The sequence below is a fragment of the Molothrus ater genome, chromosome 1 (genome assembly GCF_012460135.2).
Source record: "Molothrus ater isolate BHLD 08-10-18 breed brown headed cowbird chromosome 1, BPBGC_Mater_1.1, whole genome shotgun sequence".
Lineage (NCBI taxonomy): Eukaryota > Metazoa > Chordata > Aves > Passeriformes > Icteridae > Molothrus > Molothrus ater.
Genome location: NC_050478.2, coordinates 141744347 through 141806476, shown reverse-complemented (window position 1 = coordinate 141806476; position 62130 = coordinate 141744347). Strand labels below are relative to the sequence as shown.

At 41.1% G+C, this 62130-nt stretch overlaps 1 protein-coding gene across 2 annotated transcripts; it reads left to right on the top strand.

Moving 5' to 3' along the window:
• Nucleotides 1-10215: 10215 nt before the first annotated feature.
• TMEM65 (transmembrane protein 65) lies at nt 10216-41794 on the top strand. 2 transcript variants are annotated; one of them, XM_036400112.2, is made up of 8 exons: nt 10216-10605; nt 17591-17671; nt 31170-31214; nt 33243-33310; nt 34069-34123; nt 36005-36047; nt 36696-36801; nt 38312-41794. In XM_036400112.2, exons 1-8 carry the CDS (start codon nt 10287-10289, stop codon nt 38402-38404), a joined length of 810 nt encoding a protein of 269 aa, XP_036256005.1. In that variant the 5' UTR covers nt 10216-10286; the 3' UTR covers nt 38405-41794. The 2 variants fall into 2 exon arrangements, with proteins under 2 accessions (XP_036256005.1, XP_036256014.1); XM_036400121.1 differs by lacking the exon at nt 17591-17671 and having other exon boundaries at nt 10217-10605.
• The last annotated feature ends 20336 nt before the right edge of the window (nt 41795-62130 follow it).

Here is a 62130-nt window from a genome sequence, read left to right as displayed (position 1 = left end):
AACACAATGTGCTTTGGAGCCCTGCACAGCAATAATTTTGTAAACCACTTAAAAATCACATTTGTGAGTGGCAATACAACAGCAAATAGCAATGCTTGATATCAACAAATTGCTCCTCTGGTGCATCATCACTAGAAACTTCTAGAAAAGTGGTTGCTTCTCCCTCAGTTGCAGTTCATGTGCAGAGACTATTTGTTTCCTTTTCTTTCCAAAATACATAGTTTTGAGAAAATACCAGTTGTTGTTCAGATGATAATTTGTACTGGCAAGACCAGTTTATATTCCAGAATAATTTGAGAGTAGAGGGTGTAAAAGAATGGGATAAATATGGATGAAATTATTCTGGACTGTGGGATTTACCTTCTGACACATCTCATAGAAGATTCAGGTTTCCTTGTTCTGCACAAATCAGCCAACCAGCTGAGAGTCCATGCATTGAGCTCATGTCCTCTTGTCCTTTGGTTTTATTTCCTGAAGAGCAAGCACTCTGCTGAGCAGGTTTAAAATCCTATCCAGGATCTGCAGTAGAAAAAGCAGAGTCAATAAAAGTAAAGTAGCATGTGAGGACAGGTAGTAGCTGTGCTTTAAAGGTGTTTCTGAGTAAGCCTTCCTGCTAAAGCTTATGCATCTGGAAGTTAAGCATTTAAGTCGTAGTCACTCCCAGTTCCCCTTGCAGTCTGTGCAGATACCCAGGCACCAGTAGAGGGTGGTTAAGCTCCTCACTGGACAAGCCTCTAAGCTAAATCGAGTGAATTGTCTTCCACAGGTGTCTGCATCCCTCCCTGCCAATACTGGGAGGTCAGACACCTCTGCACAGACACCTGCACTTAGATGCTACCATGGTTAACTGCAAAGCTAGGTGTGCAAATATGAGCCGATTGCTCTACTCTCTCTTTATAGTCCATGGAAACCTGAAGTTCAGGCAGTAAAGGCCAGAAGGAAAACTGCAGATGAGCCAGACTAAGGAGACTGATAGAAAATATACAAGCATGACACAGGGTCAAAACTGTAAACATTTGTGCTGCTGCTCCAGATCACGTAGGCTGCAGGGTGTAAGAGGTGAGGCAGCGCAGAGCTGAAATGCAAGAGACACATGCCTGGCAGAGATCACTGAGGTGAGGCAGTACTGAAGCAGAGTAATAAAATAAAATCAATAGCTTCTTGGATTACACAGTTGTGTAGAAAGCAGGCAGGACAGACTCTGTCCTTCCTATGAGCAAGCAGTCTTAGATATTGAGAAGCATTGGTGGGGGAAAAGTTTTTTTAACATAAGATCTTTATTTCTTGTAGTTGTACAGGCATATAAAAAGACAGCGGGATAAGGCAAATAAACAAATCAAAATAGAAATATAAACTTGCAGTTCACTTTGTTGTTAAAACTAGACTATAAACTGAATGGTTATGGAGCATTACACTGGGTGGTAGAAGTGTCATAGCTCCAGTGAGCCTCTTTACCTCCAGGCACCTAAAAGTTTGGTGTTGCACTTAAAATCCTCTGTTTGTTTATCAAATACAAATATCTACATAATACACAAATCCCCAAAAAGGCAATTTATTCCCTCCCCATCTGTTATTTCTTTCAGAAGAAAAATCATCTTGAAAAGAATTCCTCTATAGCATTAAAGTATCTGAGGAAACAGGTCAATAAATCAATAAATATATTTTCAGTTGTTGTAGCACCTTTAAAGCCCAAATGCAAATTTTGTACATTTATTCATCCCCTATATGTAAAGACAGTAATTTTAGGACACTTTCCTATGGACTGAGAGCAAAAGAGAAAAACAAAAGTGCAATAGTGGCCTGCTGTGTTAGTAATGAATGGATGCAAGACTGATCTGTCCTTTGTTTTATTTAAAAAGATCAGAGCAATGAACAATTCAGCCACTCTTAACAGTGGCACTGCTCTGAGAGAACATGGGTCAAAGTATTTCAGCACTACATTCCTCCATGGGTTCTGAAGGTGCTGGAAAATCCAAGTTTATAATAAGCAGTTTAAAAGCAAGGTAAATCCCTGGATTTCACAAGTGAGAATCAGTGGCAGCAAGCATTCTCCTATATGAACAGGACTGTTTGTTTGTTATCCACTCTAACATCTTCCAAAGAAATGGCTAAGGGTGTGAGAGAATCCAGAAGCATTGGTTCTGACATTGTTCATGCAGCCTGTTGTCCCTCTAGTTCACAAATCTGACCTCTGACAGTGATTGCTACCTGACCTTTGAACAAATGCAAGAAACCCACAGCAGGTAGGTATGGAATAACCTGCTTTCCACAGAAAGTGGCTCATAACTAGAGTTTGCTTCACTCCTGACTCATAATGTTCATTCTCTTTTCCAACCTTTTCACATTTAATTTTGATAACCGTTCTCCTAAACTTCTCATCTTGTTCTGATTCTTCTTTAGCTTCACAACAATTTCTTACAGGCTTTCAAAAGGACAAATTTCATGCCTTGCATCTTGTTTTATAAAAATTCTCCCAGAAATAGCCCAGAAAACAAGGGGTGAGGACATCAAGAGAACACAGGGAATGGAGCCAAGATACAGTTCCCAGAACCTCATATTTTGTTGCAATGAATATTGACAGTTTTCTGCCCCTGCCTGTGAGATTGGGAGAATTCCTTCTGTCAGCTGCTTGTCCAGGTCTCCTGGATAAGGCTGTGCATTCAAAATTTGGGAAGGAAATCAGGTTCTTTCTTTAGGATGCTTTAAAAATATACTAAAATGTATCACAATTATCATCTAAAGTACTAAAACATCACATATACACAGAATACATGCTAATATTGTAATATACACGTAATAGTCATTCCTTACCTGTAACAGCTGGGGATGGGCTTCACTGGGCCATTTGGAATTTAGTGCCAAGGCAAGACCTCTTTCCACGTGCTACTGCTCTGTTCACCCCCCTGGTACAGCAAGCACTCCCAGGGGCTGCCAGCAGTGAACCCTCAGTGACAGTGAAGCAGAACATCAGGCTGTGCCTTGTACCCAGCCAGCTGCCCCTGACAATTCAGGTTGTTTCTAGTTTGACACAGAATGCTGCTGTTCAGGAAGGAGCTCAGGGTGTTGTGCTGCCCCAGACACTGCAAAGCAGTGGCTTCTGGTCATTACTGATCTATTTCACAGTTGCATCTGGTTTTCTGGGGTGAAGTTTCTCTTTATGAACAAATTCTTTGCCTCCTCTCATATCCAATTTGATATTAGGTTGAATACAATACTAGGAACAGTTGGCTGGAGTAACTCATCATTATTTACCTGCACAGGAGTCAGTCATGCAGGCATAACATGCATATTCCAATTCTTTGCTGTGAGTGGCCAGTTACTGTAAAAGTTCTCTACCTTGTAACTCATATCCTTAGGAAGTTACTTTCATTTTGCTAAAGGATATGGCAAACAAGACTTCAAAATTTTGATCTTTATTAATCCATACAGAAATAAAGTGGATATTAAAAACAAAACCGCCATGACATAAAACAAGTTAAAACACTATTTGATTTAATGGTGGATTTAGCATCTGACAGTCACTTGCACATTTAGAGATTATTATATCTCTGTAGTTATTATGAACTGCCTATAGCTTTTTCTTCCCATTTCTGAGTGAAATATTAGTGCAAACTATCATCATGATCTTACACACCACCTGTTTCTGCTAATTTTCTCATCTTTCTGTCATCATGTATCTCCTTATTTTACACAGATTTATCTGTCCTCTACAAACAATTAAATAAATCTTGTAGGCAATAGAACTTTTGATGATCTCGCTGAAACAGTGGAAGTTGTCTGAGATTTAAACAGACAGTAATTAAATATTCATTGCCACTCTCAGAATGAATTAATCCAGCAGTTAAATCTGCACAGCAGCTATTTAACAGGAAACATCTAAATGTGGATTCTAATATATTCTGAGTATTAGTATTTTTTTTTATTTGAGGGGTTATGCACGTGACCTTGTTCAGGAAAGAGTTAATTCACTGATTTTAGATGACCCTCAAGCTTCCAGACAGTGAGGATACAAAGAATTATACAGTAAGACATTGGATTTTTTGGTACCTCACTCCTGTTTATTTCCTTCTTTAAAACCATCTAGGTGATACAATCAGTTAATTAATTGGCATCCTAACTTGTATTCATAGAACTCATGTGATTTTTAAAATTGAATTTTCATAAAAGAGTTTCGGCTATGAAATTATACAATTATTGACAGGGGCCATCACATTATCACTGTGTATAATCATATTTGCTTTTGTATAACAAGGCAGCTTCAAACAGCAACGTAATTACCAAGAAATTAGGGAATGGAGATTGAAAATTGCACTGAAGGCTTCAACACAAGTTGTCATGGCTACTTCTGGAAAAAGAGGGGACCAGCAAGTAGCAACTGGACCAGGGAAAGCCTCTAAAAAGTAGCCATGGGCCCTTCTAAAGTAATGGATCGGGCACAGCCAGGCTGAGTATGGTAACAGGGTAGTGTGGGTGGAAGACTTCTAGAGTAGAAGGTGAGAGAGCCAAAGAAAGTAAGAGGCTCATGTAAAGGAAAAGCAAGGAAAACAGAGAAATGTGTGATGTCAAACTGCCTGAAAATCTCTGGGGGGGTGTAGCAAAGCTTTTGCTCATGACCTCTTTCATTGAATGTGTAAATAGGCTGAACAGCAGCTTGGGCTGCCCTTTTGGTGGTATTTAATTCTCATCTCCTGTGACTAATTAGCTTTGTTCATTAGAAGTAAACAGGATCAAGGGGCAATGTGGATAATGGTGACGGTGATGTTCTATAAAGCACGAGGGAGCAGCAGCCTCAGACACAGCAAAACATTACCAAGATGGGTCACTACAGGTCATCTCATCCATTTTACCCTGCAAAGTGGTGGATGGCTCCAAGGCCCTAACCCAGCTTGTTGTAAGGCCTTGAGACCTTTATCTTCCTTTCATGTTTCAGAGGAAGGCAATGGTGTCGTATCCTTGGTGTGACACACCCCCCCAGGACTCAGCAGCCAGATGCAGGTGCTGGGCAAAGCTGCTCTGCAGCATCCACGTGTTCAGCTGGCAGAGCAGGGCAGGAGCTGCTCACTCCTCACAGCACATCAGCCACCCCACGCCCTGCTCAGCATTTTTATACACCCAAAAATCAATCTTGCACGCCTGCAAGTACCCCCTGATGACAGTCACAGCTTTACACTGGTGTTGGAGAACCTCTGTACAGCAGAAATTACCAGAGAACATTTTGGACCACCCAGTCCTTTTTTTGGAAGAGATGTAATAGAAAACAGCTAAGTTGGCTCAATAAATGCAAGCTATATGTGTTGCTTTCCTCTGACATTCCTGACCCTCTTTTGGAAGATTTCTCTTCTTTCATACATTCCCCAACACATTTTAATGCAGTTAACTAACTCAAACAGTTCAGTGCTCTCACCTTAACCAATTTATAAACACAATCTTTTTTTTTTTTTTTATCTCAAAGGATGTACTGATCTTTTTTCCAAGTAGAACAAAAATACTGGAGAACAAAGGGCAAAATTTTCCATTAGTGTGAAAAGCTCCAGGACTCATTTGAAGAAATGTTGTGAACCATATATTTTAATTGTGGGAGGAATTACAGTAAACACCTATATTTGGCTCTTCAAAGTCAAAAAAAGAACTAAGAGATTTTCTAAACACAACTAAGAGCTTGACTAAGATAAGACAATTATTATATGAAGCAGATCCCATCCTGTAGAAAATTACCCTTCAGAAAATTGTTCCAGTTGTTATTATTTTAACTGCTTAAATAAAACTCTAATTCTAATTAGTGCTGGTTCCAAGATTTGCCATACATCAATATACATGGGTGGCTGTGACTGTACTGTGTAATTTTATTGCATGATGAAAATGCTGTTTTATAAAGCAAGTGTCCTAGAGATTATGTTTATGTTAAACTCACAAACTTCCAATTAATAAAGTGAATAAATTGATCTTTGAAGTGTCTTATCAACCAACATTTTTCCACACCTTTACTAATTTTCCCAATATTTTTTAACTGTATGCAATTTATCCCAGACTGAGGACACTATAGCTGAATACAGTATTCTGAAAACATTTACCCTGAAAGGCAGACTAGACAGAATATGTGTAACTTCACATCTTGTATTTGAAAACCCCATGTTTATAATTCAGAAAAACTCACTATCCCTTTCAGGCACAGCGTTCCAGAGGGAGCTTACTTCAGTGATTGTCTACCATGATCTTCAGGTTTGTTCAAACCTCACATTGTGCCTTCTGCTTCCTGAACATTAAAAGCATGGAATAATTTACATGAGAAAGATGAAGAGCAAAAAAGATCTTGACCCTGTGCAAGCACTGTTCAGCAGTAACTAAAACATCCCTGTGTTATCAACAGTTTTCAGCACAAATCCCAAACACAGCCCCAGACCAGTTACTGCAAAGAATTTTAACTCTGTCCCTGACAAAGCCAGCAGAGTCTAAGCCAAAAATTGTCTTCAAATCATTTATAAGTGTTTATCAATATTATAATGCACATGATTGTACAAAGCTCTACAAGGAGGGAAGTGGTGATGGTGAGAAAGATCCTCTGGCTGCACTCGATCTCCTTTAAGTTCTTACGCTGGGAGAGCAACTTTTTACAGGCAGATCATGATAGGAAAAGGGGCAATGGTTTTAAACTCTTAAAAGAGGAAAGATTTAGATCAGATGTCAGGAAGGAGCTCTTTACTCAGAGAGTGGTGGGGCACTGGAATAAGTTGCCCAGAGAAATTATGGATGCCCTGTCCCTGGAAGTGTTCAGTGCCAGGTTGGAAGGGGCCTTGAGCAGCCTGGTGTAGTAAATGACATCCCTGCTCACGACGTGGGACTGGGACATGAGATGTCTTTCAGGTCCCTTCAACCCAAGACATTCTGTGATTCTATGATTATTATTCTAAGACTACTACAAATTCTTCTTTTATTCCTACATGATAAGATCTTACTAATTTTTCTGCACTATTGCAGTAATCAATGGTAATTTAACCTCTTATATTTGTCTTACATTAATATTTTAGACTGCAGATAGAATTTTTAATTTTAGCAAATGGTGAATATATTTCAGGGCTCCTTTTTTGAGTGAGCAGCTGTGTTTCACACTCTGTGGATTCTTCCACCTGCCAGCACACAAAGGACTACAGGGTCAGCCCCTAGCTGTGCTAGCAGGACCAGAGGAGCCACTTGTTTTTCAGAAATGTGAGGCAAAATAAAAGTAGCTTGTACTCTCTGGGGCTATTTATCTGCAAGTTACTAGGAATTTTGACCTGCATAGGTCAAAATACAGTACTTTAGATAAAAATATAGTACTTAACTAGTAAAACACAAACTATGTGTAGTTGCAATTTATGTTATCAATTATCAACCTTTAAATCTTGGTCTCACCTTAGCTAACAATATTCACCTTTACACTGGGAAGGGAAATCATCCTTAATAGAAAGTTCCTTCATTAATATTCTATTACTTGACCACATAAGAATATAATTATATCATATTATACACCCATTATTTATATAGGATGAGGGCTGCAAAATATTTCCTGCCACTATCCACAAAAAGACTTGTGTGTCAGCTCTGCAGTCCCTAGAAGCCCATGCAGAATTCTCTTAAAGATGGTTGGCATTTTTCTGCTGCTTTCTACATAAACTGCCTTCCAGTTTTTAAGGCTGAACTTATCTAACTTTCTGTGTAATATTTTTAACAATTTCCTTCTAGTTCTGTCAGTTGGTGTATAAGCCATCTCTATTAATTTGGTCACTCATAACATAAATCATATTAGGAGAAAATTAGGCTGCCAGCAAAAACCCTAAAAAAATACAGGGAAACGTCTGCATTTTTCAGAACATTGTGAGAAATATGAATTTCAGCAGGTTCTCAAGCTCTGCTGGAGTGGCAGGGACTAATGAAAGTTACTGTACACCACCCACTGAACAGAGTTAAGTAGACAGTCTGATTAATTAAAGTGTCAGTTCAGCCAATGGTTTCAATTTCTCTTTTTCACAAAATAAAAGCTCCAATAAAAAAATATGGAAAAAACTTATTAGGTTATTTAGGTAATTTCCTGTCCTTGCAGAATAGTCCCTCCAATGCCATTTTTTTTCCAATTTGTTCAATGCAGTTTAAAGGCTTGGAAAGGTGTAAACCACAGCTGATGGCCACAGAAGAATTTACTGTCTGCTAAACCCTGATATCTGTCCTGACACACAAGTAATTACTTTTATTTTCATAACAGTATATTGTCTACTTAAATAATGTCCTTGCACCTCTCTATAGAGTGAATATTCCTATCCTGCAAATACCTAAAGGCTACACTAGAAACTCCCTGCTCATTGTCCTTCAGTGTCTGAAAAGACCTGCAGTGTTTTGAGTCTTGTCAAAACACTTGACAAATAATCCAGATGCAATCCCTTTTTGTAATACCTAAGCAGTGTGACAAGGGCTGCAGTGGTGGGAAAGAGATAAAGTCTCTTGTCTTGCCAGAGGCCAGTGTTCCTGATTTGCTCTGTCTGTAGTGTGGTGCAATCCAGCTGTGTGAATGTAAAATCATATATAATATATAACAAAATCAGAAATACATCAAATTGAAGTAGCAAAGGCTTGGCCTCTGGAAAGTTTGGTTTTTCCTTATTTTCATGTGACATTTTTATAGGTGTTTGTAGCCCCATTGCATGTCCTGCCTTTCCATGTGGAAGCATGCATTTTTACTGTAAAAGTGATCTGGTTACCAAAATTTTAACAGCATTTTTGAACAGAATTATGAATATTGCTGTTACAGTTCTCTGGGATTGAAAACTATTACTGATTTCCATATTTCCCCCAAAGAGTAGCAGAAGATTCCACTTTTACAATGAAACAATTGGGAAGATAAGCACAGGTCTGAATACCAGCAAAGGCTTAGTGGCTCTGGGTCAGGAGTATATAGAGAGACATAATTGAATAAAATCTGTCCTCTCAGAGGCAGGCTCTATTAGATGCATGGGGAAAATGCACTTAAATGAAAATAGTAGCCTATACTCATCTATCTCTGCTATTTCACTGACAGGGTGAGAATTAAAATATTATATTCCAGGCCTTTACAACTTATTTTCTACATTTCTGCACTCACTTTCTCCTCCCTCTGTACTGTACACGTAGTATATGTAAACACCCATAGTTTTGAATGCATATTCTAAGTAAGACACCTCTGTTTATCATGAGATCTTTGTCCTTATACCACATGTTAACTTTGCAGCCATGGAAATGGAAAGAAAATGCTGCTTTTTCATACAAAGTTAAAACTTTCTTTTTGCCTTCCTCCAAGTAGGCAGCAGATCCCCCTGGCTGAAGAAACCACCTGGATGGACATCAATGGTCTGCTACCTTTGGTGTTGAAGAGCTGGAGATACAGCAGTAAATTCTGAGGGCCTTCTGAAGTCACCTTCGTATTAAATGAACGAGGCATAAAATATGTGAGTCACTTGTGGTTGTCTAGGTTCTTTGCAGTTTAATTACAATATCTAACACCATTTGAATACAGTGTTTTGACAAAACAGTGAACAATTGTGGATTAACCCACATGGATGTTATTTGTAGCAGCAAAACTAAGAGAGGTTTAAAACCAAACCTGATTTCAAAGCAACCTCTGCTCCCTCAAGATATAAATTCCGTCCTTAATGTGTTTGGTTTGGGTTTGTTTGGGTTTTTTTTAATAACTGTTCCGGGTGTGTCAGGTAGAATACCTGCCAATTAATTTAAAAGATTACAACCGCTATATGCAAGCGAAGTGGACTTCACCTAAAACTGGATGATGCAACACCCCAGTACTCTAAGGCAAGGGCCTGGAAAACGGGAAAGACAAGCGAAACCTCATTTGTGTTGCCCTGCTAAGCTGCTGGAGCCCGGCTCTGCGAGAAGCCCTGTGAGCTCCGGGCACTCAGCCGTGGGTGTGAGGGAAGCCTTTGGAAGCAAGGAGCGCTGCCCCGGCCGGCGCTCGGAGGTCCCCGGGCGCTGCCGCCCCGCTCCCCTCAGCGCGGCCGGGCGGGCGCCTGCGCGGGGCCGCCCCTCGGGCCCCTCCGCCCCGCCCTGCGGCCGAGGCTCCCCGAGCGGAGGGAGCGGGGCTGGGGCTGGGGCCGGTCCGGGGCGGGGCGGGGCGGCGCTGCCGCCGCTGCTGGCGGGAGCTCGGCGGGGCGGTGCCTGGCGCGGACCGCCCGGCCCCACCGGCGGAGCAGCCGCGGGAGCGCGGCCCGGGCGACTCGGCCGCGGGCGGTTCTGGCGGCCCGAGCGCCGCGCCCTTCCCCGGCTCCATGTCGGCGTGGCTCGGCCGGGCGGCGCTGCTGCTGGGGCGGCCGGGGGGCCCCGCCGCCGTCCCCTCGTCCTGCCTGGGCTCGCTGCGGGGCCCGCGGTGCTGCTGCCGCCGCCGCCTGAGCTGCCTGCGGGGCGGCGCCGAGGGGCTGCTCCTCCCGCGGGGGTCGCGGGCGCTCGGCACTCACCCCAAGAAGGAGCCGATGGAGGCGCTGAACACAGCGCAGGGGGCCCGCGACTTCATCTACAGCCTGCACTCCACCGAGCGGAGCTGCCTGCTGCGGGAGCTCCACCGCTTCGAGTCCATCGCCATCGCCCAAGGTGAGCCGCGACCCACCCGAGCCCGGCTGGGGTGGGAGGGCCGGGCCGGAGCGGGGGCTGAGCCTCCGAAGTTTGGGGGTGCTCCCGCCCTCGCCCAAGCGACTCCTTCGGGCGGGTAGGAAACTCCAGCAGAAGGAGGCATCGAGAAGCGCTCACCCCTGTGTGTTCGCGTAATTGGGTGTAAATGAGGCACACGACCTGAAATTTAGTTTCCAGAAGCATCCGCAGCACCTTTGGAACTTGGCTAAATCGGCCCAATGTGCCAAATCCTCCGTGGGTCTGTCATTCTCACCGGGTGTTTCAGAGAGCCACGGGTGGCCATTTTTCACAATGGGAGTAGCAAAGTGTGTCTCATAAAATCCCCCTGACACCAGGGCAGCAGTAAATTGATTTCAGACCTCTTAAGAGACGCCGGGTTGCTGCTGCTCTGGGAGCTCATTCATGAGTTACACTTCCCTGCCCGGAGAGCTGCCGGCGCTCTTGGAAGTGTCGGTTCTCATTCGGGAGGGTGTGTATGTGCTGGGAAGGTTTACTGATGTACCTCTGAATACAGGGCTATGCAACGCCAATTAAAGAAATTTACAGTGATTTTTCTCGTCTGATCCAACTGTTCATGCCAACTTGACACTGTTCCTTAAACAAATCAAAACCTGACAAAACCAAATCCTCTTAATTACAGCCTCCTTACTTCTAGTTCTGATCCTCAGCTGTAATTTACAATCCCTATTGCAGCGAAGATGATAGCGGGTACTTAAGAGATCAGTGTGCATTTGATCTAGGCCTCTTTGTGACTATGATAGTAGCGTGCCCTTGGAAAGGGCATTTCTGTGTCTTGTGGCTCCTCTGTAGATATCTGGAAGAAAATTTGGGTGGGCAGAGAGCAGGTCTGAGGGTCAGCTGTAAAAGTGTTGCTTTTGTGAAGAGACAGAACCATTCCAGGTATCACTTTGGTTTTGTTTGTAGCATACTTGCATATAAACACTAGTGTTTCTAGTCAGAGTGGGAGTAGTTCGCTTAAACGCCTGATCTTGGGAGCAGCAGCGCTTCTGTTTTGCAGACAGTGAATCAGTTTTGTTTTACAACGCAGAGGGTAGAATGCTTTGAACTGTAAGTTGACACTAACTTTTGAATACTAACAACTAATGCTCTTCCCAAATAAATCCTTCTAAGCGTCTGAAGGATTCTTGCCATGAGGTTTTTGTGTGAGTTTCTGTCTCCTCAGTTACTGCTCCGGTTAAATAGAACGGAACTGTGTACCTGGAGGATCGTGTGGTGGCTATCAAAAGGAGACTAAAATTTCAGTATAGTGTCTCAACTTTTATACAGATGAAAATCAACAGATGGTCGTATTTAATATCTTGTTGCTCAGATGCTGTTAGTTACAATGTGAAAGTCTGTTCTGTAAAATACTGTGACTTTCTGATGATTCAGGATGTAGAAGCAAAGTAACAATAGCATCACTTTGCATTTAGACATTTTACTGCATGGGAGTTTATTAGTTGGTTTTAAGTTTATTCCAGTAGTGGAAATTGCAGTTCATTGTGCCTGAAACTAATCAGTAATCTTGCTGGAGAGATTATTTCAGCAAAATCTCAGTTGTGGGTTTAGTAGTCTCATAAGTAAGAGCTGCATAAAGCGTTGTAGTGCCATCGGACCTCATCCTTGGAGTCAGATTCTTAATCTGCGCATCTGGTTTGATAAGACATTTTTTGTAGATAACCTTTTCCTTTAGGCAGCTCTCTTCATGGGATATTTTTACCAGACTGCCGCATGGTAACAGCTGTCAGCTTTTACCTATAAGAAATTCTGTTTCTTCATGTGTTATGAAAAAAGAAAAATGATAACTGTAAAGGGCTTCTAGTAAGTCTGTTAAATAGAAATTGGAGAAAAACCCTATCTTGAATTTATTGCCCATAGCTGTTTTTGTAGAGAATTATTGAAAGAATTCATATTTTGTGTGAAGAAGGGCAGAGAGGTGTTGGATATGTATAATCACTGTCAGTGCTGTGGAGTGCCAGAAGAAGACAAGGTGGATAGAAGGGCTACACTTGAAAGACAATTAGAGACTTTTCTGAGCTAGGTGTTTGTATTCTGTATTTAAAATGCTTCATTATGTTTAGAAATATTTTGTATGATTGCTCTTTCCTGCTGTTGAAATGGTGACTGTGAAGCAATGACCTGAATAGGTACACAGGTTGTGAGTAGCAGATGAGGGGAGAGCTATTTGTGCCTTGCTTTCTAGGTACTTTCTCTGATTGACTTGTGTCACTTTTGATCTTTACAAATCATGAGTTCAGTCAAGACAATACTGTTTTAGCGATGTTATCAATTGTCTCATTTGCTGGCAGCATGCTGTAGCTCCCAGCAGCTGATTCTTTAGCCGAGGTCCCTGGTTGTACTTTTGTGTTGATTTCCAATGAAAGTGATCAAACGCAGCCTTCAAATTCTCTTCTTTACTGCTTGCATAAATTCCCATGTTCTGATTGAGTCTGAAAAATCAGTCTCTCCTTGATCATGAAATGCCTGTGTAGTTTTGCTACTCTGCTTAAGCTTGTTTTGTGCCTGTGATCTTTTCATAATTCTTTATGGAAAGGGAGGTGTTAGTCCATACCCTTCTTAACACAGTCCTTATTGGGTTAAGTTTTGACCTTCTTCCTTCACTACCTCTTCTGTGCCCTAACAGACCCCATATCAGCTAGGGGAGGCTGTCAGCAATATGGGGAGACCTGGGCACATCAAGAACCAAATGGGGCAAGTTCCTCAACCCGTTCCCAGGCCTACCACCAGAAGGAAGCAGTTCCAGCAGCTAATTGCCCTAGCAGGAAATATGACAGGACACACTATCTGTGGCCTCCGCTAATGGCAGAGGCTGCGGGGAAACCCATCCTTTGCTGCGGCTGCTACGCTCAAGGACAGTCCTCAGGTAGGTGAGCCGTAGCTGGTACCTGTAAGTTAGGTGAGTCTCTGAAGCGTTTTTGAAACTTAAAACATCTGTTTATGCTGTAGTCACGAAAACTGCAGGTGGGGAGAGGTTTGTGAGTATGTTCCTGCCTGCCATCACCTTGTCACCTGTATTACCGGCACGGTCATGGAGCTTCCAGACACTGGGCACTAGAGGTCGGCTAAGCAGCCTAGCTTATGAATAAACACTGACTGAAATTCTGCTGTTTGTTGTAGTGCTTCAGAAGACAGAGCTCTGTGAGAATGTGATGGCTGAGAGCTGAATTTTGAATTCATAGATGTGTTTTGCATAGTAGAAGCTGGGGGGAAGACTGTGAAACTGAACCTTGATAGAATAGTTCTCAGAAAACATTTTGAAAACTCTCCCAATTTAGACTATAATCTGTATCTTACTATCTTAAAATTTAGTCAAAACATCACTGAGCTGTTCTTTCTGAAGACAGCTGCCGATCCTTTCTCATCTGGATTTAGTTTTCCTTCTGCATTGAAGTGTTTAAGTGTTGGTTTTTTTTTGTTTTTTTTTTTCCTCTTTTGAGCCTTGGAAACATGAATAAAGGGTCCCATTTTCCCAGGAAGAGCTTTGAAACAAAGATTTTAAATTTTAGCTTGTGTTTCTTGTAAGAATGTCAGCCACACCCAATAGAGATGATAGATGTGGAATTGAATACAAGTAATTTGTATATTTCTATTTTCATGGTTACAGGAACACTGAAGTAGCAAGTAGGCTGGTTGATTTCAAATGTAATAGTCCTGCTTTCTGTTACTAGAAGTAGTGTCCCATAAACAAGGCTTAGTTTTGTTGGCTTCAGATAATCAGATTTCTCTTGTTTCTTTCTTGCATGATGGAGATGAAAGTGTAAAATCTTTCAGAAAATACGGAGAATGATTTCATGCTTCTGACCTTGTATAGCAATATTCCATTGACAAAAGTGGTGTTAGGAAGAAGATGGAACTTCTTTCTTAAGGAGCTTGTAGTATTTAGGGTTTCTACCTTTGGTTTCCAGGGTATGATATCAGATGATTCGTGGAAGATGCACTTGTAAGCAAGCAGAGCAGCAAGCCTGGTAATGAGGCAGGGAAATACTAAAGGGTTTGACTTTAAGTAAGAAATACTAAACTTGGCGTTTCTGCTGTGTCTTTATTGCTTCCTAGGGTACTGTTGGTCTTTTTTGTGTTGCTTTGCAATATTCTTGAGCCCAGATCTAACTACTTTTCATTAATATTACTAACACAGCGATTATCTAGGGCCTCTAAGAAATCTCAGGTCCTGACAGTGAAAGAATCCTTTATTTTCCCATCTTTTGTTGCAAAGGTGGGAAAACAATTCCTGTTTTCCTATCTTTCTGTAAATACACATAAAATACATATGTATGTGTGTATATAATACATAAAATAGATGCTTTTAGTATATAATGTATGTACATTGTTAGTATATAATGTCTGTACATTGTTATTGAACACAATTCCTTGAAAGCACCCAGTTGCATTTTATATTTTAAGTGGAAGACTTTTGTGAAATGATCACTAAATGAAAGGTCTTTTGAAGTGGAATTTCTTCTTCCTCTGCCTGGTGAGGTTGTGTATTACCTGGAAAACATGCAAAAACACCATAGCAATAAGTCTTGACAACTGGTTTTGTAATTTAATTTGCAGGTTTTGGAGAATGCAGTTTCTAGCTAGATTCTCTTTGAAGGCATGGGATGTCATACCATTCATAATAATGATACGTAAATAATCTGACCAAAATGGCACTTCTGATAGAAAACTGTTCATAAGTTCAAGTTACTGCACCTTGGTTTTGTTAAAAAAAAAAAAAAAAAAAACAAAAACAAAACCGTAGCTTGCAGATAAAGGGCTCCACCTCCTTGCATTCAGCTGGGCTGAATGCAATCTCAGGGAATTCACAAGGTTTTAGGTATTGTTGGGTGAAATCTCATTTGGTGTCAGGAGAAACCTTACTGGCTTATGTTCTGGTGTTAAATTTATGAGCTCCCCAGTTTACTAGAATAGCTTAGGAAGTGTTACAGCCTATGTGCCTCTACTTCCACAGCTTTACAAAGAAAAGTTAATTCAAAAGATGCACTGTCATCAAAGATGAGTGGATTTCAGTGAGGCTTTTAGACACTCTAAACAAGTCTCCTGTGAAAAAGATTCCCTCTGTTGCATGAATCAGATGATTCTTGCTGGTATGAGCACACTGGTTCATCTGCCGTGGTGGTTTAGGGCTGCTTGGATTTTAGTGCCTCTTTTTGTTAGAACTGAATCTGTGCTTACACGACAGAGCATAATTCCATCCTTCTGGAAGTACTTGTCTTGTTTGAAGAGTGATTTCACAGTGCAGGTGTGAGGTTTGTGGTAAGCACTGCCCTCAGCCCCTGAGCTGGGAGAACAGGAGCTGTTCGTGCTGTTGAGCTGTGCCAGGTACCGTGGCACCTGGTGGGGACAATTCTCTCTTCCTCCCTCCCTCACGCCCAGCACATGCAGGTCAATGCCACGCTGTGTGTGGAGCAATGTCATCTACTTCCCTCTCCCTTGCTGTGACCTAGGTCAATACATTTTTTTCACTCTAGTGTTTGATTGCTATTCTAGGAAAAGGTCTTCTGGCAGTGTCTAATTCACAAGTTTGAAGTGCCCTGTCAAGCTGGTGAAATGACAAACTCTTGCAGGCCTGCCTGTGCAAGTTCCTTTATGCTTTCTGACCATCGCAGCCTACACCGGGACTGTTACCAATCTCACTGCTGTGTCAAAAAATGCTAGCTGGTGAAAGAAATATATGTTTCAGATGGAAGGATGTGCTACATTTTGCTTTTGAAACTTTTTTTTTTAAATATACCCCCTACCTCCTGCCCCGAGTCTTGAAGCTCTCTCATGAAGGCAGAGTGCAGAAGGAAAAGTGCTACTGAGGCTCTGCTAGTCATTTTCATTAATATCTGAACCTCATGCATCACAGAATCATAGAATATCTGAGTTTAAAGGGACCCACAAGATTCATCGAGTCCAGGTCCTGGCCTTGCACAGGAGACCCCCAAGAATCACACCATGTGCCTGAGAGCATTGTCCAAGCGCTTCTTGAGCTCTGTGAGGATTGATGCTGTGACCACTTCCCCAGGGAGCCTGTTCCAGTGCCCAGCCACCTTCTGGGTGTGGAACCTTTTCCTAATATCCAACCTTCCCTGACACAACTTCAGGCCTTTCCTTAGAGTCTGCTACAGACAAGAGATCAGTGTCTGCCCCTCTGCTTCTCTGGGCTGAGTTAGTTTGGGCTGTTCAGCCTGAAAAAGAGAAGACTCTGGGGATACCTTGTAGCACATTCCACCACATAAGTGGGGTTTGCAAGTGTCCCAGAGAAGACTTTTCACAAAGATATCTAGTGATAGGACTAGAAGGAATAGCTTTGAAGTGGAGCAGGGTAGGTTTAAATTGGCTGTTAGGAAGAAATTCTTTACTATGGGGGTGGTGAGACACTGGCATAAGTTGTCCAGAGGAGCTCTGAGTACCCCTTTCCTACAAGTGCAGGTTGGATGGGGCTTGAAGCAACCAGGTCTAGTGGAACATGTCCTGTGGGGTTGGAACTAGATGATTTAATGATCTTCAAATCCAGACTGTTAGGCAATTTAGGAGCTGAAGTTTAATGTCATAAACAAGAAAATTGGTGCGTGGTCACTCATGCTAAAACTATTCTGAGAATGTCAGCTGTAACTGTCCACCTTTTAACTACCTGCAGCAAGGTAATGTTTTCTGAAATTCATGATTTTTCTGTTGTGCTTTGGTTTGCTTCCATATTCTGAAATTTTACTTGCTCACATAACTTAAAGCAGGTTCTAGTCTGCTTAAATGCAGAAACTTTGTCTTATTTTTTTGCAGAGAAAACCCTGCAAACAATCAAGTGGAATTGATGTAAAACCCACAGAAATCCAGTCTTAATATTTATAAAGGATCTTTTCTTGCTGGCGGATGCTCCAGTATTGATTGGAAGATTTTAAATAATGACTGATTGCTGTTTTGCTTTTGAAAACTCGTTTAGGCTTAAGGTATCCTAAACCACTGGTACCACTGGAGAAACCAGCAGAGGAGGTAGAGTCACCAGAGACGACCAGTGAATTTGGTACAGTAGAAAAAACCCAAATGGAAAAGTGTGTTTGCTGACATGTGCATTGCATAAGGCCAGCAGGCTGCTGGTTTGACAGACTTCCTGCATGCCTGTTTTGATGCATTTGGCATGTATTGCTGCAAGAAATAAAAAGTACACAGTTTTTGTTCATGTTCATATAAAGCCTTCAGTCTCAAGAATTTCAGCGATCCACATCTTCAGGTACCTACGCTTAACTTGACCAAGGTGTTTCAAGCACAGGTCTTTTGGAAACTGCTGCACTATACAAGAGTTTCTAGTTAATACCTGACCAGATGAAAATCTTCATTTTTTGAAGCAGCTCAGTATCGGCTACCTTAGACTTTTTTCTTGGAAAGTGATGTGTGTTAAATTACAATGTCCAAATATAATGCAGGAATGATACTATAATTAAAAAATTTATTTAGTTAGCTGCCTTTGCCCTTTCCTGCCAGAGGTAAAATAAGATTGCTTCAATTAAAATTTGTTTTGTCTTTTGCATGTGTTTAAGCATGTGATGAATACAAAATAGGTGTCATGCGCAAATATCTTTTATATCACAAATCAGAAAAAAAAATCTGATTCTTAAGCCATTGTTCTTCAGCTGTGTCTTTTGTAAAATAGTACATTTTAGAGGTAAAAGGAAAATCTGTCTCCCAATAACTCTCTTGTCTAGTACAAAAGCTGCTTTTGATTCAGGGCTTTTTACAGAAGATCACTTGCAATGCAGCTTTTACTTAGAGTGCAACTTAAACTCTTGAGAGTGATAGATTGAAAACATTTAGATCTCCCTGCAACAGGCACGAATGAAATAGATCATGTTTATTCTGTGAACACAGAGGTTCCAGTGTGTAACCTCAATTAAAAGAAAAGGAAGTCTGCCAGTTTCTCTAAGAAAGAAATTATTTAAAGCTGACTCATTCAACTGAAAACTCTTAGCTTAAGTCAACCTCATTTATTATTTAATCAATCCAAATATGAAACTACAGAGGCATCTGTTATCTCAGAAAAAAAAATCCTTTCTAAAAACAACAAGTAAATGGAAAAATAAATATATCAGGCAAGCAGAGTACTTAAAGAAGCTGTCTTGGGTCCCTGTGCTGTTGCTGAGACTTTTTTACGAAAATGGCTCATTTTGGGGAAAGTTAGACATGAATATGTGAGCTGCCTTTTGCCTCCCTTCTACTTTATCCTTAAATTAGCATAGTGATATTTCAAATATTCTGAAAGCATGCCTTTTTGTTTCTGTTTTGTTGCTGTGTGTGAGAACTTCCTTTAACAGTGAATGAACATGGAATTTTTGGGATGTGACTAACTCATGCCTGAAACACATGCATCCTCTGAAACATGGGGAGTATTTTCAGGCAAAGCCCACAAAATACTTTGTTCAACCCAGCAGAGTGCATGTTTCATTCAAAACTATGGAATATAAAACCATAGCTGTTTTTTTCCAGTGTTCATTTACTTAGGATTCTTAGATATTTATATGCTAATTGTTAATAAAATACCCTCCCTAGCAGCCATAATATATAGTGATTCTTGCTACTTGCTCTACTTTTCTCCTGTATCAGTTGCCAGTTTCATTTTGTATGTGATGGGCTCATAATATTAATTCATTTTTGGGTATCTTTTGAGTTTTTTATTAAATTCTGTTTAGACTGAGATACTTTTGGCAAATATTAACAAGTCATTTTTTTTTAAATTACGTTATTTTCTCTAGATAATAGAAAGGGGAAATAGAAACATATTTAAGACTCTGTATTTTGAGATCGATCATATTCTGTATTAACTCTCCTATTGGCTTAAAGCAGCCATAAGAAGAAGGTGGTTTATTTTATTATCTCCTACTGCTTGTGTGTAGGGATAAAACCTTTCCTTAATGCTGTTAAAATACTTCATGGCTTTTAGGCATTTCTAGCATTAAAACATGCCTTAACTGTTTGGCAGTGATCCTGGTGAAAGGCTCCTGCATGACCTGGGGGAAGGACACAGCTTTGAAAAATCTTTCTAATTTCAGGAAAAAAGGAAAAGTTTGAGACAAAAAGGTTTTTACAGGGAGACCAACTTCAACTGAGAGGTGCCAGATACAGTGTCCGGAGTGGCCTGGCCTTAGGTTCCCAAAGCTCACTTCTTGGAGATAGTCTGGGACCTGTTGTCTGGGCTTCCCAAAGCATTCTGGGAATGTTGGGGGAGGGTTAGGAGACAGTCCCTGCTATGTGATTCTGTCCATGCCATGGACAGAGGTCTGTGCTTTGGGTTGTGTTGTTGTATGTAAACTTGTACTGCCACATAGCTCAGGTCCAGATGCTTACTGGGAGCCAACAATTGCTGCACTTTGACCTGCTACATTTTTCTTGTAGGTATTATCAGTTTCTGGTTATTGTACTGTTACAGTAACTTTTTTAATTATTTGCACTTGATAGTGTTTGACTTTGTGCAGTGATCTATCTTTTAGTGCTGGCTGGTTTGCTGTAACTTACCTTACACTAAGGGTGTGAATCATCAGTCTCCATGAGGATATTATCTCATCATTCATAACAATCTGAAACTGTCGTTTTTCTGCTTTATTTAATTTTGTGGAAGACTGGAGAAAATGTGCATGGAACAAACCAATTTCTTTAGCCAGCTGCCCTTTCAAATACTATCAGCTTGTATTTTCAGATTACAGATAACCTCTTGATCCAGTTGTTTCTTTGCTTCAGTTCTGGCAACAGGCTGATTTTCACAAAGTTCAAGTAATGCTTCGATGTTACAAATACAAAATTAACTGTTTTGCTCATGAGTGAGATTTAACAATTTCCAGCTAGATTTCCAGCCCTCTTGTCTAATAAAGGTTTTTGCCATAAAGAAGAGATGGGAGAACAGCTTGAGATCACCACTCCTTCTGCAATTTCATTATTTATTTATATTATTTTATGGAGTAAAGTAAATCGAGTAAATTGGTAGCTGCAAAAGTGACAGTGCTGTTATAAATAATCAGCCTGGTGACCTTTTCCTCTTGCAAATATTCAGCAGACTTCTTCTGATTCAGTGTCCCTTTACCTGAACAGAAGAAATGTACCAATGTGCAGTTGAGTTCTGATAAATCATAGATGGCCCAGGATGAAAAAGACTGTTCTTATTGGGAATTATATGTGCCCTCTATAAGTTTTTTACGTGTTTATTTGATCTGGTTTACCAAAACATAAAAAAGTCTTTAGATTCATAAAGTTTTCACTGTTGGATTACATCTCAGGGTTGGGTGCTAGGAACCTATTGTGTCTATCTCTTTTCCATGCTTACATCAGTTTTTGCAGTTGCACATTACTGTGGCTGAGTTTTACTGTGATTTATATCTGATCCTGTGTTATAAGTTCAGTTTAAAAAAACGTTCACTTTAATTACTTTTTCCCAGCCATAGAGGAAAAGCATTTTCCTGGGTTTCCCACAGTGGGTAAGAGCAGGCCTGGATGAGCTGTGGATGAGGTGATGTGTAGCAGATGTGACTTGGCCATCTGGGTGTGGATTTACTGCTGGCTTTACCTGTGGTGTTGTACAGAGTGTTCTGTTCTTTCCCTGTGCCAAAGACCTCTGTGTATGGAAGTATCAATTCTGCTTCCCATCCTAGCACTGCTGTTCTCCTCTGGGCCTGGCTGTGTACCTGGCTAAGAGCAAGTGCCAGAATTAAGAAGTCTCAAATACATGATCAGGAGGGAGTTTAGAAACAGGAGGAAAATATCAAATCACGCCTTGCAGTAACAACCTGACTTCAGATCACTTCAGGGTGCAGTTTTGTATTTGACCTCAGGTTCTGCCTTTCTGTTTTCCCATGGGAAGGGCCAGGAAGGTTCCTGTGCCTCAGGCAGGAGTCTGTTCTGGGATCTCTGTGTTGCTAACAGCACATGGTGACTTGCACTAGTGAGCAATGCTGGTTTCATCTCCCAGTTCACCTCTGCAGTTTTAGCAACTACTTGCAGTTATATTTTTTACCTTAATATTTGTCTTGTGCCTAGGAAGGGAGCTGTCTCTCCTCTTCCTTCCTCTGGCTCTCTGTTCAGGATTATTCATCGTGGTCTGAGTGGCTGCCCGCCACATCACACAGTACTTTGCTTCAGCACTGCAAAAAGCAACCTCAGCCTGAATCCATCCCCTTCTTTGCTGCTGGAAAAGGGGCTGTGTAAACATTGCACAGATTTTGGAGAAGCAGAGGGAGAAGAGAATGAGGCAGGGAAGGATGCTGCAGGCACACTGTGATCAGTCTCCATTGCACACTTTGAAAAACTACAGGGGTGCATATTTCATTAAGATCTCCAGAAAATAGTGGCATTGCAGTATGTCACTGCTGTAAATAGTGGCCACAGTATGTCACTATGTAAATAGTGGCAGTGCCACAGCATACTTTCCATTGCCATGAAGAGAACTGTTAAATACATTAGATTCCATATTTCCTCTCCTGTGGAAAACAAAACAGGCTTCTGTATGCAGCAAACTCTGAGCTGAGGATTTGTGCTTGTACTTCACTAATTCTCAAGCTGATTAGCAGAACTGGAGGTGAAGAGTGTAATTTCAGCACCCACAGGATTCTGCCTGCCTGCTTACAGTGAAGCTGTGACAAAAGAACAGGTTAAAAACCCTGTCAGTGGAAACAGGGAAATGTGTAAAGTTGAAAAACAAAAACTGTCCTAAGTAGCAGAACCATGTGTTTCATAAACTGACACTGGGTACTTCCTGGGAAAGTTAAGAAGCATTGGGATTAAATAGATGCAGCAGATGTGCAGCTCTCCATAGAGCAGAGGTCCTGAAGCAGCTTTAGAGGGAGTGTGTGCAGAGCTGGCTCTTGCAGGGATGTGATGGGAGCTGAAGCTTGCATTGGCTCTGCAGCTGGAAGCTGCGGGGATGCACTTGCAATTGAATCCTCCTGAGAGAGGCCTCATGCTTGCTAGAGGCTGGAGAAACACTGACCAGGAGAAGGATGTTCCTTTTTTGCTTTGCAGAATAAAGGCAATTGGTTGAAAGAATAAAAAGTGAGCTTAGAACTCAGAACTGTTCACTTCTAGGAAGAGTAGAGCACAGTAGCATTTGTCTTTTGCTTCTTCCTTCCGTATGACTTAATTTACAAAACCAGCAATCTTAATATTTCAGACAATTTTTGTGAATAGACTGAGTTTTTTAATAGAACTTACAATTCATGTGCAGAATAAATTATTACTTAATGCAGCTGCATAACAACTCAGGAGATATTTCATACTCTTATAAAAGCTGAAAGAAAATATTTTAAGGTGGAGTTCAAGTGGAGTGATTTTATCTGTTTTTTATTATAATCATTCCTTCAGCTCTGTTTGCCAGAGGAAGCTGTCATTGCACTTTGAATTTGACTCTGCACAGAATCAGATGGGGGTGTCAGACTAGTTTCACAATTGAGGCTCTGCTAAGTTACATGGGGAAGGGAGGGGGATATCAAAGGGATGAATCTGCTGCACTACCTTTAGCAACAGGTAAAGAGTTAAGAATAACTTCATTGCTACTGCATTCTGTATTCATTAGGCGTTTATATAGAGACACACAAATTACTTGAGTGTAATTTATGGCTGGAATTTAAATTGTCAGTGGTTTCTTATTGTGTTCCTTTTGCTGACAGGAATGAACAGATTCTTATGGACTTCAAGGCAGCTTGTACTTCTGTCTTTAATGCCCCAATGCAATGAAAAATTAGGAGGAATGTCATTACACTTAATATGAGTCTGTAACAAAATGTTTGACAATCATTCAGTTTCTCTGTCCTCTCTGTCTCTCTTATTTTGGGTTGCTTTATTAAGTCTGAGACAGATGAAAATCAATAAACTGTACATGCATTTAAAGTTATTTCAGACAGAAGCTTATTTCTGCAGTTGTACTTGCTCCCAAGGTCATTCTCAGGCAGGGAATGGAACTTTCTACTTACAAGAGGGCTGGTACTTAGTGGTATGTGATTTAATAGCAGTTTGTCTTCAGCTCTCTGTAAAGATTGTAGTTGAGTTTTCTCAAAGGAAAAGATTAATCCCACGAAAACATATTTAATAGCCAGCCCCCCCTGCCTGGTGCTGCTGTGCTGCTGCAGTTGCCTGCAGGTGGTGGTGGCTGTGGGAGGGTTTGTGCTGTCTGAGTGCAGGTGCTGCTGGTGCAGGGGCTGTGGAAGCCCAGCTGTGGCTGAGGCACAAGCCCTTGTGTCACTGCACTCTCTCAGTTTTGTGCCAGGGCAGGGAGGGAGTGCCTGGTTCCCCTGCATTCTGCACAGGCTCTTGTCAGTGAGCTGTCTCCTCTAAGGGGTTCTGCTGCTGGCTGCAGGTACCAGACCTGGCCTTGAAAGCCAAAGCTGCTCCCTGTTTTTAAAAACATTCTCCCACTGGCTTTCTTTCCTGGGGAAAGGAGTATAGTTTTGTGCAGGATGGGAAAGGGCATAAGGGAGAGGAGGGGCAGGAATAAACAAGCTTGTTTCTTGCCAGCTTTTCAGATTTCTTGTTCAAGCAGGGCCTGGGAGGAACATAAATGAATAAAGGATATTGTACATATAACTCCCTAGATATTTCATGAGCTCTCATGTTTAGATATCAGTGTTGCCTAACACAGACCTATTTAAAGGTGATGAAAGTTCTCTAGTAGATCAGATCTCTGATTGTACACAGAGTGCTGATAATTTTTGTTAGCAAATCTTCCACAGTGTCCCACAGAATTGCTTTGCTTGTCCTTTTATGGGAATATATTGCACTCTGATAATGCAGATACCATGGTCTTGTTTCCAGTTCAGCACTGTTGCTGTGCTGCTGCTCTGCTCAACTGCAGACCCATGAAATGATGGATAAATCCCTGCCTCGAACGAGAGGGGGCCCAAGAAAAAACCTTGCTGACAGAGAAATGCCAAAACCTCACCTTACTGAAACAGCTAAATTAATATATTTGGATGCCATTAATTCCACTCTGTTAGTCAGAAGGACTCATCCAGTCCTTTTCCAAATCTAGTGGAGAGGTTGTTAATAATCCCAGGCAAAGATTCATTCATCCAGAATGCTGTGCCACTGGGAGATGTCTGTCCTCTGGCACCCAAGAACTCCTTGCAGTCCTCAAGAGGATGAGAGGGGGAAGGCAGAGCCAGCCTCCTCTTGGTAGGATGAGTATTTGGTTTTTTGAGGCAGAGAGTTTTAACTCTGAAGATGGTTCTTTCCAGTCAGGGAATCACTATAGCAAGTTTGTTTCTTGGCAGCTCTTAAGAACCTTCTTATGTTTATTTTTTTCCCCATTAAATAATAATATAACCCTTTACTTCTGGAGCAGAGATGTCATTGTTGTTCCTGTTTGCTCTCCTATCAGTTTTACTACATTGCTGACACTTTTATGCAAACACATCAGCTGCTTTTCTGACATTTTCTATTTCTCTCTGAAGGAGATAGCTCAAACTCTCTATTTCTATCCTTATGCTGCATCTCTATTACAAGCTGCAAGTCCTTTCTGTGTTGTCATCACTTTAGTTGATTAACCCCCTTGAATCCCAAGGCAAGCATTTTAAGTCTTTTTTTTTTTTTTTTTTCCAGCTGTGGTTTGAGATCTTTTTTAAGCAAACCACTGCAAATACTACTTTGGCATTAACCTGTTTGAGTGGAAATGCTGACCTTCACATTTATAAGGCACTGATGAAGGAGGGGATTAGGTCAAGGATAAAACCCTCTTAATGATGAGGACAGTGATTTGAGGCTCTGGATACCTGTTTGCATTTCATGCTTTCTCCTACATTTCCAGTTGGAGTTTCCATCTTAGGTCTCTCTGTTTTGTCAAGCATCTTTAAAAGGATATGAATGCTGTGCCATATTTTTGGAAGAGATAATAGGATAAGTGTATTTTATACTCACTACGGGGGATCACAGGAATGAACTATGCTTGAAGTCACTACTGGGGTTTGTTCTGAAGGGAGTTGATTGGCCAGGGAGCACACTGCATCTGCAAAGCTTGTTCAGCTCTTTGTTCAGTAGATGTAACAAAGGTTTCAAATAAAGGTGATAATCTCCTGCTTTATTTTTCAAATGAAGGTGATAATCTCCTGTTTTTTCAGGAAGGGTAATGCAACATGATCACTGTGTAATTCTCTACAATGTTACAGGGAGTATTAAAAAAACACTATCTTATTTGTATTTATGCAGAATATTTGTTTGGACATAGTTTCCTTCTCCAGAGTAGTAATGAAATTTTCTGTCACCTCCTCTATTTGTACCAGAGCTTCGCCCAGCTTTCCCTCTGCTGGGCATGTGACTGAAGGGGCTGACAGCCAGGTTTATATTTAGCACTGCACAAGTCAGCCTCCTTTCATGCCTTAATTGCTGTAGTAACAGGAAACCACTTGTGAGTTATAACAAATGATGCAGAATTTTTCTTTACTGTCAACTCAGGAATTGTTGTTTCCCCATCTGGAATACTAAGGGAACCCAACTGAAGATCAATGGGACAAGATTTTTTCAATTTTGCTCGATTGCAGTTCTGGTGAAAACACTGAGGAAGAGCAGAGGAAGGAAAAAGGATGATAAGGAGGTGCCTTATGATCTTATTCCATGAATGAATTCATACATAGAGTCAGAAATTGCTTTTGAGGATCCACCTCTGAACAAAGCAATAACACATCTCATTTTTAAGCTCCAATCCAGAATTTTGGTTGTATCGATCCTCTCATGAACTCATGTGCAAAGGAGTGCCTCTTTTTAGTAGACACAATAATTGCTCTGATTTCTTGTTCTGTGTAAGTGATGTTTTTGTTGTTTCAGTGATGTGTATCTGAATGATTAGCTGAAATGATCTGGACAGGCTTTTTGGAGGAAACAGATTGATGAATTCAAGGCAAAACCCTCTGTAACTTCTAGATTACATGCCTTTAGAGCCTAAAATGATGTTATAATAGATCTAGATTATTAATATTTATTGTATTCCTCTTCTTAATACTCATTGGTTAATAATTAATTTAAACAATTCAGCCACTATTTAAAAATCTATAAAACACTGCTCATATTTTTGTCTCAGATATAGCAATAGTCAGCAGAAGTATTTTCCAAAGGTAGCTCTGGCAGTAGTACCTGCAGTCAGTGTTAGTGTTTCCTGTCCCTGGGTCACAGTAACAGATTCAGCTGTAAAATTTTATGGTGGTGTTAGCTGCAATTTGAATAAAACATAATACATGCCTTTAGGCTTGCAAGTTCTCTTGTATGTCAGTTCTTAAAAAATTGATAATTCGGAAACTGGTGATGACAACTTGCTGGGTTTAGGTTAGGGTTTTTTTTTTAATAAAAGCACTCGCATTACCTGTTAGTTGTGGTTAGTTTGTCAGCTAAGAATAATAATTCTAAAACTAAATTGCAAGTACTTGTCTACAGTTGGCAGAGTGACTTTAACTTGCTGGGTTTGGACCAAGTTGTGGATGATGGTATTGTTATGTTGATGGTTTTATGTTTCACTCCTTCACCCCCATGCTCCCCCCCCAGGTTCTAGCTATTTTGTAAAATAGGGAAAAGGATGGTTGTATACATTTTAAAAATATCAAGAACAGATTTAAGAAGCATTAAATGTTTTTCTGCTTCCCACTTTGCTAATTCAGGGCTCATGACATGTATTGCACTTGAGCCTTGGTTTTTAACCTCATTTATGATAATGAATGTCAGTTAGAAAATAGCAATTCCTCACTCCACCATTTCATTTTATTCCCTCTGCAGTAACATGAATTCTGTGTCATACTGAGTGCTGTGACGCAGGATGAGCTGGTGAATGGCCAGCATGAAATGCAATTCTGGAGTACTTTAGAGTTGTTTTCTTTTTCCTCCAGACATTTAAACTCTCAATTGTTTGATTCTGACTGAATCGAGCTCTTTAAAGAGTGTTTTGCAATTTAGGTTTTGTTTTCCCTCTGGGAAAATAAACAAAAGACACGTTTCCTTTGCTGTACTCTCTGAATATTTTTATTCTCGTTTTTTGCTGAGTCTTGAAAATAGTCAGAACAACTTCCTATGTATAAATACCCTATACTGAAATATATTTTGCTATCTAGAGTTTTTTAAAATTGGTTTAAAGAATTTTTTGGCTCTCAGTGCTTTTATGTCTTGCAGTACTTTTATGTATGCTTTAAAAAGGTGATATTGGAAGTGATTCCATAGAAAGGTTTTTGGCTTTCATGCCACAGTGGTTGGAGGGTTTTTTCTGCTTTAATTTTTTTTTTCCTTCTCCATGTCCCAGCTTTAGACCAGTCTTAGGCCTCTGCAAGTAGAGCTGAGCTGGAGCAGCCCTTTCCTGCAGCAGGCAATGCTCTGTACCTGGCAGAGGCAGAGCATCAGTTCTCAGGGAAGTTGTCTTTGTGCTTTAAAGCTTTGTTTTAGTGCTCCAGAGGGGACAGCTTTTCCCATGAGCCTGGTCCTGCAGGTAGCCTGTGACAAGGTCCTGAGCCCCCTGGTCTCACTTGGCCCTGCTCTGTGCTGGGGGGAATGAGAGGCTCTCTCAGGCTCTGTCCTGGCTCAGGCTGAGAGGGAGCTGCCCTGTCCAGCCCATGAGCAGGGCTCACCAGCACCAGTTACTGAACTTCATCTGGCAGACTTCTCCTATCTCATTAATATGTGTAATCACCGATTTTTTTCACAGATTAAATTTTATCTTGATGATGAGGGAAGCTGTAAGCTAGGCACACTTCCACAGGAGTTTACAGGACTCCCTTTTATAAAATAAAGTTCTTGCATGTGCGGTAGGAAGATGCCATTGCTGGCATGAGCTCCCTGTGGCCGATCAGGAGCCGTCTGGTCTCCAGAGCATGGTGCCACCATGCTGTCCCCAGTGACCTCTCTGGCAGCTTCTGCCCTGATAGTGTTGAAGAACTACTTGATAAAATGCCTACTTAGCAGGAATCCCATGCTACTGAAACAGATTATGTCAATGATCAAGTAATTTTTGTTTATATTTGATCCCCTGGTATTTCCCTCTAGCTTGCACTAACTTGTGTTCCGTCTAACCTCAAAGTAGTGTCCCCTAGCCTCCCTTCTTTTAGAAACATCCCAGGGTAGCCCTTGATGTATGTTCAGAAGGAGAAGCTGATGTTCTTTTTAGTTATTATAACTTGGAACTCCCATTATGCCTAGATGTAAGACATTTTTATTTTTGTCCTTCTACCAAATACCCTTAATTCTTCCTTTTGGTAGTAAGTTTCTGAAATCAAATATTCACTGGTTTTTTTTTTAGCTTTTTTGAATTGCTGTCTAGCTAGACTGAGTAGAATGTAATTTTGTAGACTGACAGGTGCTATCAAACTCAGTTGTAGTTCAATCCAGAGAACTGATGTTCTAGAGCTTTGTAGTATTTTGTGACAAGCTGAATAGTCTTTTGTATTCTGTATTGATACCCAAAATAGATTGAAATTATCTAATCTAACTGGCTGTCATAATTAGGGAAAACTGAAAAGATGCCTTTCTCAGAGGTGGAGTGTTTCCTGGAAATTTATTTATGTTGATACAGTTTCTTATCACAAAATCCTTTATATGGAGACCTAGATCTGAAAACCAGATGGGCACTGCAGCAGGGGTGGTTTCAGTGGCAGTGCCACAGGAAGCCCAGGAACCACAGTGGTTGGTGTGGGAGCTTCCCCTCAGAGCAGAAAGCCGTGGAGGGCAGCACTGTGTGACCTCCTGTGCTTGTGTTCAGTTTGGGGTTTTTATTCTCTCCCTGGCATTCAGCAGGATGGAGCAAATGAGTTTAGGGAAGCCTCATCAGGAATGTGACAGTGTTGACTTAGGTTTCCTGGCCACCCTCAGGGCATCTGGAGCTTTGGGAGCCAGTGGCCTCAGCTGATAATCTCTTTATTTCAAGGTGGCTCAGATTTTTCCCCAGTGTTGTGGAAATTGTCTCTGAGGAAAGCTGCCCAAAGGGCAGTACTGGTGTGTATAGACAGGTCTTTCTTTCTTTGTCCATGCTTCTGTAAAAGATTTGCTTAACCTGTGAAAAACAGAAGGAAGTGAGACCACTATGGAGGTGGGTCCCATCCCCAATCCCATTCACCCTGAACACAAGCTGAAAATTTTGGTCTGATGTTTCCTTGCCATCTATACTCGAGGCTTCAGAAGATTGACTCTCAAAGGGGCCCCCTCTGTTTACCATGTTCCTCTTCCAGCCTAAGCTTTGAATCTGTAGATTCCTTGGTATTTTATAGAGGAGAGCAAAGTAATCTTTATTTCTGTAGTATTTGGACTATACTTGTCCCATTTGCATGGTGGGTGCATCTGGTGTTTGTAGAGCTTAGGTAGTGTTTATATTGGGCAGAGGGAGAAGCACCTCTTCAGTAACTGCTAGGGCTTGAAAGTGTTAGTCCTTCAGTTAATGAAATTATTTTGGAAGTCAGTGTCCTGGTTGGCTAAATACTGGCATTATGATCTAATTTTTTTTCCTCAAAGGTACTTTGAGTGAATATTTCTGTTTCTTCCTTAAAATGGCTTTGAGTCTAAGAGTGACTAGGATGCAGGAATACTCGCTCCAGTCTGCAGTGCTCAGACATAGGCTCAAATCAATCACACTCTGTATTTGCAGCATTGTCTTTCCATGTACTTGTCTGCCCAAGTAAAATTTGAATACTTGAGTGTTGTAGGTTCCATGTTTTACCATTTTTAGCCTTTGTCTGTAGAAGTTACCTCAGCAGAAGTATGGAAGCAACTTGTCATAATTTCAGGGTTCATAATATTGGAAAATATTTGGGGAATGATTTTTTTCTGTTTTAAAAAGGAGATCTTATGTTCAATACCTACTATAAAAAATGCACAAGAGAAACCTAAAAAAGTAGCTAGGTTTTTTAAACCCTTGCTGCTGTTAAATGAGTAACTTGCTGCTGCATTCTGCACAGCATCTCTGATCACAACTGTGTTGGTTTCCTGTAGACAAAGTACTCTGTCAGGTTCAGGAGTAATGCCCTGGTCCTTGCAAACTCTCTTGATTTGAGTCCAGGATACCTGAAACATCCATTAAATACCAAACTTAATCTGCTGTTACCAAAATCAGTGGTCTCCATTTTTGTTTTATTCTTACATTGGCGTGAAAAATACCTTTTGTGAGAATATAAATGCTAGTATTTATATTGCAGACTCTCTGGGGGAAAGAAGGTTGTCTGCTGCATGTTTAGAGGACCTCTAAAAAAAACCATACAATTGTCTGTAGAAGATGTGATATTTTCTAATTTTGGTGTGGTTTTGTAATTTTCAAATGAAGATGGCTGTTGGACTGCTTCTGAAGTATGCTGTTACTGTGCATAATCACTTATACTGGTGTAAGCTTGTAATATTCTAATACATTTTGGCTTTTAATACCATGTTATCTTTTGTAAAAATAATAAAAATGGAGGTGTGAAGTATTTTTCTTTCCCATTTGATAGCTGTTAAATAACATAACTGCTTTTTTTGCCTGCTAGAAATTTGGTAAAGACTTGATAATAAACTGAATCTATGATGAAGCAGCTAACTTTCTCATTTCATTTTGACTTCTCTAGAGAAGTTGGAGGTTGCACCACCATCTCCAGGACAACTGAGACATGGTAAAAGAAGAATGTTTGTTGAATGTGGTTCAGTATTGGTGCAGTCTCTCTTTGAATTGGCTTCATCTTTGTTCCACAAGTGCTGGTCTGTCCTCATCCCTGTTGTATGGAGTAAAAGAAAACCAAAGCAAGCCCCAACACTCACCCTGCTGCCTTTGTTTCATAACACCTCGGCTGGAGAATGAGCAACACTTACTGAAAGTAGGACAGAAAGCCCAAATGAGAGCACACTGTTCAAAGCCAGCAGCAAACATTGTTTTTCTAAGCCAAGCAGTGTTGGTGCTGCAGTGCCTTGTGCAGGTTTTGTGTTTTAAAAGGACTGAAAAGTGGTATAAAATTGCAGAGAAATTGGAAACAGATTGTGCATTTATGATTCATGATTCAAATTCTGATTTAGTTTCCAAATTAGTGTATTTTTATGTTTTTGTCCTCTGCAGTGAGCAAATTTATTTAGGCAAACATTTTCCTTTTCTGATTATCTACATTTTTTTCCTAATTTGTTCCCCCCCCTCCTTTGTCCCTGGGGTTCTGTTTACTCCATGAATTCCAAAATTCTGTGCATTTCAACAAGAATTTGAGGTCCCAGTTTAGCTCCAGTACACACATTTTGAAAATACTGGGCATATCTGTGTGCTTGTTTTGTTATTTATGTTTTGGTGGGTTTGTCCTATGATAGTTTAAAAATAATTGGAACGTTTCATAGGTTTTGTGCTGTAGTCTATTATCTGTGCAGTTTAGAAAATAGGTGTATTCTCACAAAATAGTTACAGATGACCATTCATGTTCTAGTACCTAAGCATGAAAGATCTTGAATGTGGCTTTGGTTTTTTTGTGTGGTCATGGAATTCATACTGTCTGCAGAAAGGAAACCCAAAAGGTACTGGATATCAGTTTCTTTCCACATGACTCTGAGGTTCATGCACTCTTCTTTCATCCCTCTTCCTAGGTTTGCATCTCTTTTAAGTTTATAAAATGCAGGAATTATAGTCCAACATGAAGTGAAAAAAAAAACCCAAACTCCAACCAAATCCAAACTCTGCTGCATTTTAAATGTTAAAAAAAACCGAAAAAAATGCAACTTTCAGCTGTATTGTTGTCATGTAGTCTGTTCTCATGCTGTATTTAGTCTTATGAAGTGAGCACCTTGAAACTGAGCTGGAGGCAATGCTGTGCAAATTCAGTCCCACCCCCATCAAAAGCTTACAAGCTAAAACCTGAGAGAGAAAATTAACCAAGACAAAAAGGAATGAAACAGTAGCACTGTGCTCATTCTGAGAAATTACTCAGACCAGCATGTTCCAAGCTTCTGCAACAGAAAATATTTTCAGAAAGGATTTAATTGGTTTTAAAAGTAAAAAAGATAATGCGTGAAACAAAAGGTGGTGTTTGGTTTCTTAAGCAATGTATTAAAAAGCAGCTACAAGTCTAACTTGCACTGAGGATAGTGCACAAACAAAGTCAAGATACAATTCACAATTGAAATTGTGAGATAATTAAGAGTATATGACACCCTAGTGAAACCCACCTTAGCATTTGCAGATTTGGCTGAAGGAGTTTTGACAAGAATTGAAATACAAAATGTTAGGAATGTGTGAAGAAGATGGAGCTCTTGCACAGAAATACTGAGAGACTTGCAGAAAGAGGGCCTTTATTTCAAGAAGTCTGGTGAGACAGTTGGGTGATTTTCAGTGATACTGCAACATCGCTGTAAGGTCTGTAAATAATACCAGAGTTCGTGTAGTTTTAAGTATTTCTCTTATGCACTAGTAGGTATAAGTGGTTTCCACCTGAAATTGTAAAAGTACTTGCAAAGCAGATTTTTAAGCTGGTTCTTTACAAGCCATTAGTAACATTTCTGTGTAGCAAAGGGTTTTACCACACCTGCCAGCAACAAAATGGTGACCAGGAGGAAAGGAATTTTGTGTACTCTGCCTTTGTTTCTCTTAAAACCAGTATTAGACATTTCAGTTGTTCCTGTGCACTAGTGAACTTATAAAAATTAATTTTTTTCTTTGTTACTTCTTTTAGTGTTCTTCCACAATGCATTACCTTTTGTAGGGTTTGGATTTTTGGATAACGCAATAATGATTGCTGCGGTAAGTTCACTGTTTAATTCCTTGAACAAGTCTGTAAGATGCATATTTTTCAAGAGAACAGAATAGAATGGCCTGTGAGGTCTAGTCTTGAAAGTCCCTCTGCTCAGGACCATCTCGGGGTCTCTAGTCCAACCTCCTGCACAAAGCAGATCCAGCTGTAAGATGAGACCAAGTTGCTCATGGTTTTATCCTGAGGAACTTGAGAAATCCAAGGGCAGCCTGTCTGAGCAACCTGTTCCAATGCTCAGCTGTCCTCAGGATGGAAAATGATTTGCTCTATCCAACTGGAACGTGTCTTGTTTTAGTTCATGCACTTTGTCTCTCATCTTTTGACCATGTACTGGTGTTTCATAATGTAGACCATGTGGTTTTGTTTCTTCAGCTGAAAACATAAGGAGCTGTGATACTGTGTTTTATTTGTTTGCTTGGTATTTGTAGAAGTTTTTGTTCAGAGCTCTACATTCAGCTAAGAATTGCAGTGGGGAAGATGCTATGCAGGGATAGGGGTTGCAGGTTTGTCCCCCAGCTGCCTGAGAGAGTACATACAAAATATTAAAAGACTTTCAGAAGTAGACCCTTGCCTTAGGGGGAATATATGCCAGGAAGATAAGATCTCTGTGATCTAATAGAAGAAATGTCCATTTATTCTTTCACTTTTAATGTAGACAAGTAATAAACAATACTTTTGTCAGTTGTATCAATATAATTTATTTTAACTCCAAATCCCTCAAATAATGAGAAAACTGTTTATTTTTCAGGGAACCCAGATAGAATTGTCAATTGGAGTTGTCTTAGGAATTTCAACTATGGCAGGCAAGTATTAAAATTGCAGCACATTGAGACTAATATGGCACATTCCTATATTTTAAGCTGAAAGTAGCACACAGGGCTAGAAATGGCTCTTCCTCAGTCTTGCAGCTGCATTTCCTAATAAAGAAACAATCTCTGGGTGAAGCTAGGATGTTAGAAATGATCAAATCGGTAGCCAAATTTATAAAAAAATTTAACAAAGATTTATTAGATCGATAACAAAAAAACCCAGAATTTCAAAAGACCACCACAGCCAAGACAGCGTCAGCCCCGGGTGCAGGCGCTGGGTGAACCCAGATCCGACTGACAAAGTGCCAGCGTTTCCCCGTGGTTCACCCCGAGTGCTTCAAGCAGCCAGCTTATATACAGTTTATTCTGCCTGAGGCAGGGATGAACGTTTCTTTGTGTCTTTTCACATGTAGAACTGGGGCCATACACGTGCAGGAATAGACAAAGGTAGGTCCAGGGGTCCAGACGGATGTCTGAGCACCTTGGCAGAGTCTGTATTTGTATGTGGCAGAGTGACTGCAGGTTCTTGATTACACCTTCTTGATTACACCGGTTCTTGAGAAGGGTAGATGCAATCTTCCCAGGTGCAGGTCCTGTGAGTGATTCAGACGTTCCACAGAAACTTATCAATCATGGCCCAGGGAGGTTTCTTTCATATGTTAACAGACTTGATATTATCTTAACGTTTTCCGGGAACTAATTGAATAAAAATGAGACTCTGCTCCCAGCCAAGGTGATCACAGACATACCTTAGACTCTACAATATATTATACACATATATAGCATGAATTATCTCTACCATATACTACGTAGGACATATTCCATTTGTAGAAAAGGAATTTCAGTTCAAATAGCTTTTGAAGTGCTTGTTGTTGATTTCAGCCTAATAACTCAAATCCTGGGTCAGTTGGGAAAGTGTATTTGCATTTCTGTGATGGAACTGCTCTAAATTCCTCAGGGCCCAGTGTCAATGTATGTGGATATATGTGTTTGTACGTTGCTGTTGGCTTGCAGTACTAAGGGGAGATCAGTGTTGGTGTCTTTGTACTGCACTTCCTGGTGGCTCCTCTGCTTTGGTGAGATACCACAGGAAGGCCAAGCAGCCACCCTGCCCCTGCCCTGGGCCAAGACTGATAAGCTCTGCTCAGCAGCTCTGGTGCCTCTGCAGTGGCAGAGGGTGCTCATGGATCCACCAGCTGCAGGTGTAGCATTGCTCAAAAGCACGAGGAGGGAGAGCTGAGCTGAAAATGTTACAGCAGGGCAAGTTCAGGATTTGGAAATTTGCAGGCCTTGGTTCAATGTGAGACAGTCACAGGGAAGCTTATCTTAGTAAGGTCTGCTGTGAAATTTGTATTTTGTGTGTAACTTTGTTCACTTGTGTTACATTATTTCTTCTTGAATTGACGCAGTTCATGGATATAATGACATGCGTATCAAAGCTGCATACCTGAGTGGCAGCTCCTTCTATTTACACTGCTCCTGTGCCTCTTCAGGCACTGGAAGGCTTTTCTTGGTGTGCAGCATTAGCTGCATGGAGCTGACAATCATGCACAGCTGTCCTTAACTCTAATCTCAAAAGTTATGTTGATTTCCAAGTGTTGGTGCTGTCTTTTTTGTATTTGTCAAGTTTTCTCCATGTAAATTGAGAAAAATAGTTGCACCTCTTACTAATTCTAATCTGCTGCTGTTATTTAATTGTAATAAGGTCAGAATAAAAACCACTAAAATATAAGGAACTTGGGTCTAGTCTTTAATTCTGTATAAAATGAGAGTATGCGAAGGTCACTGGAGGGTGGGAGCTGGGTTTGTTTGTAGGGTTGGAGGGTTGATTTTGTTTGTAGCTAAAATAATACCCTTTTCTCTTCCTCCCTCCAGCTGCAGCTTTGGGAAACCTTGTTTCAGATTTAGCTGGACTGGGGTATGTATGAACTTGTGTTAAGAATATTAAGTATATTCATTGAGATGCAAAGTGGAAAAATATTTCTTTTTGTAACGTAATATAGTTCTGCCTAATACACTTTCTCAGCTTGTTATCCCCAAATTTGAAGAGATTTCCTTCTCCTCAGCTGAAACAATATCTCTGCAATGTCTTCAGGTCTAGGCAAACCTATTTCTGATAAAAACAGATCCAGCTTATTTTAGTTTTTACAGGAAGTTCCTGCATAACTGCTGAAACTAAAGCTGTTTGTTATGCCTGTTTTTCCCACTTTCCTTCTGTTTTGTTTTCTGCAAATTACAAGGCTTGCCACTAACTAGTCTGTGGGTGACCTTTCCTCCAGTAAAGGTTACTTAAAAAGCTCTGTAAAAATGCATTAACATTCACACTAGTTGTGTTGTACTGCATAAGGTTTTTCAGAAATACTGTGTCTTCAATCAGTGAGATAATTAAATTACATTGCAAAATGTGACCTTTAGAAGTCTGAACTCTGTCTCATAATTTTCTCTCAATCACTTTATTGGTATGCTGAAGGAAAACCTCTTGTCTTTAAGTTCAAGTATTTCAAAACCCTCACTAAAAGATACTGTGAGATTCAAAATCAATTGTTCTTGTTTTCTTGTTCTTCAGTCTTGCAGGTTATGTGGAAGCTTTGGCTTCCCGGCTGGGTCTGTCAATCCCTGACCTGACACCCAAACAAGCTGACATGTGGCAGACCCGGCTCAGTGCACACTTGGTGAGTATCCTGTGGGCAGTGCTGCTGGTGTGGAGCTTTTTGTGTTTAAACCAGCTGATAAATGCTTTTTGTCACTTTTTCCATTTATTCCTTAATGACCACCAACTTTGTGCATGTTCCCCAGAGGGTTTAGTCTTAAGCCCATATCAGGGAGAATCAAGAGATGGGAATTTTTTGAGCTTGAGTGGTTTTTTTGTATGCAGCAAGCCCAAGTGACAAGTGACATGGATAGTCTCTGCAATGACTTTGTGTACACTGTGCAGATACCTGGGCTGAGCTCTGACTGTGGTGATAAGATAATTTACTTGGAAGTTATGACCACTTAGTAGTTTACTCCTCTACATTCTTTGTCAAGTGCTTGCTATTCATGTACCTGTGCTGGTTTGTACTAATTTCTAATGATCTATAATTAGCTTGGATATGAAATCAGCTTTTCTCTAGCCAAACTTTCAGCATTTGAGTAGTATGCACTGCCTGTGTTTACAGTTACAGGACACTCACCTTGCAGATGCTTTCAGGGTGATTACTTACTTAACATTTAAATATTTGAAGTGGTACCACTTCAGCAATGAGCAATGATTAAAGAAACAGATTATCAGAAACTGAGTAAAGAAACAGATACTTTGTCAGAATGAGCCTTCATTGGGAAAAATACTTTTGCAGATTTAAGGGAGAAGAAATAGCACTTACTGAGGAAAAGTTATGGTAGAAAAAGTCAGTGATAGATCAAAGCACAGAGCAGTGAAGAGTTGGCATGCTGTCAGGGGGCTGCCCCATAGTCTAAGAGTCTTCTCAATAAAAGCTGAGCCTGTGGCAAAACCTGTCATTGCACTCAGTTTGTTTATATTCTTTTCTGTGAAAAAACTTCTCTGTGCTTTTGCCTGTATGGTAGCATTTTGTCTTTTTTATCTGCTGTCTCAAGTTTTTCAACACTATCCACCTACTGCTATTGATGTGGTTTGGAGGGTGCTTGTCTTACTTTATTTCCTCTCCTCTTGACTTATACATTCAGGTCAACTGAAATGTTTTCCAGTTTTTGTTGGTTTTGCCTTGTGCCTTTGAAAGCCATCATGTTTGCAAGGAGCCACTCATTCCTTTGATGATTTGTAGTACCAGATACAAGCAGATGCATTTATAATTGCACCTAAAATGTGTGTAGGTGTTGTTTGGTGGCTTGGTGTTTTGGTTATTTTTTTTTTCCTTTTCTGTCTTCCTGGCCACTCTGCTTATCCTTTGAATGTCCATTTCCTCTCTTACCACTTGTGCAACTCTTCATGATCATTGCCCTCCTCCTTCTTCAGAATTGTCTTTTGTCATAGCAAACACTGTTTCTAACCTTGTCATATCTGTCTCTCTCTCATAGACTGTGTTTCTAGTCTGCATGCTAAGAAAAATGTGATTCCAAGCTGAAAACTAGAACAAGGGTTGTGTGTCCCTGGTTGTGGTGGTACATGGGTAATGAGTAATAACTGATCGGTGAAAAACTTAATTTTTTCCCCTCTTTCTTTAGGGTAAAGCTATTGGAGTGACCATTGGCTGCATTTTAGGAATGTTTCCTTTGTTGTTCTTTGGCGAGGAGGAAGAAAAACTGGAAGAAAAATAATAATCTTTTTACAAGACATATACAAATGTAAACTACTGTACCTCAATTATTCAATTATGCTGTCAATATTTAGGAATTAACAGACAGTAAAAAAATGTATAGACTTGGGAACAAAACCTTCAGCATGTCATTTTATGGAAACACTAATTTATTGTGGCCTTGTTGTGTTCAGTACTTCTTTTTATAAGATATCATCTAACTTTTTATTTAATTGTAAATTTTTGAAGTGTTTTCACTTATGGCAAGATGTTTACCACTTTCCCCTTTGAACTTACTCTTTAATGGATTATTATTTCAATAATCCACCATGGATGACAGTATCACTCTTGAGTTGCATATTGGTTGCTTAACAGTTGTAATTGCATGACAGAAATATCACTGGTGTTCATCAGGTCCTTCAATGCAGATTACCAAGAAGATCAGGGATGAGTAATTTGAAGTCCCTCACTTTGCAAGGAGACTGGTTGCCCCTCACCAGCCATCATTTTGCACTGCCTTAGATTAGATATTTCAGTGATCTTTGACAGTATAGTTTCATTTTTTCACAATTCTGACTTAAGTGTCTCTGAATTGTCTTCTGATGATCATGTTGATGCTTTGACAAGGTAAGTGTTTCCAGTGTAGGCTCTCTACCAAGTCCATTTTTAAAGTGGTGATTTAACAACCTTCTGTACTTCCATATTCATGCCTCTTTTTTCCCCTTTCTAAACAATGTTTTGTGAATTGAGTTGAAATATCCTTAATTTGTCTTCCTCTGTTTTGAGTGTGGTATTAAAGAATTCAGACCAACTGTTTCAAAACCACAAACAACTTTTTAAATTGTTCTGCTTAATATAAGGTGTGAATAATTGATTGGGTAGATGAGGCCAGGGAACAGTTCAGGGTATGAACGAATGCTGGCATTGCAAGTTTGTTATGAGTGCTTCAGTTGAAATGATAAGTGTACCATCAGTCTGGATTAGAGGACCTGATTTGATGATAATACCTTTGTGTTTAAGATTAAGTCTTTGCTACTTTTTTTTTTTCCTGACACAATTAGTTAAAAAAACCAAGCAACAAAAATAGGAGAATTGAGGCCCTTTTTACTTTTTTTTTTTACTTTTATTTTTGTAGTCTTACTTGGCGTATTATAGACCTGTGCAGTATCATGTAACTGTGCTTTTATATGGTTATGAATAGAATTATGACAACTATTGAATATTTATAATATTTCAGGATCTTACTTGCCAATAGCATAATGCTAAACTGCTAATTGTCCCTTAGAGGAGAAGTTTTCTTACTTGTTTGAATACCACTTGGAAAAGCCACTAAAAAGTGGCACAGCCAGGGCACTTTGAAAGTTTTGTTGCTGAAATTGCTAGCTCTTCTGAAACCAAGAAAGAAAAGTTAAAAAAAAAATCAAGTCCCCTGATGATTTTTATTTGCTGTAGGAAAAGTCTTATTGTTATGTGCATGTTTTACAAAACTCATTGCTTAGCTCATTGTTATAAATCTGACTTCCCTGTTCTGATTTCTAGAAGCCCTTTTACAGCAATACTGAAACTGACTTTAATCAAGGTGGCACTTGGATCTGTTTCTTAAAAAGCAGATGTTGAAAGCTTGGAGTGAGTAGTCCTAGTAGTATGTGCTGTACTTTGCACATTAAACCAGGAAAATCTGGACCAAGCTGTAAAACTGAATGAAAGCTCAGCCAAGCAGCAAGCACAAATGCAGAGGAGTTTCAGCTTGTGCTTCAAAGGTGGAAGCTTTATTAAAATAAATTTAAATTAAAATCCAAATAACAACAACCCCCACAACACTAACACAAAAAAAACACCAAAAAACCCCAACCCACAAAAACAACCCAGAAAGGCAATTATACACTCTTTCACCAACAGATTGCTGCTGGTTTACAGTATTTCAGTGTTCAGAGGTTTTTTTACTCATCCACATATTTGTCTTCCCTTGAACTTTTAACTTTTCTGCCTCTGCATGCACTTTTGTTTCTATACAAAGCTGTATGTATTTTTCACGTTTTTCTTAAACTGAAGTACAAGTCAGAGCAATTTTGCATAGCTTCTTTTGTTGCTGTTTTTACAATTACTTCAACACTGTTTCCCATTACAATACTGGCAGCTTGATTGAAATCTTCCAGCAGTGGCCAAATCTCTGTTCTTTGGCATTGTACCATTGCAACACCGTTTTCATCACTCTGTTACAGCTCGTGAGAACAATTGGAAGGTTGTGCCAGCTGTCACAGTAGTATTTGTTTCATAATGGCAATAGGAACGACTGTGTACTATTGTTATATAGCTTGTGCATGTAAATTGAGTACCTTTTGTTGCTGTATGTCAAACTATTGTACTGCAACCAGTGCTTTTATTGAGAATCAATGAACTAAAGTATCTTGAAAGAAGTTAATCATGTGTCGTCTTGTTAAACTGTTTAGTTGACCACAAAAATGTGGAGGGCAAGTGACACATGGTGAGAAATATTGGGTATTTCAGTCTGATACCATGATGATGAAGGTGACTTCTGGGGTTTCAGTATTTGATAAAGGTGAGGAATAACTTGTGATGTGAGAGTATTAGTGGTGCTGTTGGAGGCTCAGAGAAGGTGTTTGTTGGGGCCAAGCTGCCCCCCTGAGAACCAGGTAGTTCAGGATCCACACTTGTGTGCGCATGGCATTGTCTCGCCACAAGGAGAATGGGTTTTTCTGGGGTACATGGATGAAAGTAATCCCTGATGCTCTGATCACACTTACTAAAAACCTGACTGAGAAGACACAGTCCCTTTTACTTTCTGGTATCTTCTCCCTCCTTGATAAAAGGAAAAACAAAACACTGCAGGCTTGTTAAGTGACTTCAGTATTGCTCTTTTTTTTTCTATTCTATCCATTTTTCCTGTGTTAACAGGAATTTCTTTTGCCTTCGTCTGCCTGGCTGGCAGACCCGAAATTGTATTTGAAATACTGTCTTCTATTGTAATTTAAATTATAAATGTATTTTTGACTGTATGTTATCTCTAGGAACAAAGAACGTGCATCCGATAATAGGGTTACCCAAATCTTCTTGCCAGTATTTTCTCATGCGTGTACTTTTACATAAATTATTTGAATTCAGACAGCATATTTTGTATTGTCTTTAATTAAATTGTTGAACTTTCTGTAAACTTTTTATTACAGCAAAGCTGTTCTGTGTTTCTTTATTAGACCAGATGCTGGAGGGGAAATATTAATAATATCCTGTGGGTATTCAGCCTCAGTTATACAAAATGGGAATTTATTATATTTAAGTTATAAGCAAGCGGTCCTTTGTCACTGTCATAGGAAAGACCACCATGGAGTGGTACTTCTGTCTCTTCATGCTCAGAAGAGAGCAATTTAAATAATTAAAATATTTGCATGGTAAACTGGTGGTGTTTGTGATTAATATTAATCAGAAGTTCACTTGCACTTGAACTGTTGGAATTAATTGAGGGTTCTTTTTGGTAAACTAAACTTTTTTGAACTTTCCTGGACTTTAGAGCTCTTCAGTTTTGTTTTTTTTACTTGTTGGTCAGTCCTTTTGTGGATGTCTGTGCAAGAAGAAGCGCTGTGAGTAGAACATCTGTACTGTAAGGATGGTCTCATTTAATTTTGAGAACCGGTACAGGCTGGCTGTTGTTTGACTCCATTGTGATTGTGTTGTGTAGTTGAACTTCATTCATGCTGTTCAGAGAGCCTGTCACACTTCTACCTGACATTTCCCTCTTCTTGGTCTGATGTTTTACATGGTCTAATGACAAGCTAACAGAGCAGCAGTATATAAACTGAAGGTCTTAATAAACTATGGAGGAATTATCACCCTGCTCTGAGAGTGTTATGCCTCTGGAATTTTTCAATCTAAAATATTAAGAAAATAGCTAGACCTCATAACACAAATTCAAGCTCCCATTTTAAAGTTTGTATTAGGTGTTTGTTAAGGTTTTTTCATTGCCTCAGTATTGAGGACCCTTGGCATCCAAAGTGTTGCTTCAAAATAGCATTGGGGCAGGGCAGGGGCTGTGGGCTGAGGGTTTGGGCAAACTTGAGATTCTGAAGCCAGGCAAGATAAATGCAGAAGGGATTTTTTTATTTTGTGTTGGAAGACAGCTGTGTGCATTAGAGTGCTGATGTAGTACTTCTCCTGTAAGGAGATGATGCCAAGGTAAGGCCTTTTGCAGGCAGGAAACTCTTCTGACTTAACAGTCTTCAACTTAGTAGTGGACAGTATGTGAGCAAATGGCTTAAAGAACTAAATGCTGCTTCACAGTCATGAGTTACTCCTTCTGTGTATGTGTGCAAAGATTAAGTTGCTGTAAAATACCAAAAGTATTTGAGACCTTAAATTAATGCATTTTGTGTCCATTTTGTGTTCTGTTCTTGATACTGTGCTTATCAGAGTGTCTTGTTTTTGTCTGTTGGTATGAAAAGGACCTTATCTTGGAGACCTTAAGCACTTCCAAACATGTGAGTATTGATTTATCTGTTAGAAACTAGAGTATCTTGTTATGGAATATGAAGTGTCCTGAGTAGGACCATTCACTGTTTAGAAAACTTGGATCCAAGGGGTAAGACGTGCCGTGTGGGACCTACTGCTGCCATTCCTGTTGAGAAGAGGTTTCCACTGAGCAGTACCATGGATTGGTAGAACAATAACAGGGATTGCTGCCTTGTCCTTGCACAGCACTGCCACTTGGGTTTTGCAGGGTGGTCTGTTTGCTCTCTGGTGTTTCTTTATAGATTTGTGAAAATGACTTGTCTGTTACTTCAAGCTAGTAACAAGGAAAGTGAGGAGAATGAGATTCTTCTCAGTCATTTTCCCTACATGGGGATGCATAGGGGTCTTATTAAAGGAGGAAAAAAACCTATGATTTTTATTCATTGTACTTTCCTGCTGTTCTCTGTGCTTTGAGAGTGCTTTTAACATGCTGGAACATTGGAAGATTCCAAAGGGCTGGTGAGGTTTCCCTCCCCTAGGCTGGCTTCTCTGCTCATCTCAGCCATTGAATCATAGAAGGACCCATCAAAGGAAGGGGGATACAAAAGGACAGGGGTCCTTGAACAGGAAGAGAAGAATGTTTACAGGTGATTTACCTTTGCAATACAAGTGGCAAGCTACCAAAGACCACACCAAAAGCCAGTTGGATATTAAAAGGGGATCAACCTCTTTTGGTGAAGTTTCAGGTAGGCTTTCATGAAGATCTCTGACGGTTTTTTTTTCTCTGCATGGTTTCTGCTATTAGTTACTTGCCCCTTTTTGTGTAGGAACACTGGAGGGGGTCATCATTTTCCTTCTACACACTTTGCTCCCTGAGAGCTCCACAATATTCTAAGAGATGTCAGGACTGGAGAAGAGTCTGCAACCAGAGCCATTGTTTCTAGGAAAACATCCCAAGAAAAGCCCATGCTGTGATAGGTGGTCTTATCTTCATTTGTAGTCCTCATTTGCATTGTAAAGGGAAGCAGACACTGGAATAGTTTCTCTGGGAAATAAAATGTTTTTCTTGTATTGTATTCATTTGTGGCAAGGGTTATTGTGCTGACATGCTGAGGAGCAGGGCAGTCCTTCATGTGGCTATTAAAAAAATAAGAGGTTCTTCCTGACCCCCACTGGAAAACCTTAACATCTCATAGGATAGTCCTCTGCTAATCTCTGCAGTGGATCAATGGCCTGGCTGTATGATTTGGCAGATTATAAAGTCCTAGGAAAGCCAAAGGCAGTTGCATGTCATTTTTCTACAAGTCACCAAGATGATGTGTGAGAGGTTTGGGCACTTGTGAACTCAATCACATGTGGATATCCTTCAGGCTTCAAGGCTCAGTTTTCATATGTTGGGGGGATTCTTCAGATGGGATTTCCCCACCTAAATGTAGGTTTTCCATGTTGCAATTGGGCTACTCCATCTGTGTTACATCGCTCATGATAGCTCATGACCCCTTTGTGTGTGGCAGAACCAGTCCTGCAGAGTGTATTTTGTCTGATGTAGGTGTTGCAGTTCAGGGTGGGATTTCTCACGTGCTGCAGGAAGGAGGGTACTGGCTTACAGCCTCTGCACCAAAAATACAGTGCTGATGTTAATTCCTACAGTCTTCTATTATTCTTTAAGCCATGCTGAATATTTGGAATGTCATGGAGTTTGAGCCCTGTCTTTTGCCCAGAGTTTGCACAGGTTTTGATTGACCTGCCCTGTGCCATGTTGCTTTTGGTCAATGAAATTATGAATTGTGCAAGACAGCTTGTTCCATTAAAAGGAAGGGTTTATTTCTCCATGAAATAACTGGTTCATTGGATGGAAACTGCTGACTGTTGTAAAGCAAACTGACCTTTTGAGTGGAGCAGCCTGGTAGCAAACAGGGTTGACAGGGAAACAAATGACTTCTTTAAAACTTTCCAGCAGGGAAGAGCTGCTCCTTTCTTGATGGTTGTTCTCTCTGACACTCTGTGTCAGCAGCAAATTACAATGTTTTTTTGGTTTTGGTTTTCATTTCAGCTGCTGTGACAAGTGATGCCAATGTTATGTATTGCTCAGCAGTGGGGATCTCTGTTGTAAATTACTTTGCATGAAAAAGTCTGCTAAATTAAACAGATAATCCAACAAAAAGGAACTTAAAGCATACACAAGGCAGTGCCCAAACTTTGTGCCTATAAAAGCAGAGACCAGAGGGCAAGGACAGCAACTCACTGGCTGGAAAGCTCCTGCTGCTAAAGCACCTGCTTAAGAAAGAAACAGTCTGCTGCAGGACAAGTCATAGGTGTCTCCTGACATACCAGGAGTGTCCTCTGATAAATTCTGAGTATGCACTGTGGTTTTTGCAGATCTTATCTCACATCCTCGTCTAATTTTATTCTGGGTAAAGTTTGCAGAAAGAGTCCTTTAGTTTGTGATGTGGTTATTTCTTTTATTTCCTCTACATTATAAGAAAGTGCAGAAGAAGTGGTAGTGCCACAGCTGGTTAGAACAAAAGCTGGGGAGTTGCTGCATTTCCTCAATATGCTTTTTTCTTTGCATTGATGCTCTGGAGATGTGTAAATGGAGATGTGAAAAAATTAGGGATCCATAGCTGTTGCTGTCCATAAATAACTGTTCTGTTTGCACTTGGCAGCATTGTGTCAGATTTGCAGGTGTGGTGATGCTGTAGCTTTTTTACAAACTGTGGCCTACAGCTTTGATATATTTTGCTTTCAGTTGTTTGGAAGTTTCTTCCTAACCTTCATTTTTTAACTGCTCTCAGTTTGCAGCTTTGAATTAGTACTCCTCAGTGTGTCACACTGAGTAATTCCTCCCCATGGTAAGTGTATATGCATATTGAAAAATATTCATCTATTGGAAATATGTCCATTCTTTTAACTACACTTAGTCACTGTTGGAACATAACCACTCTTTTCTGTATATCCCATTAATCCCCTGTAGCACTGCTATTTCTGCAAGTAAATAAGCTCCATTTTCTAGTGCTTTAAAACACAGCATGAAGTAGTTCAGGGACTGTCACAAGATAGCTGTAACAAGTAGGAAAATCTGAGTTACTTTCCCTTCTTCCTGATACTCTTGTCTGTGCAGTCAAAACTCTGTCAGCCTTTATGACTGCACAAAGGGAGTGTCCTTCATTTTCACTCACCTTTGGCTTTCCAACCCCGCTGCCTCCTAACACTCACTGGTTGTTCCAAATTTCTGCCTGTGCAATTAGATTTTATTTTGTATTTAAAATATTTGAATTTTCTCCTAACCTCTTAGAATCTTTCTGACAGTATCCTGCCACTGGCAGATTTTTTGCTGGTTTTCTCCACAATATGTGTCTCTCTTTTTTTTTTTCTCCCATAATTTTGAAGAATTATTAAATGTTCAACCCACAGGAGCAGAGTCTTGTTTTGCTGATCTTAGTGAATCAATTTATAGAAACTGGCAGTTTTGTCACTTAATAATACTGCTGGAGGAGTCTACAGCATGTCAGCTTGTCATCCTCTTTGCAGGGTAGTATTTGTCTCACTTAACTGTGGCTGTCTAGAAGTTACACATCTGTCTGAGCCATGCAGGGAGTCAGAGAGGCACCTCTGGAGGATGGTGCATCCCCCTGCTTCCAAAGAGGAAGAAGAGCTGACTAACTCTAAGTTATGCCCCAAACTTTAGGCTTCTGGGAAAGTTGGGGTAAATCCAGTGTTAGCACTTTCTGGCTTCTGAGCTGTGTGCAGTTTCTGGCTCCTCAGGACCAGGTCCTGTGCTCGTGGCATATCAGATGGTGGGGCTCAGTTTGAAGATTTGCTGCCCAGTCTGGATCCTGGGAGAAGATGAGCCAGCAAAATCTATTGCACAGCTGAATCACAGGGGTGACCCAGCCCAGTGAAATGGGCATTTGCAGATGTGATGGATACCTCCTGGGGCTGTCCCACATTAATTTCCCTGACTCCTGGGACTCTTGGCTGTATGACAATTTTGATACATGGCTTGTAGGGTCTAGAAGATGAGTGACTTTTGCAATCAGTATGAGTATAGAGAAGAATAATAATGGTGGATGAGAATTGATTTTAAAATGACTGTGCTCCAAACTTGGAGTAAACTCAAAGCTACAATAAAGTCTTTCTTCTTCAGGACTAAACACTACTAAATTAAAAATAAAGGCACTGGTTTTGGTTGTGGTGTGGGATTGGCAGAGTGGCATTTCTCTTGGCAGACAATAAAAGGGCTGCTGTCCTTCACTGGGAGGCTGTTACATTCTTGGCCTGAAAGAAATACCAGTGCCTCATCCCTATTAGAGACTTGCCTTAATGTCTTAAGTGACTTTTGGAAAAGCAGGTCAGGTTCTTTGCTAAACTGCATTCACAGCCTCTAGTTCCCTATTCAGCTCTGGAAACTTGGCAGGGCAGATTCTGGCAGTGGTATACCAGGTCTTCTAGGCAGTTTGAAGCAGATTTGACAGGGCTGTATCCAGAACACAATAGTGAATGGAAATTGTGCAAAGACTTCTGTGCAATTCAGTGAACAGACAGCAGGGCTTCTATCCAGTGACTGCTAGTCTGATTCTCCACCAGGTGAGATGCACAGATCACCATGGGCATTGTCTGTCTGTATAAGGTGCATGAGGGTTGTCTGGGAAATTGGGAAGCTCCTTTTCCAGGAGCATAAGCTCCAGTTGAATTTGAGCAGCTGCCACAGGATGAGCACCGGTAGTGTGCACAGCACTGGGGGTAAACTCCTGCTGTGCTGAGGCTACTCCAGTTTCCTTCTTGTGATGAGCCCTTTGACCAAAGTTTAGTTGGGCCTGTAAGATCTGTGCATGGTACAGAGCATCTAACCATAGATGTGGTGCATTCCTGCCCTCTGTAATGCTGTAGGTGTATTATTTGTCAATTTACTTGGGCTTTTAACACCAAAGTACATATGTAACTACTAAGGATCCAGTCTGGTGAAGCTGGAGTCACTCAGGTGTGGAAAGTTCAGTGTCTCCCTGCAGACTGTTCTGGGTAAAAGGTTCATAGTATCTGAGGTACAGCACCAAGAGCAAGAAAGATGTGAATGTCCCTTCAGTCTAGAGGATGAGGACTAACTGTGGGCAAAGGATTTTTTGACCAAGTGATAATAAAGATTTTTCCTTAGAATGTGGAAAAAATGTGTTTTTTTGGTCACAAGTGTGGTGGATTTTGTCATGACACTGAGAGAGGTTTTCCATCCCTGTTGCCTCAGTTTGCCCTCTCCCTGAGACACTCACTCATCCTGTCATAGCTTCAGCCCCCCTTGCTGACCTGATGTTTGGCCTCTAGTCATGTGGGTGGAGAAATCTGCTGATGAAACTCATTCATTGAGGAGCTGCTGGCAGGCAGCATCAGTGACAGCAAAGGGTTCCAGCCAAGTCTGGCACCAGGAGAGACTGGGTTTGTACCAGCAACAGGGAGATGTTAATGCATTTAAAAGACAATTTGGCACTGGACACAAAACCCAACTGTCACAGCAGCTCAGTGTTAAGTTCAGCTGCTCATACTGAATACTTGGTGCTGTGGATGAGAGGCCTAAAAGATTGTTAGAAGCTCACAACTGGGAAAAAAAACAAACGTGGAATCAGTGAGGAAGGAGAGACAGGAGGAGAAGAGGAAAAGTAGCTCTGAACTCATGGTAGTTTAAATGGGATGTAGGCTTATTCAAACAAGGATGTGACATATATGTGAGGGATGCCTGCTGCTGTGGAGCTTTAGAGGGCACAGAATGGATGGGTCAAATAGGGAGGTGTGAGAGAAAACAGTACTTGGGTGTTAAAAACTGGGCTGGTGGGGAGGGGGAAGAGATGAGTCAGTAGGACAGAGACAAGTGAAAGAGGGATGAAAATTCACTTCTAAGAAATTGTTAGAAATAAGGAAAAAATGCATCAAAACGTTACCAAATTAACCAACATATTAAAACCTCATGGGGATGTGTGGACTGTTAGGGATATAAAGGCAGGCAGCAGGAATACACCTTGCCAGCCCATTCTTTGGGCTCAGGTAGTGGGTGTTGAAAATCAGAAATGCTTTGGTTGAAGAGATTGAGAGACTGCATTTTGTTGCTCTGACTAACCTGCTTGAAAAGTTTGGCCTCTGCAGGGTTTTCCTTGTGATCTCAGGGTTCTTTCAGAAATGTTCGGCATTTTGTTGCAATTTGGCAGAGATGTGCAGCATTTCAAAATGGAAATTGAGTAAATTGATGGGGGGGGGTGGTAATTGTGTAGTTCAATAGCAAATAGAGGTCAAGATATTTCCCTCTCAGCTGGCTTCAAACGAAGCCATCTTCATTAGCATGCATATTTCAGAGCACATACTTAGTCTTTCTCATTAATCTTAATATAGATCATGAATTTGAGTCAAGAGGCAACAAGAACAAGTCAGCATATGAATGGCTGTGGCATATTCTTTTCACTCAAGAACACATTTTTCTTGAAGACATCTCTGCTGGAGCTCTAGCAAGCGTGCTTTTCCAGGGGAGATATAGGAGGAAATAGCTGCTTACCTGACTGACTAATACAAACCTCACTCTGATGTTATAAACTGGTTATTCTTAAACAAAGCAGGAGTGTCTTGTTCTAGATGAGCATAAAACTGAATCACAATTCAAGGATCATCATTACTTAAACTTTAATATAATATAATGTGTCCTGAGTGTCACTTCTCTCTAGTTCTGTCTGAATTTGGGTACCCTCCTACAGGGATGATGGGCAGAATGGTCAAGCAGAGAGTGGTGGATGTTGTTTATCCTGCCTTTAGCACATGGACAGTGAACTGAAAACTGCCTGAATGTCTGGGCACAGAGCCATGTCCAGCCAGAGGACAGCCACTACTGGTGGCTCAGGGGTTGATACTGGGGCCAGAGCTGTTTAACCTCATTGTTAATGAACCTGGTTGATTGTGCTGCTGTGCCAGCACATTTGCAGTGATGTGAAACTGGGAGGAGTGGCTGATGCACCAGAGTTGTGCTGCCATCCAGAGGGACCTGGACAGGCCGCAGGAACGTGACAGGATCCTCATGATGTCCAACCAAGGGATATGGCCAGTGCTGGCCCTGGGCAGGAGCAGCCCCATACATTGCTACAGGCTGGGGCTGACCCCAGAAAGGCTCTTGGAGTCCTGGTGGACCCCAAGATGACCAAAAGCCATCAATTGCCCTTGAGGCAGAGGCAGCCACCCACATCTGGGACGTGTGCCAATAGGGGGGCTCCTTGTTACAGAAGAGACTTGGACATACTGGAGCAAATCCAGTAAAGGGCCACAAAGATGGTTAAGGAATGGAGCATGTGTCATATGAGAAGGCTTCAGAGAGCTGGGATTATTTAGTCTGGAGAAGGGGAGGTTCAAGGGGACCTTACCCGTGTGTGAATATTTGACTGGGGGGGAGAGTAAAGAAGTGAGATGTAGTTTCTCTGTATTAGGAAAGGAAATTCTATTTAAGCATAACAGAACACCCAACATTTTATTGTGAGAGTGATGGAACACTGGATTGGGTTGTCCAGAGAGATTGTGGAGTCTTCATCCTTGGAGATACTGAAAACCTTACAACACAGTACTGAGCAACATGCTGTAGGTGACCCTGTTCTGAGAAAGAGGTTGGACTAAGCCATCTATAGAGGTCTCTTCCCACCCCAGTCATGATGTGATTCTGTGGGTAGGATGTCTTTTTGTAATTATGTGGGGGAAAAACAAGTCTTCTCTGGAATGAAACTGTAATTGTTCAGATGGTTTCAGGAAAAAATAGGAGTAAAAAGGACTGTGTAGCTAAAAGTTCAGTGGTAGTTAAAACTTGAAAACATTGCTATGTTCAAGTCCATGTTTTACCTTTTACAGGGTTGTCAGTTCTTGTCAGAGGATCACAGAATCATAGAATGGTTTGGGTTGGAAGGAATGTTAAAATTCTGCTAATTCCACTCCTGCCACCATAGGCAGGAGATGCCACCCACTAAGTCAGGTTACCCAGGACCTTGTCCAGCCTGGCCTTGGAAGAGAATGATGTGCACTTATTTTCAAATATACTAAGAGAGTTTGGGTGGTCGAAGCCTGGCTTGGAAAAAGTGATTTTGAATTTCCTAGCAGGATCAGCTCCTGCAAGCAGTGTATCATGCACAGGGTGTTACCTTTGTGGGTGATGTGGGGAGAACTCCTAGAAGAGCTTGTCTGCTTCTGTGCCTCCCTGCCAGCAGTAAACAGGACCAGGATCTCTACTGCTTTTTAAATGCATCTGATTTGATGCTCACCTCCCTTTTTGTGTGTTTGGCTTTCTAATTTGGTTGGCTCTGAGAAGGCTGGGAGTATAACAGCTGCAGGGTCTGATCTCCCTGGAATGAGTTTCTTGGAACACATGTGAGAAATGCAGTCTAAACCTTCAGTAGCTTGCAGGGCTTGGCATGAAATTGCTCTTGTGGGTCCCTTCCAACCTGAGGTACTCCGTGATTCTCTTGTGGGCCAAGTTTATCTCCATGCAACCACTGAGCATTATCTGTACCCTCTGGGCTTTCCTCTTGAAAGCTATTATTGTGTAATCAAGCCTGGAGACTATTGATCACTGGAAGAGAATAACTTGGCAGGTTTTGAGGGCTCTGTTTGAACTGGAGGTGGCAGCAGTGGGAGTGGGCATTTCTTTTTCTCTGTAGGGGAGAGAACAAAACTGAAGAATTTTATTCTAAACCATCTTTGGTATTAATGTGTGGTTTAAACAGTGGCTGGGGAGGGGATATAATCTGCAGCTGACTGGTGGTGGGCATGAGGGAAAGACTGGTTGTAGTGCAGGTGAAAAAGATGTTAGCAACAAGAGCTTCTGAAGTGCTATCTGCTGAATAGTAATCCTGGTCACAGGCAGCCCCAGTGTAATTAGTGTGTGAGTGGGCTGTGGGGCTGCAGCTGGAGTAGAGAATTTTCTTCTAAATGTATTTATCATTGTGAATTTAAAAAGTAGAGAGGAGGTGGGTTTTTTATTAATAAAAACTGTTGCACATCATCAGCTTTATGCAAATATTAAATAAGAGATATATCTGTGCACAATGAGATGTAAAAGCTGCTGGAATAAAACTTGGAAAATGTAAAGGCTGTTATTTAATTTCAAATCAACACCTGTTTTCCCCATTTCATTTCTTTTCTGCTTTATGTTTTTGTCCAGTGTGGGGAAGCTGTTCAGACAGTTGTGCTGACAAATTCTGGTTATACTGTTGTACCCTGAGCCACAGGGTGACCTTGGGCAATGCATGAGCCTGACATGATGAAAACATGTTTCTTCCAGCTGTCTGTGCTAGACTCCTGGATCTCAAGTTTCTTTTACAGTCAAGACTTTTTGGCCTGTCTGGAAGTAGTGTGAATTCACTATACCAAAGCCTGCATCCAGACAGACAGAGATCCTGCAGTAACCCTGTACCTTGGAATTATGAAATGAAATTATGCTGGTTCTGCAGGACTTTCTGGGTAAGCCAGAGGAACTTCATGCTGATCCCTGTCCCTGGCGATGCAGGGTTGGATTTGTCCATCAAGAAGGAAATCCTGCTACTCCTGAATGGACGAGAAGTAGGTAGAACTTTTCTTCTTTACCCTTTCTTCCCTGACTTTCACAGCAGTCATGGCAGGGTCAGGCCCTTGGCCTTTCCCTGCCCAGTAGCTCTAGGGGTGAGTGATGAGGAATCATTTCCAGTGGGACAGAAAACAGTTCAGGATGGGCTGATTTCCCTGTTTCCTCAGAGTGTGCTGATGCTCAGCCCTATGGCACCATCTCAGTACTCAGATAACACTGAGGCTGGTGCAGAGTTGTTGTCTCTGGACTCAGGCTGGACACTGGAGGAGGCTTTCACCAAGCACTGGGACAGCAGGCAGGGAAGAGTCAGGGTTGAAAATGCACAAGAAGAGAGGATGATGAGACAGTCAGTGATTGTTGACTGTGAATCATAGCTGGCCTGTGGAAGGCCCACTTAGGATGGGTCAGGGTTGGATCTGGAATACTTATGGATACCTGCAAGGACCTAAGCTTAAAATGTAGAGGAAAACTGAAGATTTTCAGAAATTCTGAAACTCAGAGGAACTGCAGCTAACAAATCCTTCTGTGTTTATCCTTGGAGTATTCCAGGGCCCAGCTGCATCAGTGTGAGCCTCCTTCAGCAGCCACAGCAAGAGCTGATACTTGCTGTTGGTGAGTTCAATCCCACTTTATGGGAGCTGAACTGCTGGAGAGTGCTCCATTCCCTTGGTGTCTCAGGGTGCCTTGGACTCTGAACACTTGAAATTCAGCATGAAATGAGCCTGGTCTTTTTAAATGCAGGAAAGTTCTTGCTGACAAGTGTTTGCAACAATGTGTAAACAAACAAGAGATGATAGGGAGAAAGGAACACGTCTGTGGTTATTAAAGTAAATGTAAATATTAGGCTTAGAGAGAGCCAGAATTGTGTTGCAATCAGTTCTCCAGGCTGTTGGTGCCTACCATTTCATGAGGCTTTCCCATTTGGGTAATTATTTCTTGTGCCTTTGTACAGAGGCTTTTCAGGTTGAACCTGACCCTAATACTGGTCAAGACAAAGAAAATGCAAAGAGCAGAGATGAGCAGATCACCAGAAGTAAGCCTATGAAACCAGCAGCATTACAGAGAAACCACAAGCAGGATTCACCCGTTCGGACCCTCTCTGTCTGATAAGGATGCTGATAGAAAATGTATTTAACTCTCTGTAGTAATTAGAAAAGCAAATGTTGAGGCTGAGTTGCCATTTGAGAGAAGATGGGCAGCCAGTGCAGGGAAGTGTGCAGGGACCTGTCTGCTGGGGCTTGGGTACAGCCTGGGCTTGAAATCTGAGAGGAGGAAGAGGAGCCAGGTCAAGGTGGACTTTCAGAGATTGCTTCAGAGCAGCCTGTCTTGGGCAGAGAACGTTTTCAGTGCAGTGTAAGACCCAGCACAGACCTGCTGCTGAGGTAAACCTGCAGCAGAGGTGCCCATGATGTCATTTGCCTTTTACATAACATGGACATGAGATCAAATATAACTTGGAAGCAGGATGAGGACTATGCAGCTTGGTGAGCAATTAAATTTTATTTCTGTTTTTTGAAACCTCTGTAAGGACTGTTGTAAAATCTTGGGTATCACCTTGGAGTTCTTGGTATAAATATGAGTAAATGAATAGCAAAGAAGAGGGCAAAATGAAAATCTGTGTACTATTATTACAGCTTTGGAGGAGAGAGCTGTCTCTTGGGTCTTACTAGCAGGTTCTCCTGGAGTACAAGGCTATTGGCACCTGTGCTGCTGTGCAGCTGAGCTCTCAGGACAGACCCACAGACACCACAGTGCACCTGCATATCTGATGTGCAGAGTCTCTTCCATGGTTTTGAGAATAACGGGCTGGTTGCATTGATATGATCCAGGTGTTTCCTGTATTTGTGATGCAAATCAATCATTCCTCACAGGTGAATGACCAGAACTAAATGGTCATCACATGCATGCAGGCATTTAAAATGTTTTATATTTTGCAGTATTTCACATGAGCTAGAATAAATTCAATCTTCAGGTGGAATATTTTCCCAGTGAAGAGTGTAATTTCTTCAAAATGGAAATGATTCCCTGATACCTGCTGATTTTTATGGGTCTCTGACTGGAAGATTTCTTCCACTGAAATGCCTAAGAGTTTCTTTTAGACTTAGATCTGCAAAGAGGTTATTGTATTCCCTTTGGTGTAATACAATATTCAAACTTGAGTGAGTGGAAAAGATGCAAATGAAAAGCACCAGAAGGAACAGAGACTTTGTTATGTAAGAAAGGTGCTGAAGTTTCTTGTCAGAGGCACTACTGGCAATGTTTATTTATTATAAATAAAAATGTATTTATAATTTAGAAATTTAGAATTTATTATAAATAAAATGTACCTCAGCTGTGATAATGTTTGATCTTAAGCTATGGTGTATTTAGGGGCTTTATCAGTAAGGATTTGGAGCAGTTGTGAGATTACTTAGTCTGATCTCATAGACTTTTTACTTTTTACATATGAATTTTACTTTAGTGTTCTTTTCTAAATTCTGTATCTTATCCCTTAAACTGATCCTTGGTGCACTGTGTTGGAGCTTGAATAGAGGTGGATTATAATGTCAGATAAACCCTGGGCACATAGGAAGAGAATGAATGAATGAATGCAAAGTGGGCCATTTGGAGGCTGGTGCTTTTCTAAGGCAGGGGGAAGGAATCTGGCACACATCCCAGACTCCATCCACCTCCCTCCTCCTTTCCATGGTGTTCAGGGGATGAGTGGAGGGCCCCAGAGCTCCTGCCATGGAGCTGTGGTGCAGAAGGTGCCCTTGCTGTGACTCACCTCCCACAGGCTCCAGCTCTGAGGCCAGGCAGCATTTCTCTGCACCACCAGCAGCCATGGCCTGGGTGCATGGGATCTGACCTGCCAAAGGCACAATATTCTGCAGTCAGCCCCAAGCAGTGAGTTTTGAAAAGATGCTCTTGTTTTGTAAAGATGCCAGGCTCTGGATGGAGTCGGGATGTGGATTTATTTATTCAAATTAATTCACTTGCTGGCAAGCAGGAGAATTCCCTTTCTGGGTGCTGCTGCAGGCACTGACTGTGGTGCCACTGCTCAGCACTAAGGCAAACCAAACCCTTCAGGGTTTGTGTAAGGCCCCAGAAATCTCCCTCAATAAACACTTAAAAGGACTGAGTTGTTCATGTACTCTGAGTCAGACATGGGAGAAATACTGGTCATATTCTCAAGAGATCAAAACAACAAAAAGAACTTCACTGGCAACTTTAGAAAATCAAAGAACTTTGACAAAAGATTTAGAGTAGCATTCAATCAACGTAAAGCTCTTCTCAAAGCATTAACTTAGCCCATTCAAGTAGCAAATGCTAAGCCTGTCTGATTTTAAGTTTCTCAAAATCCCAAGAGGGAATTCGACAAAGAGGAAAGTGAGAAAGAAAGAAAAGATATAAAAAAGAACAAACATAACTACCACTCCTGGTTCCAGCAGTGTTCAGCTGATAGAAATTCTAAGAGACGGCAGGGCCAAGACATGTGCTTGCCTCGTGTCTCAGGTTAAATAACCTTTGGCTTTCCTGGGCCCTTCCCCTAGGTGGAATTCCCAGTTATTTGGCCTCTCAGGAGCTGGCTAGGGGCTCCAGAGATGGGTGTGGAATGTTGCCTCTGTTGTGCCAGGGGTTGGCAGCCACTGCAGAGCTGGGGTCCAGGCTTGGGGTGTGGCTGTGCAGGGCAGGGCATCACCTCACCAGAGCCAAGGCCAGACCTGCCCCTTCCCCAAACCTTTCAAGCCTGAAATGTCTTGAGCCAGCAGCACTTCCAAGCTCCCACAGGCTGAGGTGCTGCCCTCCCCTTGCAGGCACACATGGACACCTGTGCAGAGTGGGGTTGCAGAGAGGTGGCCCTGCCACCTGTCCCACCATGGCATGGCACAACAAGGGCTGCATGTGGCATATCCCAGTTGGACAGTGTAAGGCTGGGACAAAAGCTGCCTCCTTTCCCAGCTGTATATATTTGCATGCAATCTTCTTTCTGCTCCTAATTTTTCTACACCTTGACTTATCAATTTTTGTCTTTCATCTTTCTCCAAAATTCAATTCTTTTGACTTGAATGGAGCAGAGGAATGAATAACCTGAGGAAGGATGGAATGATTTTATGGCCAAGGCACTGAGTGCTTTGTTCAATATATTCATAGTGAGCTTCTGTGGGCAGTAAAAAATCAGACCATGTGTGAAGAATTCAAGAAGGATCTTCAGAGACATAGTGACTGGGCAGAAAACCATGAGATTCCACTATTTGTAATTGTACAGGGATATATATGGTGAAAATCAGTCCTAACATCATATACAAAATGTTTGGCTCTGAGCTGACCATTGCCATTCAGGAGTGGTTTACCTGGGCTGTGATAGCTTGTGTGGTGAATACATTGTCTTGGTTGCTCAGCAGGGGTCAAAAAAGTAAGTTAAGGTGCCCAGGAATTAGTAGGAAGAGGACAGAGCAGCAAATTCTGTGACTCTTGTGCAGTCTCAGGCAATCAGGCTAACCACCACCTCAGGATATGGAGGACTCCAGCCAAATGTGTCATGGGGGCATTTAAGTAATGGTAAGGAGGAGTTATTCATAAGGGTATGGCTATACTGGAGTACAGGCAAAACAAATTTGTACCTTAAACCATTAGACATTTATCTGTAAGGATCACTGCTGCTGTTGTGCCTAGCAGAAAATTCAGTGATGCAATGTAAGTTTTTACTGGCTCAGATTCAGGACTGAGTACATTATTCATAAGAAGCAAAGGTACCACTGAATTATTCAGGGCTTGTTGAACAAGTGTTGAAAACCAACAACACCACACAAACTTAAAGTGTTTTTTTCTTTAATTATACCACAGATTGCAAAGCCAGGGCCCTCTAGCTGTTGCAGTTCTTTCTCTACAGGCTTGGTAGGGTACAACAAATATTTGATGCATAAAAATATGCATATGAGACATCAATGGCTTTTCCTGTTCAATTGTTTCATAATAAAGTATTGCAGATTAATTGCACATTTCCAGCAGCTTGGAGAGGATGTCTTAAAGAGCTGTGGCAGGTGCTGGTACCTTAGATGGCAGCAGGACCACCCTGCTCTGGCTGTTCAGTGTATTTGTGGAGGAAAAAATGTCTGAATCCTCTCCTGAGCTGGCTGAGAGACCAAGACAATCTTCCTGCTCACACACAGGGTGCTCCCTCCTCTGCATCCTGGGCAGAGTGAGCCCAGTGGCTGCTGCCAGCAGGTGGGGGCTGCTGCAGAGCAGTTAGAAATTCTCATTTCCAGAGATTGTAAGATTTGTCTGGTGTTTGTTAAAGGCTGAACATTATTTACCCTGCAAAAGAGATTTGTAGAATTTTAAAGAGACACTCTATGCCTTTGGGGAAAAAAAGAGATTTTATGTGTAATTTTCAGGGTTACTGAATTTTTAAGGCTTTCCTTAGAGAGTGGGTCACATTTTCATCTGGAATAAATATTGTGCAATTAATGTGAAGCATATACTGGCCTTTTTCCAGGTATGCATCTGACTTTTTATTAATTTCCTAAAACCCATTGTAAAAATGTTTTCTTGTTTTTCTCAATGCAGGGATTTTCTTGCAAGGGGGGAAGGTAACTGGCCAGTTATGCACAGAACATTGGCTAAAAGACAACATAAATAATGAAAACAGGTTAAAATGTATATCTGTTTTCTCAGAAGCCTTGCATAAATACACAACTTTGGGTCAGGTTTCTGGCTGCTTGAGCTGGTGGTTGATGTAGGAGGTATTGCCTTTCCCAATATTTAGAGGCATTAGAGTGTAAGCTGTCAAACTTGGAAACGGAGCTGGAGGGAAGAGAGCTATGAGATGGTCAGATGTAAATGGTTTATTTGGGAAAATCACTGCTGCCTGAAAAAATATCACTTGTAGAACAAGACAAAACATTGTATCTTAATAATTTCACTGAACAGGGAAATAAAAGTGCCCTTTTGATGTTTTTGCTTTTCCTTTCAGTGTGATACAGTGATAGCACTACAGACTTCTGGCTCTGCTAGTTCTGTTTCCCAGAGCGAAGCTCCCCTGCTATTAATGGGTGCCATCCAGCTTGCTGAAAAAAACCACAGCAAAAGTCTGAATAAATTCTGAATAAACTGATTTCATTAAAGACCTTTGCCAACCTGCAGTGTCCTCTTCCTGCTAGGTGAAGCCATCATGCAGGAGGACTCCTGTACCAGCAGAAGCCCCCAGGAAGTTCTGGGTCACTGTCAGCTGGGCTGAGGCCAGCACAGGAAATTGGCCCTTCTCCTGCTGATAAGGTGCTGCACTTATCTCTGGCATGGTCTGAATGAGCAGTGCTAAGACTGTGCTTTTTAACCGAATCTGCAATGACTCTGTCAACAGCTGTCTTTGAAGGCTCCTCAGCATCTTGCTCACATCCCCCTGACAGCTCTTAGACATTCACTTAAAGATCTCATTGCTCAGCTTTTCAGAGTCCTCTTTCCCAATGGACCTTGGTCATTTTGGGAAGATATTCTCAAAAGGGCCTGTAATTTCATAATTTTATTTTCTCTCTGGTGAAGGTGACCTTAAATGCCCTTATATTCATTGATTCAAATCTTCAACTCTGAGCTAAGTGCATTATACCCTAAAACTATTCCAAATAGCCAAAATAATTTTCTTTATTTCATGATAAGTTTCCCTGGCTAGCTTTGTCACATGGGTTCCTAACTGGTTGTTAAACAGCAAAGCAAAAACTATTTTTATGCCTCTAGGTTAAATATGGGTTAAACACATCTCACAAATGAAATTTCCAAATTAAGCATGGATATACCTAATCCATTGTGATCTGGCTTTTCTGTGGTTACCCATACAGATAAGAATTCCTATTAAGTAGTCAGATTTATCTCTCTTTCCAACCCTTTCAGATTAAATAATATTTTTTCTATTATGAATTATTATGCCATTAAAAATTATGAGCAAACGTTAGATTTAATCACCTCAAAGTTTCAAAGGCAAAGTTTGCTGGATTGACTCCCAGGACAGCTTCTCAAAATGCCAAGTTCTTCATCTGTCTTAGCATAGCATATTGTCATGACACATTTTTATTAGGCAGGTAGCAGTTATTTGAAACAAAAGAAAGTGCTCTTGAACATCTTAGCTTTAATTTCTAGGTCTGAGTCTGGATGTCCAGCATTTTACTTGTTGAAGCAAGTAAGTCTCTCATCCTGAAAGATCGCATTTGCTTTGGTTTAGCCTTTTGCTTTTGGTAGTTCAGTCTGCATAACTTCTATAAGTAGAAGCCATCCTTCTTGTTGGTGATCTAATCAACTGATTTAGTACTTGAACCATGTCTGTTATAAATTATTTCCTTAAATTTCACATTTTAATTCCCTAGCCTGTTAAATAAAAGTCATCTGGTTGGTTGAGATGAACGGTAGCGAATCAGAATGTCTTTTGGGCATGAATCGTCATTACATCAGTAATAATGACAGCAAAATAATACTGCCTATAATTTAAAACTTGAGAACAATTGTAATTGCTGCTATTTTACACTGGAAGCCACGCTGACCTATTAAATTTGTCAAAGCTGCAAGACTGGCAGAGACAGACAAAGCAATAAATGAGTCAATAACACCTTTGATCAATGCTTTGTGCTTCTTCAAGGAAGATACTTCTCAAGCTCATTTGGCTGTTACTAAAAAATGTTTGCCTTTCTGTTGTCAGATTTTTAAAAATTGAGGGTAGAATTAGTGTCATGGTGTCTAGCCACATCAAAACCCCTGACTCCCCTATTTAATGGAGGAAGAGAGACCTCTCTAGAGACGAGCTATTACAGCTACACAAATCCCTGTGTTAGGATGGGCTCGTGCTTGTCTTTTGGAACAGCTAAATGTTTAGAATCACATAGAAAAGCATTTTACTGATGTCCTCTTCAAATGGATTCAGTTATCATTTGAATTTTGTTAAATTTAAGAAGTCTAGATTTTCTCTTTCAGGTGTGTATCTGGCATACATATTTTATTGACTACAATCGTATGTGCTCCCTTTAAAAAATATCTCCATTTTGTTTCTGTCAGATTTTCACAGGAAAATGGATGGACTTTAAGACTCCATACCAGTACTTTCTCTTGAATATTTTTGCTGTGAAGTGAGTTGGCTTAGTAACATAAATCCAGCTGCTCAGGTTGGGAAAAATATATCGATGGGTCCTTCTAGGAGGCTCTAAAAGTATTAAAACTAATACTTAACTCCCTAATGATCTGCTTTAGGATCTGATTTACTGAACAAGGATGTAAATTCTGTATCTCTCTGGGTAAGTTGGAAATGCTTACCCTGGATGGAGGATAGAGCCTTTGTCTTTTCATTAATATCGTCTGCCAGAACTTGTCAGTTCAGCACCAGGAACCAGCCATCAGTACAACTGGGGCAGGTGAAGGAGACTAATTAATGTATGGCTCCCCTGATTGCTCACTTGATGAAAAATCATCAATGAACCTTATTAATGTGATGGTGACAACTCACATCTGTAACTTAAATGGGTTTGTGGCCGGTGGCAGAGGGATGTCTGCTCTGCTTGAAATAGGAATAGCAGAAGGCAAGGATTGTCATCTGTACAGAGGGGATGTGACACAGTGAGGGGGCCCAAACACAACACAGATCTGAACAAGCACCTGGTGCCTCAGGTGCTGTCCTTCCTAGGGGACCTCTTCCACTCTCTCCTTGTGCAGAGCATTAACATCTTAATGCAGGTGGTGAAGCATCACAGCAGGAAGAGGTTTAGGAAGGAACTGAGGTGCCTGTAAATATAGGTGAGTGTTTTTCTGTGGGTAGATGGACAGAAAAATGGAATGGGCTTCTGATGGGGCAGTCACCAAGTATCATAGGGCATCATTCCATCCTAGTATAAGAAAGAATTTTTTTACAGTGAGAACAATCAATGGATCACTGGAACAACCTCCTCAGGGATGTGGCGAGGCCCCCATCTATGGAGGTTTTCAAGGTGTGAGAGGATATGGTGCCAGGTAATTTAATCCAGGCTCCCCCTTCCACAAAAGGTTGCATCAGGTGACCTTTCAAAGTTCCTTCCTGACCTGGTCTCTGATTCTGAAAGTGACATGGGCCTGGATGTGGCTATGTAAGAGCCATGAATTTGTTCTTGGGATCCAACTGCATGTTATACTGGTAAAACCTATCTGAAGAATTGGCACTAAACTTTCTTAGGGCAGAGTTGCTGCTGAAGGGTGCTAGCAAGAGACATTCTGCTTCAGCATTTGATTGCCCATACCAGAATGTGCCAAAGCAGCTCTACTTGGGCAGGACAAAGTGAGTCAAGAGTAAATACACTGCTGTTGCTCCTGTGCAGGAGTAATTTATACCTTCTTTGATAGAAAGCCAAGCAGCACAAATCTTACCTGCTTCTACCACTTTCCACGCTTCAGTTTTGCACTCTTGAAATTCCATGTTCCTTTGGTTGCTTCACGCCACCAGGTTAACACATCATTAATGAAATCAGAAGCATTTTTCCCTCTGAAGCCTTCATGCACCGATTAGCTGGGAGGTGGCAGAAGAAGAAACAAATGTTTGTAAATCCCATTCCAAACAGCCAAAGCACTGTGCAGGTTGCTGATTTTCATTCCAAACACGTCCTAGTGATGCATCCCACACCAGGAATAGCACAGCATGAAGGAGAGGTGCTCAGGATAAAGATCAGCAGTGCTGTTCATCAATTTTGCGTTTGTGAGCTAGTGAGACTGCAGAGTCATAACTACAACTTGGT

Coding starts and splice junctions, on each gene's coding strand:
- TMEM65 (XM_036400112.2), top strand. CDS start 10,287: ATGTCGGCGTGGCTCGGCCGGGCGGCGCTGCTGCTGGGGCGGCCGGGG. Junction 10,606..17,590: donor GTCCATCGCCATCGCCCAAG/GTGAGCCGCGAC, acceptor AAACTCGTTTAG/GCTTAAGGTATCCTAAACCA. Junction 34,124..36,004: donor AGGAATTTCAACTATGGCAG/GCAAGTATTAAA, acceptor TCCTCCCTCCAG/CTGCAGCTTTGGGAAACCTT.